Source organism: Gordionus sp. m RMFG-2023, chromosome 2, assembly GCF_954871325.1.
Source record: "Gordionus sp. m RMFG-2023 chromosome 2, tfGorSpeb1-WG-v2, whole genome shotgun sequence".
Taxonomy (NCBI): domain Eukaryota; kingdom Metazoa; phylum Nematomorpha; class Gordioida; order Chordodea; family Parachordodidae; genus Gordionus; species Gordionus sp. m RMFG-2023.
Genome location: NC_088776.1, coordinates 42,690,486 through 42,762,574, shown reverse-complemented (window position 1 = coordinate 42,762,574; position 72,089 = coordinate 42,690,486). Strand labels below are relative to the sequence as shown.

Sequence of the window (72,089 nt, the reverse complement as noted above, 5' to 3'; positions counted from 1 at the left end):
TACTACTACAAATTTTAATTAACTTATTTTAGACGTATTTATTCAATTATATTCATCCCTATAAAAATATTTAAAGATTGTTAAATCATTTATTTATATAGTAAAATCATTTAATCATTTTGTTGTTCCAAAAGTATTTTTATCTTGTAGAAAGTAGTATCCCATCTAGTCTATTCATTATTAATGTAAATTGTTACAATTTTTTTTATAAATTATTTAGTTTTAAAAAGCATTCTTATAAAAATATATTATGTGTTTTCTTATTTTTTTTAATCATATTGTTAAATATTTAGCTCGTTATTTTAAATTTATTAATTCAATTCTTAAATAAAAAAATTAATATCGATGCTGGAAAAATTTTATATTAGGATGCATCTAAAAATTTAAGAATATTGGCCAATAGCCTATATTTAAAAAAAGACATACAACTGACCCGATCCGAAAAAAAATATTGGTATATATATATCCCTATAATATAGACTTAATTATTTGTGATAATGCATCAAATATTGCCTTGATCACAGGAAGCGGAAAATTAATTTTTTTACTAATGGTTTATAGAATTATTTCGCATAAAAATCAATGTAAATATCAGATCAGATATCAAATGAATATTATGAATATCGGTTCAAACTTGTGAAAAGTGAATTGTTACAATCCTATCTTATAATTTTGATCAAATTATATTAGTATTAATAAATAGATGAATATTATATCAGTATAAATTGTTTAGGCCACTATTAATAAAGATGTTCATTATAGTTTTACTAATTTTTTTTTACTTTAAAATATCAAGTATTCAATCCCCTTTAATGCTACATAACTAGTGTAACTTCTTTTAACAATAATATTTGAAAATTTGATAAAAAATATTTTTTTTTAGTTATAAGAACTAATATTGCCACATTAGATGTTTCACACATTAGGTATTTTTTTTATTAGATCTAGAAATTTAAATATAAAAAAGCAATTTTCTTACAACCTCTATCACAAATTATTATGACATTTATTTATTGCATTTTAAGAATTCAAAAGTTCAAAATCAATTACGACTCCTTATTTCAAGAAATTCCCGTTTATATCAAGACATCTAATTTAACAAATGTTCTTTTGTCTCAATTAGAAACCAATTTCAAACTAGAAGACAAATTCCCTTCTAAACGCATGTTAGACCTAGATTTCATCCCCGTTTTGGATTACAATTTGAGAACTATGATGTTAAATTTGGATGACATCAATCAAGAAAACAATAAATTGAACATGTACTATCGTCAAAATGCTAAGCAACTCAATCAAAAGCAACAGTACATTGCGAAAAGAGTAATTAAGGAACATTTTTGTTTTTTATACTTTAACCATTAATTAATGATTCTCATAAAAAAAATTAATAAAATGTTCAATGTTTTTCTAAAACTAAATAACGAATCCTCGCTTATTAGAAGTCAATTTAAATAATAATGGAATATGTTAAGGATCTCATGATGATGCAGAAAATGCTAACCAGTTATAAAATTTACAGGTAGATTATTAAAACACCCACTAATGAACTGACTATTCCTCACTAAATATAACCCATATAAAGTATTAACGTAGCGAGAAAAATGTGCAGGTATATTATATACTTAATACCTGATTCCATTGAGTCCGATCACCAGAGTTGTTAAACCGTACTTTTAAAAGTAGCGTGCTATAGCTATTTGTCAAATAATATTAGCTACTATTTTTAAAAGTAAGTAGCTTTGGCTACTATTTTTAAAAGTAGCTTTGGATATTTTTAAAAGTAGCTTTGGCTACTTTTTATAAAAAAAATTAGAAATAAATTTGTTTTATTTTTTGCTTATAATATAATTGCATAGTATGTAATACATAAAAATCAACATTTATAAATATTTACATATAATTAGTTTTGATCATATCTCTCAACATAAGCACTTGAGCGCAAGGCAGAATTTAATTTTATGTAATATTTTTAATATAAGAAAAATTATCAAAAATACTCATTTGTATTTTTAGATTTAAAAAATGCGTCTAGAGGATTTTCTATTATATTACTTTATTTTCAAAAAATAATCAATGGAAGTCGTTTTTATGGTTCTAACTAGGCCATCTTTGTCTGCTATCTCAATCAGTAGTGTCTGACAACAAAAAATTGTTGTTCCAGAGGATATAGTTTTAATCGTCATAATAAATGATGGATTATCAACCAATGACATTGACTGAATTTCAATTATAAAATCGACAATAACTTTATCAGCCAGTTTCTGAGAAATATTGGCATGTGCAATATTTATTATTAATCAATTTAGCATGAATTGAATTGGTCTTTTTGAATGTAGTCTTCCCTATAACAAAACTATTAAGATGTTTTTCTATATCTTTAAAACGGTTGGCATGAACATTTTTATAAAATAAAAATACTTTTAGAATTTTAAAATGACTATTGCCTTTAGGTGTTTTTTGAGATAGCTACATTTGAGGATATATTTTTTTACAGTTTGAACAGATAAATTTCCACTTTTTGTTTTACATTAATTTGCAAATATTTTTAAATTTTGGAATGGAAAATTTGTATTATTGTTATCAAGAAAATTTTCTTCCAGGGTTCCATTTCATTAATATCATAATTGTTTGACTCACTTACATCGATTTGAATACCCATTTGCTAAGACATTTTAAATAATTTACACTAGTTGATTTAGGTTTTTATAATACAAATTGAAAATATAAATTACATATTGAAAATATAAATTTCAATTTCAAAATAAATTATAATTAATTATGATATTATATTTAAATTTTCATGTTTATAGTTATATTATATTTAAAAAAATAGCTAAGCAGCGCGCTATTTAGCTACTTTCAAAAAAAAGGAACGCGCTAAACAAATAAATATTTGGGGAAAAAGTAGCGCGCTATTAGCTATAGCTACCAAAAAAGATAGAGTGCTACGAGTTACTTTAATAACTCTGCCGACCACCCATGATTTTTAGCTTACATTATTTTTCAAATTCAATATTAATATATGACATTAATTAAAGTAAAAATTTATTTAGAGTTTAATTTTTTAAATAAGGAAAATATAGTTTTAAAAATTGTCACCTTATGCATAGAATTAGAGGTGTGCGATGGGCAATGATTTAACTGGAACTCCCGCCAATTGCTTAAAAAAATTTAGCTTGCTCTCCCATCTATGGTTTATTTTTAATATTTGTTTGACCTGTCCGCTTTATATTTAGAAATTATCTCATTGGTTAGTTTGGTTCTTTGTTTAATTAAACTTATAAAATATGCAACAATATGAAATAAAATGTTTATTAAATATAAGCTCGTACTAATTTCGCCAGAAAAATATTTTTAACCCGACCACCTAATGTTTAAAATTTAACCTACTCATTGCATACCTCTCTTGTGTAATAGTTTTTGGATGAAATATTGAGTAAATCTGCTCAAATCGGTTTAACAACACTAGTTGCAGTTAGGCCTTCGGTGATTTAAGAAAATTTTAAAATTGCCAGGCGAAAATGAGATATTTAGCATAGTAGATAGAGCATATTAAATTTTGTTAATTATATTGTTTATTTTAGAATAATACAGTTTTTGATGTTTAATTTTTAAATTAAATATTTTAATAGGTTAAATAATAAGAGGGGTTAAATATCAATGATGTGTAGTATAATTTTTTTGGTAATTTGCCGGTACCATTTTAAACGTACATTACCATTTTCTGAATCATCAGGAAATCCTAAATAATATTATCTTATTTTTTTAAATTGGCTTCTTCTATTAGCGAGTACCTAAAAAATACGAGTCCAATATTTGCATTGATTCATCAAATATTCGATTCGAAAATTAAATTCCTTAAAAATATAAATGGAAAAATCTTAAAATTTTTTGAATGAATCTTTGAATATTTTTTCTTTAAATTTGTGATTTCCATATTGAAAATTTCTTGTCCATGAAAATTTAAAAGGTTTATTTATAAAAGATTTTATAAAAAACATATTTGGAAACTTAGGTATATAATTGATCAAAAATCTTTCTCCTTTATAAAAATCTTAAGGATTTTTTTTCAAGATCTGGAAAAATTAGATTATTAGAATTTAAAAAGTGATTTATAGATGTAGAAATAAAATAAAAAAATAAATGTTCTGTAAGATACTACATGTTAAATACTTACAAATAATTTTAAATATTTATGAATAAGTTTTAATATTTAATAACTCAAATATATATTATAAATTGAATAATATGAAAAAATCAATTATACGAATAATTCGATTGATTAATAAATGAAAAATTATTCGACGAATAATATATTTTCCTTATCCATATTCGATTCGAATAATTTTTTTATTCATATTCGGAAATTACGAATCGAATAACGAATAATTCTTTTTAGGTATATTAGCGACGATTTATAAAGATTCTTATTTTAATCAAAAAAGTGTTTTTTAAAATATGTTTTTAATAATTTACCGGTAGTTTCAATTTTTATTTTATTTTTTAAATTGGTCCATTATTTAGGATTGGTAGTTTATGAAATTTATTGCTATATCTTCTACATTTATAAAATTTTAAATAACTCCTTTTAGGAGATTGAAAATAAATCAAGAGAACTCAGTGGCCTCCCACCCTTACCTGATGAAGACATAGACAAATTATTTAAACCCTTTCAACCGCCACAGCGATTAGATTCGATCATGATTTCGGATCAATTAGTCGAATCAATCAATAATATTAATCGATATTTGACCCAAGGCATGGCTAAGCTTCTTGTAACTGATGCGCTAAAAGAGAAATCCCAATAAGATAGAAATTTATTATTTGTTAAACTTCATGATATTTTTTATGATAAACGGAATAAAAAATTTAAAAATAGTTTTTTATTATGTTATTATAGAAAAATACTAATTTTATAACAATTATAGTAAATTAATTTTCAGGTTGCTTTTTTATACTTTTACTTTCTTATATTTCATATCATAATTAAGAGAAACATTGATAAACCACGGAAAAAAAATTTCTGCAGACAATATTGAAAATTTATTTTTATTTAAAAGATATTGTTATAAATTTCATATACTAATTTATATCAGAGACCAGCAGATGTTAAATTTTTGAAGCAACCAAATTATCTCCCCTTTCAGGCCTGACCTTGTTCAATTTTATTATTTTTAAGTCTGGACTTTTAAAATTTCGATATTACGGATCTTCCTAAACTTTTATTTGGGCATTTTAAATAATTTTGGTTGTTTATAATTAAAATCGTATTTTAGGCCTCTGGTCTGGGTTTTGTAATTCTTTATAAGCCTGACAAAATTATAATATTTGCTTCCCTTCCGGGCCAGGAGCCGACAGGTGTCACTACTTATTACATATGTACTAATCAGTCACATAGTGAATTTTCTGATCTATTTTACCGCGTAAATTATTTTGGCGCGAAAATTTTAATTGTATTTTATAAGTAACATTCTTTTTATATAAAAATCATTTTTTTAAATAGAAATTCTTATATTTATTTAAAGTGCGAGTATTTAATGTCAGCTGTTCCCTATATTTCAAAATTGATATTTTTCGTAATTTTTAATTACATTTTTTTAATATTAAACTTTGATATTATTTTTCAAAAAAAATATGAACCAGATAACTAAAATATTCCTATATTCTTTTCCGTTTTTATATTTAAAAAAAATTTAATTAAAATTTTTTTAATTGATAATATATGTATGTTACTAATAAGACACTAATATGATTTCATCATATGATTATTTTTTTGATGACAGTTTTTTTGAAGATGGGCACTATAATGAGGATGATAATTCAACATTTTCAGATAATTTTACTATTATATAAATAGAAGAAGAGATATAATATGGAAGGAAAAAAATTTAAAAATCCCTAAAATTTATTTAAAAAGCGAGATACTGGCTTTACATACTCCCTATCAATGTTTATCATATTTTTTGAATGATAATTTCCTAGATTTAGTAGTTCTTGCAACAAAATATGCAGCAATAAAAAATATTAACAACTATAAAAATTTCTATAACTGAGCTAAGGAAATTCATTGGGATTAATATTCTCTTCTCCAATTACCATCCATAAGAGACTATTGGAAAGATGTAATTGGCAATGATCTTAAGACGATACTATCACTAAATTTGAAAGCATCGATCCATTCTTCATTTTAATGACAATAATAATTCTATAGCAAAAGATCAACCAGGCCATAATAGGCTTATAAAAGTAGTCTCAATTGTGAAACACTTTCAAGATAGGTTTCGTACAATTCCTAAAGAGGAATGCTTATCAATCGATGAGCAAATTTGCTCAACTAAAGCTCGTAAAAACAATATATGCCAATGAAACCTCATAAATGGGGCTTTAAATTCTTCATTCTATGCGGTGTATCAGTATTTGCCTATGATTTTGAATTATATTCTGGGCAGGAAAATGATTCTGAAAAAAGATCAACAACAGAACCATAATCGTCAAAGGTGCAAAATCTACTATGTAAAGGCGTTACATATGTAAAATGCTTGAAATGTCAATGCGCACTATGTTTCCATGCAAATAGACAGTTTTATTTTATTTCATACCAATATATAATATACAATAAATTGTTTGTTAAATACAATTTGTGGCTTATATGCAACATACATTATTATGGTCAAAATAAAAAAAATAGAAAAATAAAAAAAAATTTATTTGGTCATTTATTGATTAATATGTCAAAGGGAATACCTGAGAATTTTTTCTAACTTATTGCAAACATCATGTGGTAAATGGTTTTGATCGAGGCATATACAGTTCCATTATATTATTTATTTCTCAAATATTTATTAAAAATTACTAGTTTTTTCGGTATAGCAAAATTGTTAGTATTTTATTTATTTTACCAATATAATTAATAATTTGATTTTAAGGTTTAGTATTCACTTAAATATATCTTTTTTTCGGTATCTAAATTAATTTATTAGTAAATATATTTCTTCCCCTTGTTTTAAATTACGAGTAAAATAAATTAATTGATTTTATTAATTATTTAATTAGGAAATATTTATTTAATTACAAGAAACATAAATAGTTTTTCTTTTAAATTAATAATTCGTCGGGGTTTGATGTCGAATTTTTTAAATTGTACAGGGAGGCGTTTTTAAAATGTATATCGTTTATTTTTAACAAATTAACACGTATAATTTTTTTTCGGATTGATACTGCACATAAGACATGGAAAATACAAAATATCCAAAAGAATAGCTATCTAGGACTATATCAAGATGTTATTCAACCAATAGCGGAGACAGAATTATGATCTTTCAATAGAACGTCTTAATGAACTAGAAGATAATATATTTCCTCACAAAACTAAATGGAGGCAGTTATTTAGTTGCCATCTTCAAAAATAAAGATGATCCACATATTTGTAATAATTAAAGAAGCATGAAACTAATACCCACTGTCTAAAACTACGATAAAATTAGTAAAAAAAGTTTTTTAAGTCCAACGACTAACATAATCCACAAGATTAGATAAATGTGAAAAATACAGGGAAAGAAACCATAACCAATGGTTTTTCTCGATTTAGAGAAAACTTTCAATAGATTCCTAACAAATTTATATGATGATGTTTTACACGCAGATACCTGAAAATATATTATAATCCAGGACATTTTGAAAGCTGATTAGAAAAATGAAATGACTCAAGTAGATGGAAAAATTAATCAAGAGTGTTTTTTGACAAAATAATTCCACATAAAATAAAGGGGAGAATACAGTTCAGTAGAGATGAGAATGCTGTGATAGTTGAGGTAAAGAGGATAAAATACTAAATTTACTAGGAAGTTTAAAAGTAGAACCCATAAAATCAAAAATCAGACTAAGATGGTATGGACTTACGATGAGAGGTTTCGAAAACTAGAAACAAGTTAAGAGTTTAGAAATGATGGGTAAACAGAAGAGAGGCAGGTCAAAAATTCAAAGTCCATAAAGTAAGGGCCAATATTAAAACATAAATTGTATGAATAATAAATGGAAAGAAATATTGTTGAAAAGGTGAAAGCTTATAAAATTAGTAATCATACATAAAGGCATAAGCAGAGTTGGGCAGGTCCTTCGGAAAGATAAAATACTATAATCTTTTTCAAAATATAAAAGATTCTTATATCTTTTCTCGAATTAGAGTATCTTAAATACAAGATACTTTTAAATTATCATTACCAATTAAGTGAAAGTAGTTTATAAAATACAGTTTTTATTATTTATATGAGAAGAACATAACATACTCATATAAAAAAATGAATATTTAGAATAATTAATAAAATATTTAATGATGAGTTAATTATAATAATCAGGCATTTTAATATTAATAATAGCTCATTCTTAGCATTGATAAGGAAGAGAGACTAGTATTTTAAGAGTTGAAATATTGATTTGCAAAAGAGTATTTAAAATATATTCATTTTTTATAAGATAATCAAATTTTTCAATGATCATTTAACCTTTGACGAAGGTATAGCAATATTATATTTACAAAAAATTTTCTTAATGGAAGGATAATAATTAAGCATTTATAATGTATTTCGACTTTCTTTAATATAATTGAAAACCTCCAGTTTCAATGTTATCTGTATTATTGATCTCAACAACATTTGTTCACCAAAAGAAAAATAATCATCATTTTCTTTAGTAGATGTTAAATAGATTGACTCTGGTACTATATCTAGGGTTTCTTTTATTAATATATTTTAAAAGTATTTTTTTTATCATCCGACTCAATCCATAAATACTTAAAATATGAAAAAAGTCTCGTTATATTCAAATCATAGGAAAATATTTTCTTAAAATTTTTGCTCATACTATCTTGGGCAGTTTTTAATAAAGGTAGACAATATTGTAAACTTGTATTTTTAAGATGCCCATTTTAATCATATATAAATAATATACTTTAATATGTTTAACAAAATTTGTGTTTAAGCCTTTATCATTTTTTTGTTTATAAAGGTTTTACATCTAGCCTATACAATGTTTTTTTAACTTTTATTTTTAAAAATTTCCATATAAAATTTTAAGATTGGGATTTGATTCACGTGTTATTTCCATAATTTAAATTTCACTACCTTCTTCACTAACATGAGTGTTAATTATCCTACAAATTAAAAAATATTATATAAAATTGGTAATAATATTCTATCGAGTTATTTGGTGTTGTTATTTTTTATCTATCTACCTTAATATAAGTTGTAAATTTCCTTGCTAATTTTGATTGTCATTATATTTAAAATTTGCTGGAAAAAAATAAGGAAATTAATACAAGATTCTTGAAGAAAATAAGATATATACTGGGATATTAAATTTTAAACATGAATATTAAAAAGAATCTATCGTTTGTCAAGAAAATGAAAAAAATTCAAGATTCTTTTTAGAATAAAGGATCTTAGATATAGATACTATCTTGTTAAAAATGTCAAAAAGATGTATAAGAGACTAAAGGATCTTGTATCTTAGATACAAGTATTCGCGGTACTGCCCCTCTGGGCATAAGATACAATTATAATAAAATATATCAGAAACCTTCAGGCCAGGGTACACGGGCTGGGTCGTATAATTTTTTTTAACACCTGGACTGAGCCAAAAAAAATTAAAAAATAATACTATGGCCGAATATTTTAAATATCCATTATCTATAAAAAAAAAATCTGGGCTGGGTCTGAAAATATAAAACCAGCCGTGCCAAAAAAATTCTTTAAAAAAAATCTCAGCCTGACCAAAAATTTTTTTTAATAATCCGGGTCGTGCAAATAAATGGTATCTTTGCAGGTTTTGATAAATATCAGAGACCTGCAGAGGTACCATTTGCACAGCCCGGCCCAGATTTTTTTATAATATATTATATTTATCTTTGATTTTTTTTGCTTTCAAATATTTGGTTTTAAAATATATAGCCTAGCCCGGATTTTTTTAAAATAAAATTGTAAAACCTGGCCCGGCACAGTCATATTTAAAAAATTAAAATTCGGCCCGGCCCTAAACCCGGGCTTAAGGCCGGGGCTGCAGGTCTCTGATATATATATATATAGAGGTAAGGATATATTCTTTTAAAAGATATATGAAAATACTATAACCAAAAAATATTTTTTTATAAAGTTATGGGTATCGTCCAGTGAAGATATGAAGTTTAAATAATGTGATCATATAATGATTATGACAGTCAATTTGTCGAAGGGTTCATCTGTTTTATGGGTTAGACAAGCTTACCAATCTTCCCAATTATTTCGAACTCATCCTTAAAATCGTGAGAGTAAAGGGCCAAACTAGATAAATTTATTGAAAAAATCAACCCTTCCCTCTCAAAAATATAACTTAACAATCCAAAACGATCCTTTTAATAATATTAAATAAATATAATAAACATAACTTACAAGTCATCTTTATTTATGCACATATAACATTATAGATATTAAACATATTAAATCTTCCCAATCAATCCCGTCTTCATCCAATATAATGTCTTCTTCACTCCAAATCGCAAACAAAGAAACTTTTATTGTTCTTTTCTAAAAACAACCCATGTGATCATCTCGTTTTGCTCTCATCCACAAGGAAACATTAATTCCCCTGTCAGAAAATAACTGACATTTTCTGTATTATATTAAATTTATTTCTTCTTTTTTTCAACAGCTAATGTATTTTTTATTTTTGAGATGAATGTATCTTTAACGTTGTGCATAGAAATAGGGTCGGTACACATCCCAGACTAAGAATGACTCCTGGCCTATGGGATTAAGGTTATAGTAGGGAAATTTTAGTTTAAAGGATACCGGCAAAAATTATAACCCCTTTAGGGGAACCAAAATATGTTAAGGATTCCAGATCGGCTTATTGAAAATCAAATGAGATCAAGGTTTATATGAAAATATTTTTAATCCTAAAGTTTTAGAAACTTTATTATTTTATGTGCTCTCATCGTATTTTTTTATTATCTTTAAATAGTAATTTTATTATATATATCTTTAATATATAAAATCTAAATATATATGTTAGCGTCAATGTGTTTTTTTCTGGCAATATGTTATTTTTTCAACTAAATCATTTTTTGAGCGCATTTTTTAAAAATTTAAAATCTGATTTTACCGATGTATTCCAGCATGTTTAGAATACCTATCTCATGAATTGTAGACAATTTTGCCGTTAACCTTTGGGTCATTTATAATTTGTATAAAATTATGAAAAAGTGATATAAAAAATTGTCTAAAATTCATAGAGTAGGCATTCTAAACATGATGAAATATATATCCGATTTTTAAATTTAAAAAAATCACTTAATAAATGATTTAAAATTGAAAAAATAACACATTGACGCTAACATATTATAACTAAAATAATAATAATGGTAATTTGAATAATTAAATAAAAGATCATAATTGAGTATAATTTGAAATACGATATTAAGTTAAGCTTTAAAATTTAACTTAAATCTAAAATATTATATGTGAGAGGTTAAATTATTTAAGAAGGGTAAAATGTTAAAATCATAAAATTAGAATACTTAATTATAAAATTTAAATTTCGCCAAAATGATAAATTTAGAAACATTTTACAATTAAATTGTTTGTTAATGATGCTTACTACCAAAGGCAATACCGAGCAAATCGTGATTTTACAATTTTTATTTGATACATACTGCCAAATACCAAAATCTATTAAAATGTAATAAGACCCTTATTATTTAACATATATTATAATGGAATCACGTGGTCGAGTCTGGCCTCCTATATATCATCGCCCAAGGAAGGAACCACCAAGTTAGATTAAGAAAAAAAATATGATCATTGCTGGGATTCGAACTAGTGTTGTTAAATGGCTGAGCCAAGCCGGCTTAGCCGAAAACTCAGCCAAAAACAGGTTCGGGCTGGGACAGACCTAATATTTTTTTTGAAAATTCGGGCCTGGTGGTGCTCAGGCCTGATAAATTTTTTTTATCTAAATTTATCAATTTTATGTTGAATTTTTTATGCAATAAAATATTTGTTTTTATTTATAGAAACTAACGCCATATAACATATATATCGTTTATTTAGAATTATTTATAAAAACTAATTTCTAAATTTATAATAAATCGGGCCAAGTCGGTAAATTTTTTCATAAATAATTTCGGGTTCGTGCCGGGTCGGCAAAATTTATTAAAAAAATTTCGGGCCAGGCCGGGTTTCAAAAATAAGGCCCGATGCAGATCACTAAACTATATTGTAATTCCTGATAATATTAAATGTTTATTTAGACAAAACTCATTCACAAGTTTAATCATACATAAGTATTCATTTAAAAAAATGTTATATTTATTTAAAAAAAAATAAATAACATAAAAAAATAATATACCACCCGAGACGAGAGTGGCAGCATCCGGAAATTTTAAATCATTATTGTATTTGTTTGAAATTTACTTTTTACAAAGTTAGATTTTTTATAATTTTTTATTTATTATAATATAATAATATTAAAAAATAAAATCCATGCTTTTTTAGTTTATGTAAAAAAAAGTAAATAAATTCAAATAATTTATTTTTTTAAAAAAGTAGGAGAGGAACGACGGGACTGATATACAAATAATTTTATTTTCAAATTAAAAAATATGGATTATTCATTTGACGAATATTCTTCCTCACAGTCTCAGTAACATCTGGAAATTACAGGGATAGAGGTAAGGTCACTTATATAATATATGCTTATTTTTTAGTTTTTCTTTAAAAGTAGTTAGAGTTACATAATTTTGTTAAAATTTGTAATCTTAAACGAGATACATAGTCTTTTGTTAATTAAAATAATATTGATTTCATTAAGTAAATTTGAATCTGCATATTATTTTATTAAATCAACTAGCAATTCAATTTAATTTAGATTTATGGCAATATGCTAATTGGCTCAGCATCCGATTAGTGAATTTAATTTATTCTTAAATTTTGAGAAATATAAATATCAGTTTTAGTTTTTGTCGCTAGATAAAAAGGTTTAATTTTTCCTTGTTCAATGGTTTCTTTATTTTAATGATGGCTCATTTATTTCTATTTAATTCCTAATATAATAATTAATTTTTATTATTTTTGGTTAATTTGTAAAACTTTGACACTGCAGAATCCAGATTATTTTTTTGGTTTAAATATAAGACAAATAGTGATGTTACTGGTCTAATTTTAAAACAGGCCTGAAAGTTTTTTAAAATTTATCCTATCCGGAACGAGTTTTTTAATTTGTTTCGAAAAGTCCGATATAAATAATTTCTCCGCCCAGCCCGATTATATAAAAATTTAAAATTTTTTATTGGAAAAAAAAATTTTTTAAATTTAAAAATATTAGTGCTTTGTTTCTTGAAATATTTTTACAATATAGATCTCAATTTGACACAACTTAATGATAATAAACCAAGCTCGGCTCATTTTTTTAAAAATATATCCTATCCGGAATGAGTTTTTTAATTTGTTTCCAAAAGTCTGGCCCAATATATAAATAGTTTTTCCGCCCAGTCCTATTTTATATAAATTTAAATTTTTTTATTGGAAAAAAAAATTTTTTAAATTGAAAAATATTAGTGCTTTGTTTCTTGAAATATTTTTACAATATAGATCTCAATTTGACACAACTTAATGATAATAAGCCAAGCTCGGCCCATTTTTTTTAAAATATATCCTATCCGGAATGAGTTGTTTAATGTTTCGAAAAGTCCGACCCGAAATATAAATAATCTTTCCGCCCAGCCCGATTTTATATAAATTTGAAATAAATGAAAAATATTAGTGCTTTTTTGTTTCTTGAAATATTTTTACAATATAGATCTTAATTTGACACAACTTAATGATAATAAGCCAAGCTCGGCCCATTTTTTTTTTGAAATATATCCTATCCGAAATGAGATTTTTAATTTGTTTCGAAAAGTCCGACCCAATATATAAATAATTTTTCCGCCCAGCCCGATTTTATATAAATTTTAAATTTTTTTATTGGAAAAAAAAAATTTTTTAAATGAAAAATATTAGTGCTTTTTGTTTCTTGAAATATTTTTACAATATAGATCTTAATATGGCACAACTTAATGATAATAAGCCAAGCTCGGCCCATTTATTTTAAAAAATATATTCTATCCGGAATGAGTTTTTTAATTTGTTTCAAAAAGTCCGACCCAATATATAAATAATTTTTCCGCCCAGCCCGATTTTATATAAATTTTAAATTTTTTTATTGGAAAAAAAAAATTTTTTAAATGAAAAATATTAGTGCTTTGTTTCTTGAAATATTTTTACAATATAGATCTTAATATGACACAACTTAATGATAATAAGCCAAGCTCGGCCCATTTTTTTTAAAATATATCCTATCCAGAATATTTTCAATAAACAGATTGAAATGACATAATTTTTAAATTACAATAATAAAATATATCTAATATAACAAGTCATATATTAAAAATGAGTGTAAATTTTAAAATATCGATGGCTCTAAAAAGAGCTTATAGTAAAAAAGTACCTAAAAAACATGTATAATTATGTTTAAAAATTTCTAATTGTATTTTTTGTTTTAGGAAGGTTGACTCGCGTTTTTCGTTTGTTATGTTAAAAATTTTAGTAAAATTTTTAAAAAAGAATATGTTGATTGGGAGAAATTACCATTAGTTGAGATGACTATGGGTTGAAAAATAAAATTATTTAATATTGAGTATTTATTGATTTTTTTATTTTCGCCATTAGTAAGAGGATTTGAATTAATTGATGAGGGAAAGGAAGAGACACAGGTAGCGTCCCAGATTAGGGATTTCCCATTTGGCCAAGGGATGCAGGTTAGATCGTCAGGTCTGAGGCCATCTTGTAGAGAGAGGTTTGTAGGTTCTAGAATGTTAGGAATTTTAGCTTTATTGAGAGCATTATGGATGATTTTATTTATTGCTTTATGCCGGAGGTGGCGACCCTGGCTACGGGAGCAGTTTAGGCCGTGTCTTGCGTTTGGTTGTACGGGTAGGTTGCAAAGGTGGCAAGTGTGTGAATGTGTTAGCGAGCATCCTAGTCTGAATCCTATGGTAACTCTCAGTTGGTCATTGGTTAAGAGATTATCAAGGGTTAGGCTAGGAAGTGCCTCGAGCCATTCATATCCGCCATATTTATCGTTTAATTGAAGTAGTTGAATATCGCTAATATCGGAGGGGTTAAGATTATTTTGAAGTTTCTTTATAAGGGGTTCCAAGATTGATTTATTAGAAATTTCGGTTGGGAATGTTTGACCGTCTGGGGTTAGTAGATTCCATTTTTCGATTGCTACTGTTAAGAGATCGTCATTGGGAGTTATAAAAGATGAGATCGCGGAATTGAGCGAAAGGCGATTAGAGATAAAAAGAGATAGGGAGAGTAATTCTAAGGGGATTAGGTCGATACCGCCTAGTTTAGCGGGTAATTGAGCAAGGTGCCAATTAAAGTCTGATAGTGGAAGATTAAGGATCCTTTCCATTAAGGTCTTTAGAATATTATGCTTGGTGAAAAATTCTGAGGAGGTAAATGAGGAGGATGAGTGGAAGAGGTGTGAGATTTTAGGTAAATATAGGCACTTTTTTAATAGATAAAAAAGTTGGTGCGATGGGATATGATTGATGAACTTTTCCAAGTTTTGCAACTCGAAGAAGATTTTATCGATAGTTTTTTCCGAGATTTTATTATTTAGTAGTGGGGAGCCCAAGAGTTGGATATCGTCGATTTCGATAATATTGTAATCTTTAAATGAATCTAGGGGAATCTCGGGGTTGAGTATGCAGATTTCTGTTTTGGTTTTGTTTAATTCTAGGCCTATTTTGGGGCATTCTCTTTCGAGGTGGAAGAGGGCTTTGCTTATTTGGTGTTGGTTACCGCAGAGAGTGCCATCGTCTAGGTACCATAAATTAAGGTCTAGATCAAAATCAGATTTGAGATCTTTCATCATATTATGGATGGCTAAACAGAAATAGGTCGTATCCTGAATGAGTTTTTTAAATTTGTTTCGAAAAGTCCTACCCAATATATAAATAATTTTTCCGATCAGCCCGATTTTATATAAATTTGAAATAAATGAAAAATATTAGTGCTTTGTTTCTTGAAATATTTTTACAATATAGATCTTAATATGACACAACTTAATGATAATAAGCCAAGCTCGGCCCATTTTTTTTAAAATATATATTCTATCCGGAATGAGTTTTTTAATTTGTTTCGAAAAGTCCGACCCAATATATAAATAATTTTTCCGATCAGCCCGATTTTATATAAATTTGAAATAAATGGAAAATATTAGTGCTTTGTTTCTTGAAATATTTTTACAATATAGATCTTAATTTGACACAACTTAATGATAATAAGCCAAGCTCGGCCCATTTTTTTTAAAAAATATATTCTATCCGGAATGAGTTTTTTAATTTGTTTCGAAAAGTCCGACCCAATATATAAATAATTTTTCCGATCAGCCCGATTTTATATAAATTTGAAATAAATGAAAAATATTAGTGCTTTGTTTCTTGAAATATTTTTACAATATAGATCTTAATTTGACACAACTTAATGATAATAAGCCAAGCTCGGCCCATTTTTTTTAAAAAATATATTCTATCCGGAATGAGTTTTTTAATTTGTTTCGAAAAGTCCGACCCAATATATAAATAATTTTTCCGCCCAGCCCGATTTTATATAAATTTAAAATTTTTTTATTGGAAAAAAAAAATTTTTTAAATGAAAAATATAAGTGCTTTGTTTCTTGAAATATTTTTACAATATAGATCTTAATATGACACAACTTAATGATAATAAGCCAAGCTCGGCCCATTTTTTTTTAAAAATATATCCTATCCAGAATGAGTTTTTTTAATTTGTTTCGAAAAGTCCTACCCAATATATAAATAATTTTTCCGATCAGCCCGATTTTATATAAATTTGAAATAAATGAAAAATATAAGTGCTTTGTTTCTTGAAATATTTTTACAATATAGATCTTAATTTGACACAACTTAATGATAATAAGCCAAGCTCGGCCCATTTTTTTTAAAAAATATATCCTATCCAGAATGAGTTTTTTTAATTTGTTTCGAAAAGTCCGACCCAATATATAAATAATTTTTCCGCCCAGCCCGATTTTATATAAATTTAAAATTTTTTTATTGGAAATAAAAAATTTTTTAAATGAAAAATATAAGTGCTTTGTTTCTTGAAATATTTTTACAATATAGATCTTAATATGACACAACTTAATGATAATAAGCCAAGCTCGGCCCATTTTTTTTTAAAAATATATCCTATCCAGAATGAGTTTTTTTAATTTGTTTCGAAAAGTCCTACCCAATATATAAATAATTTTTCCGATCAGCCCGATTTTATATAAATTTGAAATAAATGAAAAATATAAGTGCTTTGTTTCTTGAAATATTTTTACAATATAGATCTTAATTTGACACAACTTAATGATAATAAGCCAAGCTCGGCCCATTTTTTTTTAAAAATAGGTCGTATCCTGAATGAGTTTTTTTAATTTGTTTCGAAAAGTCCTACCCAATATATAAATAATTTTTCCGATCATGGCCTGTTCGGGATGATACTCAAGATCAATATTGTCATTGTCCTGGCAACGTAATTTTTCCAGCTGTGAACTATTAAAAAAAGGAACTGTTGTATGCATATTATATTTTACTGGATAAACAACCGACAAAATTTCAGGATAACGAATTTTCTTCTTATTTTTTTTGTTAAACCCAAATGTACTAATCGAGCAAAAATATCAAACCCACGAATGATTTCTTGCTACGTGTGTAAAATGCAGGTTTCGAGAAATAAATAGTCGGCCTAGAATACTATTTTATTTAGAAAAAAATAAATATAACATACTTCATGAAAATATTATAATATATGGTATATAAAAAGTTTGACAAATGCTGAGAAATATAATCGCGATCTATTGATAGATATCATATTTTTTTTCCTTGTAACACATCTTTGTAATAAAAAATAACTAACCACTTTGTTACAACCTTAATTTTTTAAATAACTAATCTTAAAAAAAGTAAGGTAGATCATAAAAAGAAATCCATAAAAGATGTTTGTGGGTGCTAATTGGCCTCACCTGCACGAGGATCATAAAATAAAATTAATTGACTTCTTTCATAATGTATTTAACTATAAATATTGTTAAGATGATTTTTGCTAATATTATTTCAAATGATTATTTTGCTGTGGTAATAAAATCATTTCCAAAAAAATAATAAAAACCATTTTTTTAAAAACTAAAGATTTAAAACATTTCAAGCGGCTGCAAAAATTAGACATATTCATTCGTTTCTTTTGTAAATATCACAAAGGTTTGTTGATAATAAACAATTATTATTATTTTCAAAAGGAGACGCTAAACAAAGATACATTTTTACAGGTTTAATATTTAAAAAAAATAATAATTTAGCACACCTTAAAGAATTATGTGAGGACGTTTATTTATAATGAAGCCTAGCTTGATAAAAAAAATGATTGTTTTTTCTATTATGTGTTTGTAATTAACGAATTTAATTATGTTTGTTATTTGCCCCTAGAATCATCTTTTCTATCTTCCGAGTTACCATTATTCCTAACCCCTGATCCACCGGTATTTAGAATACTTGCATTGAAATTATTACCAACATTTACGCTTGAACTATTAGAAGCTACATTAATATCGGTGAGATTTTCGGAATTAGATTTTCCTAAAAAATTACTAGAATCATTAAGCGTAGTAGAACCCGGACCCATTATCGTGGTGGTTGTGGTAAGGGGAAGATTTGGAACTTTAAGCTCCTTGATCTGTTTGACAAGATAAGCCTTTTCATCGTTGAACTGTTCATCGTCAGTTCGATCATTTTGAAACTTAGAGAGAAACTCGACAAGCCTATCTCTGTTTCTGATCAATATCTCAGCGACGGGTCTAGTTTTGTTAGGATTTGCAACAAACACCTTGAAAACGTGAAAGGCTTCGAACTGAATGTTGCGGCTTTTGTCCTTGAGGAGGTTCATCATTAACTTCAAGTTTTCCGGGTTGCTAATGTAACGTGTCATAACATTGAAATTATGCCGGTCTAAAATTAATTCTCCTAAAAGCTAGATAAATGAATGTAAATTAAAATAGAGAAAAGAATGTAGTAAATTATCATAAACAAAGCGAGTAAAATAAATCAGTATCATTGTTAAAATAGCGTTAGAGGGTATATTTCTATGTCTCATAAACAGTAACATGATTTAGAAATGTTAGCAATTGAATGCTTTATGATAATCTATATCCAATTATAATTTTTTACTTTATATTGCATTATATATTATAATAACGCTTTATTATTATTTAATAGGTAATTCCACCATTAGGCAGGGACTTCTACTTTGGGGAGGGGGTGGGGGCATAAGGCAAGATCATTATTGAAATGGGAGAGGATGTAGTTATAAAGACGCTGTCATCTTTTGAAATTGGAAGGGTTGGGGGGGGGTAGTTTTTATTTGGATTTCCTTTTTTGCTAATTTTGATTTGGTAGGTTGTAGGGAAAGTCCCTGAATTTTAATGAAAATTGATGAAAGTACATATTTGAATACAACCTCTAATAAAAAAATAAGAAGAGAAATGTAGTTGAACTAATTTAAAAAATTAGAAATGTTGGAAAAAGTTGGCTAGATAAATTTTCATTATTTTATAAGATAAAATTAAAATAGCGAAAAAAAGTTATAATAATGCTAATATAAAAAATAAAAACCAATATCTACTATCAATGGACAGGAAACTTTCAGCCCAATATTTGAGATTGATATGAAAAATAGCTTTTAGTTAACCTCAAGAATAAAATAACATTCAATTAAGATTTCTTTCTCTATTTATCGAATGAATATTAAAATTACTATATACATTAATATTTTTTATTTTAATTCAAAATAATATTTTATTTAGTTAACATATGCCAAATCACAGATTTCTCAAACACATGCACGTTCTAATATGGCCTTAGTCTAAGGAACAAAATAAGAAAACCAAATTTAATACAATAAAATGCTTATATACTTTGTATTTAAAACAATATAATGAAAGGTAACTCAGGATCAAAATATAATAAAAATTATACAGACTAATCCAACACCCTATAAGATGACTAGAGTTAAATAAATATCCGAGATGTTATTGTAATTTTATTAACATTAATCATGCCTCTTTACTTTACCCACTTATCCAGCTAATTAATAGGGAAATATAAGATTAAGATTTTGTAATAGTGTATCTATATCTAAAATATAAACTCTACAAACCGATATTTAAATTTAAAAATTTATCTTAAATTTAATTGACCCCTAACCCAATTAAAATTCAATAAGTATAAAAACAAATTCAAGACGAATGATATACCTTAAGGGATTGTCTTCGAGTAACATAATTTTCGGACGTTAATAAATTTTGATATTGACTGAATACTTTGTCGTAATTGTTTTCCAGAAATTCGCTTGCTAAAAATTTATGACGGGTTAATAAGTCCTGCGAAACAAAAATTGCAGTTTTGTTTTTAAATTTTATTTTTCGAAATCAACTATAAGTATAATAAAACTAACTGTTATTATTGAGGTTAATAAATAGTAACCAAGCCTTACTCTTTAATTTTTAGTATCCTAAGAGTATAATTGGGTAATTAATATATTTTTAGGTGTTTAAGCCAATGGGTAAACCAAGTTTTCAGCCGAAAACTGTGATTTTGGCTTCGGGATTTTTCTTAAAAATATAGCAGCTCAAATTTGGAAGAAACGAATATAAATTTAAACGCCTTAATGTTAACGGATTTTCTCCGGTAAGGACCTAAAGATTGGGCCGAATTAGCCCACATTTAGCAATTACCCAACTATACCTAAGAAAGACATCCTCTATATATATATAATAGTTCGATTTCCTGTTTTTAGATAACTCATTCTAAAATACAAAAAAGTAATGGTTTATTTTCGATCATTCTATTTTACTTTAACTTTATTATACACAATATAAAACAAGGTATTGCATTATATAACCAACTTTGAAAGTGGCGAAGGCGTCTGAAGCTATATCGAAAGTAGGTACTTCTACGTAAGCAAAAAAATTATAAAAATCTGGGGATATAATTATCAATTGAGTTAGAGGCTCGTGTCTCAGACATTCACGCAACATCATGCCACAATTTAAGGCTATATCTTGACTTTCGTAACTTTGGAAAAAATAAATGATGTAAAAATAAATTATAAATTTAATTTTGTGTCTGCATTTGGATCATTGGTTAACAATAAAAACGGGCCATAACAGACCGTATTTTAAAATACAGATTTATGGGGAAATATTTTACAGAGAAACGTAGATTACATAATATTTTATCATATATTCAAATTATTTTGCTTTTTATATTTTAGTAAATTATATAAAAATAAATCTGAACTTTAGTATTCGAGGCATTCATAATAAATATAAGAAAAATAATATTTATTATACCTATAATTAATCACTTTTTTTATATGTAAAAACTAGGGGTGTACCACCATATTTTGGTTCCATGTCAATTCAGCGAAACTTTTATCGCGAAACACTTTTTCGCAAAACTTTTATCGCGAATGTCGTTTATCGCGAATGAATTTTATAGCGAAACTTTTATCGCGATACCACATTAGCGAATACTTTTCCGTGAAAACAATATAGCGAAACAAATATCGCGAATTTTTTATAGCGAAACTCTTATCGCGAAACCTTTAAAGCGAATACATTAGAGCGAAATTTTTATTGCGAATCAATAATCGCAAAAATTTTAGCGAAGTTAATATCGCGAAACATAAATCGCGAAGACAATATAGCGAATACTATTTCGCGAAATATAAAGCGGCCTATTATTTTATTTATATTTAATGTTAATATTTTATTTATCAACAAATAAACATATTATATGATATATATTTTTTATTTATATTAATTATGATATGAAAAATGGATTTCTTTTTATTTGATATTTTTTTAATAAAAAAAATGATATGCTACTTTTGTAATATTATTTTTGTTACAATTTATTAGTGATTTTCACACGACAAAAATTTTAAGCAAAAAATATTTTATGAAGTTCAAAAAGATTTTTAATCATATTTTGATAAAAATTTTAATATTTTTTGAAGAATTCTTTTGTGAACTTTATAATAAATAAACAATCTTTTAGGTGAAATCTTTTATAGTTTTTTTATCATTTTTGTAAAATTATCTATTTTTTAAGTATATTAAAAGAGGTGGGTTTTCTAAATAATATTTTTTAAAAATATTTTTATTTAACTTATTTATATATATGATCTTTTTAAGGATAATAATTTAATCTGACAATTTTTATATTCGTTATTGAAGATGTTCCTTGGAAAAATGACAATTATCATTATCGGTATTTTTAAACATATTAGATTTCTTTTACGGTAAAATATGTATTTTTAACATGTTAAATTAAAATTTAAATTAAGATGCACCATATAAAGTGACAATTATCATAATCGTTATTTTTAAAGTATTTTAAATTTTTTTGGCGTAAATCGGTTAACATGTATTAATAAAACTTCAGTGAAGATGTACACTAGATAAGTGACAATTTATTTTGAATTTTTTGCAAATGGGTAAAAATATAGTTGTAAACTTGTTAAATTAAAATTTCATAAAGATGTACCACAGAAAAGTGACAATTGTAATAGTCGTTATTTTTAAACTTTTTTGACGTATATGGGCCAAAATAAGTATTGATAACATGTTTAAATAAAACGTCAGTAAAGATGTATCCAAGATAAGTGACAATTGTCATAATCATTTTTAAAGTTTTTTGAATTTTTTTGACGCAAATGGGCAAAAAAAATTGCTAACATGTTTAAATAAAACTTCAGTGAAGATGTACCCTAGATAAGTGACAATTGTCATAGTCGTTATTTTTAAAGTTTTTTAAATTTTTCTGAAACAAATGGGCAAAAATAGAAAATGCTAACATGTTAAAATAAAATATCAGTGAAGATATACCATAGATAAGTGACAATTGTCATAATCGTTGTTTTTGAAGTTTTTTAAAATTTTTAGATATAAAAGGGTAAAAATATAGATTGTAAAAATGTCAAATTAAAATTTCAAGAAAATGTACCATATAAAAGTGACAATTGTCATAATCGTTATTTTTAAAAGTTTTTAAATTTTTTTGAAGCAATTGGGCTAAAATATAAATTGCTAACATGTTAAAATAATATTTCAGTGAAGATGTACCCTAGATAAATGACAATAGTCATTTATTTTTAAAGTTTGTTTGGCGCAATTGGAAAAAAATATAAATTAACATGTTAAAATAAAATTTCAGTCCAAACAATAAAACAAATCGATATTTTCATTCTCATAATCGTTGTTCCTTTTATCCTGTTTAAAATTTGATAAAAATATGAAAAGTGATTATTAAAGATAGCTGTAACCTATGTTAAATTGTAAACTTTTAAGATATGGATTCACAATCTTAGTCCTTTAATTAATAAATTTTAATGATACATTATAAAAATGTATAACCTTGCATTCACAGTAAGCAAATATTTTTGTATACTAGTGGCAAAATAGTGCTGAGTCTGAATTCAGGGTAGGATTTTTATAGAAAGAACTTAAAAACCATATGAATATTATTTAGTAATATGATACAATTAACATCCTATAAATTTAATGTTAAGATTTTATTTTGGTTAAAATGAATTACACTATATTTTAACCATTTACATCAAGGAACTTTAAAAATAACAATTATAAAATTGTAACTTTTCAATGGTATATCTTCATGAAGTTTTAATTTAGCATGTTTACAATCTATATTTTAACCCATTTGCAACAAAAATATTCAAAAAAACCTTATTAACAACGATTATGACAATTGATACTTATCTATGGTACATCTTCACTGAAATTTTATTTTAACATGTAAGTAATTTATATTTTTGCTCATTTGCGTCTAAAAAATTCAAATAATTTTAAAAATAACGATTATGACAATTGTCACCTTTCTATGGTGCATCCTCATGAAATTTTAATTCAACATGTTTACAATCTATATTTTTACCCATTGGCGTCAAAAAAATTCCAAAGAGGTTTAAAAATAACGATTAAGACAATTGTCACTTATATAGGGTACATCTTCTCTGAAATTTTATTTAAACATGTTTGCAATACTTATTTTAGCCCATTTACGTCAAAAAAATTCAAAAAGTTATAAAATAACAATTATGACAATTGTTACTTTTCTATGGTACATCCTCATGAAATTTTAATTTAACATGTTTACAATCTTTATTTTTAGCCATTTGCGTCAAAAAAATTCAAAAAACTTTAAAAATAACGATTATGACAATTGTCACTTATCTAAGGTACATTTTCACTAAAATTTTATTTTAACATGTGCGCAATACTTATTTTAGCCCATTTACGTCAAAAAAAATTAAAAAAGTTATAAAATATCGATTATGACACTTGTCACTTTTTTTATGGTACATCTTCATGAAATTCTAATTTAACATGTTTACAAGCTTTATTTTTACCTATTTGCGTTAAAAAAATACAAAAAACTTTAAAAATAACGATTTTGACAATTGTCACTTATCTAGGGTACATCTTCACTGAAGTTTTATTTAAAATGTTATCAATACTTATTTTGGCCCATTTACGTCAAAAAAAGTTTAAAAATAATGACTATGACTGTCACTTTTCAATGGTAGATCTTCATGAAATTTTAATTTAGCATGTTTACAATCTAAATGATATTTTTACCCTTTTGTGTCAAAAAATTTCAAAAATCTTATAAATAACGAATATGACAATTGTCACATTAAAATATTATCCTTAAAAAGATCATAAAATAACATAAATAAGTTAAATATAAATATTTTAAAAAAAGTTATTTAGCTACCTCTTTTAATATACTTAAGAAATAGATGCTTTTACAAAAATGATAAAAAAAACTATAAAAGATTTCACCTTAAAAATTATAATAAATTTCACAAAAGAATTCCTTAAAAAAGATATATTTACAAAGAAGATATAAAATTTTTATCATAATATGTTCAAATATTTTTTTGAACTTCAAGAAATATTTTTTTTACTTAAAATCTTGGGCGTGAAAATCACTAATAAATTGTAACAAAAATAATATTACAATAGTAGCATATCATTTTTTATTAAAAAACATCAAATAATAAATAATATGTTGTTTTCCTTTAAATAAATGCATTCGTAATATATTTATTGTTTCGCGGTAAGGCCCTAGCGATAATGACTTCGCGCAAACATATTCGCGATAAAAAATTCGCTGTAAAGTGTTCGCATAAAATGTTTCGCTAAAATGTATTCGCTCTAATAAATTCGCTGTTAAGGTTTCGCGGAAATAAATTCGCGACAATGGCTTCGCGAAATTGTCTTCGCTATAAATGTTTCGCGAAGATAAATTCGCAGAATTGGTTTCGCGATTTTACCTTCGCTATAAAAACTTTTCGCGATAAACGACATTCGCGATAAAAGTTTCGCGATAAAGGTTTCGCTGAATTGACCTGATACGCCATATTTTGGAGACCGATCCGATATTAAATTGATAACTGCCGATTACCGATCCGATATCATATAAAGATACCAATGGTTTTAATTTTTAATATACTTTTTATTAGTATAACATATAGTGTTGCGTAATCGGCTATAAACTACGCCTAAGCCTAATAAGGCTAAGCCTAAAAATCGGCTAAGCCTAAAAATTGGCTATAATAAATTAGCCAAAAATTCTGCATCGATGCCTAGCATTAATTATTATTTATTTATTTTAGTAAAACAATTTATTTTATTTATATTTAATGTAAATATTTTATTATTATCAACAAATAAACATGATATGATTTATAGGGTAAATTATTTAAAAAAAACAAACAATAAAATAACAATATTTTTTTTTATTTTTGCACAACCCTCAAAAAATAAATGACAATCAAATATATAATATATAACAAAACAGATTTAAAAAATACATACGGTAATTTTTTTGCATTTACAATTTTTATATAATTTTATTTTTTTTATAAAATACATACGGTAATTTTTTTGCATTTACAATTTTTATATAACTTAATTTTTTTTATAAAATAGAGTTTAATATTTTTTTCAAATGTTTAATATACGACAAATTTTATCTAGTAATACAAATTCATTTACATTAAATCCTGATCCTGTTTTATCTAATTCAAATTCAATACCTAATATTACAAATAATTTCCATATGATCAATTCTTCCTCTGTAAGTGGTGATTCTATTACTGATCCAACATCGGCTATTCCAAGAAGAAAGTATACTAACTTATGCCTGGGCCCCATATTAATGTTACGCCAAGTGTTAAAGTCCCGCCATCTAAGGGTAAGAATAAAAGTATATTATGCACTATGGGAATCGATGGTGTGATACTTTATCGCATCATTGAAGGACCTTATAATAGCCTTTTATTTAGAGATTATATGAATGCACTAATTAATATTCTACCGAGTGATGCAGTTATTGTTATGGACAATGCATCCATCCATAAAAGCCACCTCATTGATTGTTTTAGAGCGCGAATAGAATATTTGCCACCCTATTCGCCGCAACTAAACCCGATAGAAAATTTTTTTGGAGTGTTAAAAAACAAATATAGGTCGATCAATCCCCGACCAATACTCGAAAAGAAATAATTAATAATGTAACATCACTTCTTAATGAATTTACTATTCCTTTTGATTTTTCAAATTATTATATAGGGTAAATTATTAAAAAAAAACAATCAATTAAAATAACAATATGTTTTTTTATTTTTGCACAACCCTCAAAAAATAAATGACAATCAAATATATAATATATAACAAAACAGATTTAAAAAAAATGGATAAATGGATATTTTAATTTTCGTTTTTTCTTTATATATATATTATTCTCCTTTTTCTAAATTCCTTTAAAATATATTTCAATATAAATTATATTTTTATAAATTTACCTTAATTCATTGGTTGTCCTCGATAACCAATCTCCAAAAATTGATGCATTTTATTATAATAATTTGAAAAATCAAAAGGAATAGTAAATTCATTAAGAATTGATGTTACAAGGTGTTTTTTTAAAATAATTTTTTAAAAATATTTATATTAAACTTTTTGATATTATTTTATATGATCTTTTTAAGGATAATATTTTTTAATGTGAGAATTGTCATAATCGTTAATTTTAAAGTTTTTGGATTTTTTTTGACGAAAATAGATTAAAATAAGTATTGATAACATGTTTAAATAAAATTTAGTGAAGATGTACCATAGAAAAGTGACAATTGTCATAATCGTTATTTTTAAAGTTTTTTAAATATTTTTGACGAAAATAGATTAAAATAAGTATTGATAACATGTTTAAATAAAAATTTAGTGAAGATGTACCATCGAAAAGTGACATACTCATCGTTTGATTCGATCCAACATCTGTCCTCTGCTTAATTTCTCATACATTTTTTACCAGTAAAAGTTTTAGAAAAAAAGAGCAATGAAAAGCTTTTTTTTTACATTTCATTTTTACAAAATAAACTTATCCGATCAATAGTTTGGATAATTTACTAATAATTTTCATTTATGCATGACCTGGTCCGAACCCAGCCTGGGATAGGCCTGCTTGGACTGATATCTATTTTAAAAAAGTTAGACCTCATTTTTTTAAACAATTCCGAACCTGAAATGAACCAAGCATAAATTTCGCCGGGTTCAGAATCGCTTTTTATTACTTTGTACTTTGGTAATTTATGCATGTTTTTATTCAATTTTAAAAATAATGAAATCTAAAAATGCGAGCTATAGTTATGGACTTTCAAATAAAATGATAATTCCTATTGGTTTTAATATTGATTTTATTTAATTAACTATAAGTCACTCAACTCAAAATAAATATTTTAAAAAAATTTGAATTAAAATTGTTTTTTTGTAATTTAAATTAATGATTTTATTATTACCGTGTCCGACCACCTTATTTAACTTATTAGGTATGTTCTTCCCTGTCAAAATCTTGTTAAAAATGCTTATAAATGTGTTCTATACCACCTATCTAAATGCTGACCAACCAAACCGCCTTTGCAAAGATGTTAATGAGTATATAAAATTATTATTATATTACAATCAAATCTTGAATATAAATTAGTTTTTTTAAATATAGAAATAAGATTAAAATGATATTTGGAACATTGTTAGAATAAATTTCGATTTCACTTCATTATAAAGTCAAAAAATGTTTGAATTTATATTATAGTCTAATATGAGCACCAACACCAACTAATGGAAAGATAATAATATTAGCAAAAATTATTAAATAAATAAACCCAACTCAAAAAAAAGACCAATCTTAAAATGCATAGTAAAATATAGTATAATTATGGTTATAATATTTAAATCGACAATCCCAAATAAATATAACCAAATTAGTAATATTTAATTTAAAAAACCAAAACAAATTACTATTTTGTCAAAAAAAAAAATTGCGTAAAACAAACGTTCTTAAATTGAAAATGATCGCCATAATTTTTAACCCAAATTTTATTTTATATAATCATAAAAGATCTGCAAATGTACGTATTTTCTGGGTTAAAGTTTTAAATATGATCAAATCGAAATAATTTAATAGTATGTAAATGGCTTCAATGGGATGTTGTAAATAAATTTTAAAACGATCCATAAATGTGATTTTTGAATTAGTTAATTATGATAAATTTTATAGGCCCAGTGAGGTTTAACAATCGTAACGGCTAAACCGCAAGGTGTATATTTTATTAATAAAACTTAATTTCGAAATTATTGACCTACCGTGTACACACAGTTGAGATCTGCAAAGGCACCTGGTCTATTTTTTAAAATTTGGTTCTGGCTGGGTCGGCCCTAATATTTAAAAAAAATTCAGGCAAGGCATTAATTTTGTTAATGATTCAAATTTGTGTTTTAAATTTTTACAAGAAACAATATTCCAATATTTTTTATTCGCGAAAAACTAGGCGCCAATATCTTTTATTTTGTTTTGGGTATAAAAATTATATCTAATTTTTTTTATAAATCTTTTATAATTATTTAATTGATAAAATATATCTGATTATTCTATAAATTTAAAATAAAAAAAAATATATAAGATAACAGTAAAAAAACTAATTTATATTATTTAAATAAATTCTAGCAAGGCCGACTAATTTCTATTTTTATTTCGGGTCGGACTTTTAGAGACAAATAAAAATCGGAATAGGGTCTGGCTTGAAAAATTAAGCCCGATGCAGATGACTAACACACAGAACACAAATAGCAACAACGCCATTATGTTATGGTCACCAATTTTTATTTTACAATTCCCAAACTTGAAAAGTAATTTATATAAACTCTTTATATTTTTTTCGTAATGGAAAAAAAACTATCCAATTATAATATAATAATAATTATTTATAAGTTTAAAATTCTATAAGGTATTTTGCTTAACATTAAGAGATTATCCCATATATAAATACATTGTTGGTAAACATTTTTAATAGGATCTTAGAAAGGAGCGAGCTAAAGGGTTAAAATAATTCCACAACGTAAAATTGCCAAAGGTCAAAATATAATTTTAAAAAAAAATTACAACAAAAATATTCATTATGCTTATTAGATTAAATTATTTAATATGAGTATTTTAAATGTTTTATAGCTTGTATATAATTGGAAAAAAATAAAAATTTTGTAACCTTAATAACATTATATTTTATAAGACTATGAAAGAAAGAAAGAAATTGTATAGAAGTTATACCAATTAAGGTTAACTATGAAATTAATGACGTAAATAAAATATTATATCCAAGCATTGCCAATTGCAGCTTTTATTTTTTTTAAAATATCTTTTCTTATATAGTTATATTTTCTATACCAGTTATCATCCTGATTTTAATCTTTTGATTTGGAATATTTTCTACTTATCAAATTTCCTACTTTTCGCGTTTTGAATTTCGTTGTTGGTAAAGCGTTATATATATGGTATAAAACCAAATTTACTGTTCATAGAATCTTTTTATAAACCGTGTTTTGAGGCATTTGAAATATGGATAATTCAAGTGGAAAAAAAATTGCCACGAAATTAATGAAATCAAATGTTAAATTTTTAAAATATTCTAGAATTATTTTGGAAGTGTTTTTATTTTTATATTTAAAAAAGCTTATTTCTTCTTTTTTGATATAAGATTTTGGATACAGCCCAAATAAAACATTTTCAATAAATTTTATTTACCCTTTTAAAAGGGTGAATAATATTTCCTTTTTGATGTAAATTTGATCAACAGTAGGATATCGCATACCTATTTGCCTCCTCAGTAGATTGTTGACAATTTGAGTTACGTCTTTTTTACTCTTGAAATTATAATAAAAGGAATTATATCAAAAAAAAATATTATGTTAATATAAACTAACAAATCATATTAATAATAATAATTGACGCAGGGGGCAAACATTTAAAAATATAATTAACAAAACAAAACCCAAATTCAAAACAAAATATAATAAAAGAAATATATAAGATTGAGAAAAAAATTTGGAAAACCCTTAATGATTTTTAAAAAAATTTCTGCAGGTCAAATTTGGATAAATATTCCCTCAAGTCGAATCCAAGTAAAAAAATCTTTCTTTTTTGTAAAAAATGAAATGCCTTATCCTGAAGTGCTAATCATTTTCCTTCTTTTCCTACGAGATTTTTCAAAATTTTATTATTTTCTCGGAGCTAGGACTTTATTTTAAGTGGGATCTAATCGGTAAGAGACACAGTTTATTTTCAAGTGAAATTTTTTTAATATTAAAAAAATGTGATATTTAAAACTTTTTAAAGTAACTATACACAATGGATCTTATAAATAGCGACACCAAGAACGTAAAGAAAATGGTCCAGAAGGGAAACTGGCCCACCGGAGTAAACCCGAAAAATCGCCAATAAACAATAAAATAGAAGAAGATACATCAAATCAGAATAATGCAACTTTTCTAAATAAAAAGAAAGATGCATAAATTAGACATGAATAAGATAATAATTTATAAACTTCAAAATCGATTTTGGATAAGTTTTTGATGAGTAAATAAATGAGGTTGGAGTTGTAGATCTCTTGGGCTAGTTGAGCTACCGTTTCGGCGTGAGGCTCTTGATCACCCGATCCATAAAGCATGTTTTTCATGGAAGCCAATGTTTTGGATATTTCCTCGGTGGCCTTGGATTGGATTTTTATTTTCCAATTAAATATAAAATTTAGACTTTTATTAAATATTAATTATACATGATTAATTCTAATACACTTTTTAATAAGATTTTTTTATTTTTAAGGGACGACCCAGTGCAGGTTATGTTTGGTGTGAGAAAAATTCCAAATAAAATTTTGGATGGAAAAGCGGTCATCATGAATAGATGACCACCTCCAGAAGTTTCCCTGTATTTAAAATAAACTTTTAAACAATCGGTTACACATAATTAAAACTACAAAAATAATTATCATTTAAATATCGTCTAAAATTTATAGTAATCATCTCAAATTTAACAATATCATACTATATTTTTAAATTAAATTACAAATTTTTTATATAATACCCCACTTCATATATATTTGTTTAGCTTATCAAATTTTTATTAAAAAAATATCATAAGCATTCAAATTTTTTTAAAAACCTATATTATTACAAAACGCAATATGTAATTGACAAAATGTAATATAATATAAATTATTAAAATATATATAATTTAAAATATGTAACTCTATTCAAAATTATCACTCTACTGCTAAAATATCATTATTTTGGCCAAGCTATATTAAAATTGTGCTATGTCTTGTCCGCCTTTATAACTGCGGTTATACTTTGATTAAATTAATAAGATTCTGGCATATATTCTGAGATTCGACTTTAATATAGACTCTTTCTTCAAAATCCTTTGTTCTACATAGCTGTTTTCTATGCTTCGTTTTGAACAACATGTTTTCAATAGGATTTAGATCTAGAGAATAGTATATTAATATTGGGATCCTAAGATTTATGTAGATTTAAGGGTATGAAAATGAGCTCCATCATGCTGGAAGATGTAATTTTCTTAATAACTAAATGATGGGACAAGTATTTTGTTGAGGATATCTCAATATTTAACACTATAAAGATAATACATACTAGGCCTTTTGCTTCCAACCTCTTATCATGATACTATCTGGAAACTTATAGGTTTTTAAGTAATCAGAATTTCTGCATTACTATTTTATTTAATTTACATATTTTAAAGCCCAATTTAATTTTTTCTTCTTTTGGAATGTTGTTAAAAATGGTTAAGATATAAGCAAAATTTCAAGTATTCATTTTTCTTATCGAAGGAATATCCAATTTAATATTTTCTTCGTTGTAAGTTGACATGGAAAGTTGATTCTCAATTGCAGAAATCTCATTAAATTATATTTTTGACGAAGAGGAATGCCATTTTTTAAGACCAATTTTTCTAGAATTCTATCCTTTTCGAATTAGTTATCTTTAGATGTTCTCTATTTTGAGTAAGCTCAAAAACCCTGGCATTTTTATATTTATTTATGTAATGTATCTTTACTGGTACAACAGGCTAATTGGTTTGCTATCTTTCTAATTTCCTTAGATAAATTTATAATGATGCGCGAATTTGGATATTTAAGGTCTTACCTCCCTCTACCCATTTTATAAGCAAGCGATAGTTAATTTTAAAAAATAAGATGATAAATTAACATGGGCGAAATTCTTATATATTTTCTTTATAAAATTAAATTTTTACATAAATTAATATCATATAGAATATCCGAGCGTAAATTTTTTTAAACACGGGTAGGGCCAAAAGGCGATTATATATATATAATAAATAGATGAAATAAAATAAAATATATTCAAAAATTGTTCTTTAATTGAATAATATATCACATTCATTCACTTCTCATATTTCCTATATCATTTCAAAACCATTTTAATAAAAAAATTACCCGGGATGGGTGGAAAATTTAATTTTAAAAAAAAATCCGGGCTGGGCTAAAAAAATTTTTAAAAAAAATCCGGGCCGAGTTTAAAAAATCTTTTCTTTACAAATTCGGGCCGTGCAATTGGTACCTCTCTAGGTCTGTGATTTATATTAATAAAGATTTTAATTATTTGTAAGAGATTAATAATTATTTTTAAATTCGAAAATTAATGTAAGCTAAAAATAAAGTGCAGTACAGTAGTAATAGTAGCTTAAGTTATAAATGGGTAAAACATGTTTTTTATAAAATATATATTATATTAAACGTTGATGTTTCATAATTTAAAAAAAATTAAAATGATAACTTTCATTTTCAATCATTATTATTTTCAAAGTTAATACAAATAGACAGATAGCTCTAAAGAATTAGAGGCCTGCCCGAGGAAATTTTTTTTTAAAATTTTAATGGATTGGGGCAAAAAATGATAACGGGTGGGGCCGGACAAGATGTACATAAAAAATGTCAGGCGCTTAACAACTTACATATAAAAAATCAGGCAGAAATTACAAATCTCTGATTTTTCTTAAAATTTTAATACAGCCCGAGTATTAAAAATTTGATATATTTTTTTTGAATTTTAAGATAATATTTTTGTTTTCTATTTGAAAAGAAATCATAATATGTTAATTTTTTTGTATTTTAAACTAAAATATAAAATCTATATATAATATACTTACTAAAAGATAGCAGTCGTGACGGACTTTTAGTAAATTTTAACGAGCCGCAAAACTTTTCGTAAATTTGGGGCGGGGCAACTTGCGCAAAAATTTTTTACAGACCTAATGAGCCTGGCAGACCTCTACGAAATGTTACTATTAATAAATAGGGCAAACTATTATAGGGTTTAATTAGTGTTGTTAGAGCTGATATCGCCAATTGTAAATTTATCCAAAATAATATTACGCAAATCTTGAGATTTCGTTTATAGATGTATAAACCTTTCAGCTATCCTTGAGCAAAATCTCCAGGCTTGCATAATATTGGCTAAAATATTGGGTTAGTCGTTTCTAAAAATCGAGCCGTTTAACAACACTACTTCTAATTGGTCAACTTTTTTTGCCTTAATATAACCTTTAATAATCCATGTATATTATAAGTCTATGGACATTACTTGCTTTATCTAATATTGCAGGTCGTAATAAAACTCAAGTTTTCCAAACTTACAATATGTGGAAGAAATGTTTTTATCATTAATTCAATGACATATATAATACCTAGACTGACGATTCATTCATTCATTAAAGGTGTACATCAATGCTAATCAGCTGGAGACGCCATCTTGGTTATACTAATCATTATTAAAATTTTAAACGAGAACCTAATTTATTCCTTGATGCAAACTTTATTAAAGAATTACCAGATCATCGAGATAATAGGGAAGCAAGTTATCAATTTAACAGTAGTTTTTAACATGAGAATAATTACTATATGTGTTACCAAAATGGCGGGTCCAGCTGATTTGCTTTTAACGATGCTTAAAAATGCATTTTAATGAATGTGAATCGTCAGTCTAGGTATTATATATGTCAATGCATTAGTTATAAAATAAAATTACAAATAAACCAAGAATCCGCCCCTATATTATATGAACAAATTTTTCTATTACAACTTCAAATATTTTTTTTTCCCAAATTTTTAAAATAACTTATTCATCCATTAAGGAGAGCTAATGAAAAAAAAATCATTGTCCTATTGAAACAAGTAAAAAAGAGAACAAGGAGAGGGGAAATGATTACATAAAACATTAATGAATAATAATTTTAAAAATCAAACAACTTTATGATATATTTCATTGTAGGTAATTTGTCGGTATTCAAAAAAAATGGCGTCAAAAATAAAACTGTAAATAATTTTAAATAACGCGTTGTTAGTTACCAATACATTTATCTGAGGTATTACCAGATAATTTAATATACCTAACAATCATGTCTCAAAGTTTTGTACTATATTTATATTACGAACAAAAATAATTGCCATTTTATTTATATATATTGACATATACAAACCAGATTTGCAAGGCCCATTTTTTTGAAAAAAGAGCTTAGCGCGCTATTTTCTTTTTTGAAAAATAGTGGTGGAAGTAGCGCGCTCATTTGCTACTTAAAACAAATATTAAATATGAAAAATGAATAAAAGTTTTAATTTAACTTTGAAATGTAATTATATAATTTTAAAAATATTTATTTATTTATTTCCATGTTTATTGGGAATTTTTCTTTTTTTACTAAAAATTAATAATGACAAATTATTATTCACTACCTTTTATTAAAATTCTAAAATCCGAACCCTGGGAAATTTATTAAACCCAAATAAAAAATTTAAGATTCAAAAATTCATATCATTTTATCAAATTTATCATATTATATATTTGGGTCCAAACCACTTTTTAAAAAAAATCAATTCAAAAACCTTTAAAACTTTATTGAAAAACACGTGAATGGAAATGGAAAATAATGTGGTTAATATATTTCTTTTAAATTTTAATAACTTTAAACGTTAGACTTCTTTAAAGTTTAGAAATAAGTTTTAGACAAAACTTTATGTAAAAATTTTTAATTTAATTTTTACCAGCCATCATCATTTTGTAAAATTTTATATAATAAATATATATTAGAGATGTACCGATACTTTGAATTACCCTAGTCGATTAATTTTTATGTACATCAATGACCGATAGTTAAAATAATACCCATATTTTTTTGTAAAAAAGAAATTTTATTTGCAAAATTATGATAAATTTCTAAACAGATTAGGAAGAAGATATAAAGTGTTTAAAGGTAATATTTTTTTAATAATAACCATAATAAAACCGATATTAATAATAAAAAAAAGCGTTATTTCTCTTTCTATTTCTTCTTACTTATTTTGCTGCGGAATCAGCTAAGTAAATTACGACTAAGAAGCTACATTAATATTCAAAGGCGTTAAGCCAGTGTTTTGGTTCGTCTTATTTATGAAACTTATTTCTGTTTAGCCAAAAGCTAAACAGATTTTAAACTAGGAAATCCTATTTTGGTTTTTTTTTGTATACATTTAAATAAATATTATTTTGTTATTTATATATTTTTTTGGGAACACAAAGACGCGTTTGATCTTATCAGAGTTGTGTATCTAGATCCTATATCTAGATATAAAAATGTGGTATCTGTGTCTGTATCTAGATAGATTTTTGATTAAAATATCGGTATCTAGATATTATTTTAGACGATGTATCTGTATCTAGATCCATTTAAAAAGTATCTTTTAACAACTCTGGATCTTATACATATTTATCTAAATAGCCTCTTTCTTTTTATTCTGTTTTAGAGGAAGCTATATAGACGGCTAAAGAGACGACTGTTTAGAAATTAGACAAACCAGGCCACGACTTTATGGCTTAAAACAAAAATGAAAAAAAACTTTTTTTGTAGAAATGAGGACTGGGAAAATAATTATTTCAAGTTTTCGAATAAACTTATGTTTATTTTTGGATTATATTTCATATTTTTAAAAAATGTTAGTATCGGCAAAAAATGTGGTATCGGTGCATCTCTGTTCTCTGTTATATCATTAAAAAGTAAAACCAAAGAAAGGAACGAAATCCACAGGGTAAAATAGTTTTATTAAAATGCAACTGCAAGTCTGCGAGCCAGTTCTCTAAAATTTAACTCCAAATAGATTGACTTAAATGAGAAAAAAAACACCCCCTTTATTTCGCGTAAAGAAAGCAACTTGTTTAAAATCGTAATGAGCTGTGTTGATCCACAAATTTTTCACCGCTTCGATCCAATATATATAATGTTGTTAAAAATATAGATAAGAAATTATTTTTGAACTTGAAAATAAACGTGTCAAATTAAGAATAGGCACATGTCGTAGATAACCAAATTCTAATGAGCATAGATCTAAATTTGATACGAATACCACATATATATAAAAGCCGTGTCACAGTAACAGTGTCACAATTTATAATATATATTAAAAAAATCGTGAATTTTGAAAAGCGTCTGTGGCCTAATCGGCAAAAGCGTCGCTTACAAATCTGATGGCTTTGGGTTCGAATTCCAAAGATCCTTTTTTTTTCTTAATCCAACTTGGTATTTTTTTTCTTAATCTAACTTGGTGGTTCCGTCCTTTGGGATGGGCATTAACTAAATTCCCATTGGCAGACCTCTAATGGTGAATGCATGAGAAAATAAAAGTGGCAGACGCATATCATTTATAAATGGATTCTTTGGCAGAGGTAAAATCCAATATGATCTGCTGTTTCCAATGTCATCCTGACTAGAGGCCTGCAATGGAAAAGTTTTGGTGCACCTGCCTGCTCATTTATTTAAAAATTTTGTTTAACTTGCCTGTCTAATGTTTAAAAATTATTATATTGGTTTATTTGGCTCTTTATGCATTATTTTAATGTTTTTTACAGGGATGTGAAGCCGAACCCGGACCCTCGTATTTTGTCTGTACCAGAACCCGGGCCCTTTTTAAAAGTGGAGGGTCCAAGGGTTCTTCTAGCTGTCATAAAAAAAAATTTAAAATAAAAATATTTTTTTTTAAAATATTATAGAAATTTTTTTAAAAATAATATAAAATTTTTTAAATTTATTAACTTTTTTTCGCGAAATCATTTATTTTATCTTCGCGTTTTTCTTTCAATTTTCTTCCTGAACTTCCATTTTATTTAGAGATTGATATCATAAATTATTTTCTAGTGTAATAATATTTTATTATGTAAATTTATTAATAAGCTATGTTATAGAAATAAGTTGATTATTTTGAAAGTGAATTATTTTGTGGTGCAAGTAATAATATTTTAATTAAAATAATAATACACAACACGTTGGTCCTCAATTTGTATGATGCTAGAACGATTATTAAGTTTGAAAGATTTCTGTAATGATTTTATTATAGGAGCATGTGAAGTTATTTTGTTGGAAGATGATTGGTGCCAAATAAAGGACCTTACTAGTGTATTAGTTCCTTTAAAAATAACAACATTAAGATTACGATCAGAACAATTAATTTTATCTGATTTTTATGGCATATGGATTAGATGTCGATTAGATTTAGAAAGATTTACTTGTCCTTTTTCATATGAAATATAAGAAAACATGAAAATTCGAGACAATATTTGCAAAATAGTGTTGTATATGCTTCTATATATTTAGACCCTCGATATCAGGTTTACTTGAGTATTGCGCAAAACCAAATGGCTAAAGACCATCTTAAGGATTTATGGCATAAGCAAACTCCATTATTTACAATATATTGGAGGCTACATCAATAATACCTACTGGTTGTAGTGATAATAATGATAATGATAGCAACATTGATGATCTTGAAATTTTACTTTAAGATAGAGAAAAAAAAATCAAATTATCATCAGATAGAAATGAGGAACAAAAAATGCCTATTGCACTTTTAGGAGAAAAGTTCTCAGAGGTTAAGAGAATAAATAAGACAAATATTTTAAAATTCTAGGAAGAAAATTCTTCAATATATCCAGAATTATATATCTTGTCTAGAATCGTCATGGCTGTACCGGCCGCACAAGTTATTTTATTTTTAAATTTTTTATTTGTAAATTATGAATGTGTATATATTGAGGTATAATAATAAATGAATGAAAAAAAATCTTATTTTGAGTCATTCTCTGAACCCGGACCCTGGACACTTTTTAAATTTTATTACTGTACCCGAACCCGGACCCTTTTTTTGTCGAAGGGTTCACATCCCTGGTTTTTTACTTAAACTTATAAATTATGAAATAAAAAAATAATATCTATCTATAATCAATAATAATCTATCTAGATATAATATATATATAAGCCGTGTCACACTCACAGTGTCACAATTTATAATATATATTTAAAAAATCGTGAATTTTGAAAAGCGTCTGTGGCCTAATCAGCAAGAGCGGCGCTTACAAATCTGATGGCTTGGGTTCGAATTCCAGCAAAGATCCTTTTTTTCTTAATTCAACTTGATATTTTTTTTTCTTAATCCAACTTGGCGGTTCCGTCCTTTGGGATGGGCATCAACTTCCCATTGGGCCTGAAAATGTTGTCATTTGCAGACCTCTGGTGATAAATGCATGGGAAAATAAAAGTGGCAGATGCATATCATTTATAAATGGATTCTTTGGCAGAGGTGAAATCCATTATAATCTGCTGTTTCCAATGTCATCCTGACTAGAGGTCTGCAATGGGAAAGTTTTGGTGTACCTGCCTGCTCATTAATTTAAAAATTTTGCTTAACTTACCTGTCCAATATTTAAAAATTATTATATTGGTTGATTTGGCTTTTTATGTTTTATTTTAATATTTTCAGAAATAAGCCTATATGAGGTGTGAAACGGAAATTTACCTTATTTTGATGAGAGTTAATTCCAAAAGTTTCATTATTCTTATAATATGCTAATGAAGTATATATACTTATTGCATTCAATATGAACAAATATTTGAAAAATGTTTGAATATACTTTTTTTTTAAATTATATTAATTTCTTTTTTTAATTTTAATTATTAATGTACTCAATAAAAAATTTAATCTTGCTAGATGAGGGTTTTGTATATTGTTATCATGGAAACAGATTTTGGATTTGGACTTATTAAGAATGAATCAAATTGGCTTCAAGAAATTAAAAACCAGTTATTTTAGAAAGAACATCATAGATTGTTCCATCATCAAGATACCAAAAATTTATTCAAATCAAATTTAATTTAAGATAATGGATGAGATAATGAATACCAAGGTAAAATAAACGAGGATGTGTGCTCCCTGCTGGATCCTTTCATCCGAATCTATGCCATGTAGACTGAATAAAGGAATTTTAATGTTACAGTATGTCTCTAGGAATTTTGAATAAACAGGAAATTTGGGATAAAAAACAATTTATGAAATGTTAACGAAATTTGTTATTGATAGCATTTTTTTAAGTCTACTTTGATAATAGCCATGTTAGGAGGAGGATTTTGGATATAATACAAATGCAGAGTTGTTAAAAGATCGAATCAAAAGATCGACGATCCTGGATTCGATCCAAATTTGTCAATTTTACGAGATTTATGATTCTGACTTAAATTGAGGATCGAGATCGAGATCATTTTGTTTAAAATTCGATCCCGATCTTTTTAAAAATTAATTTTTTACTTAAAAAGCAATAAATAAAATAAAAATTTTGAAAATTAAATTAAAATATTATTTTTAAAAAAAATATCTATCTTCATATTTTATCAACTTCCATTCCACCATTTATTTTATAGATATATTTATTCATTTCCTAAATTTTACGAGATTTAGAGCTCTTACAAGTTAATTAATATAAATTTATCATAATATATTAATATTTATTTTAATAGGTAAATGTAAATGTCCATTATAGATTTAGAAGATTCTATTGCTTCTACTATTGATGTAACAGCAGATATAAGTGAGAATGAGAATCTTTTACCATTTTTGAAATTACGTAAGTATTTTACTTTATGTGAAATGGATGAAAGCAACTATTATAATATGATCAGCGCCAAATGCCGTCTCTGTAAGAAGATAATATCAACTTCCAAAATATCATCCTCGAACTTAAAGAGACATTTACAAATAATTCTTTTAAATTTTTTTTATTTGATAATCTTAATGTCAACATGTTTAAATTTAATTTATTACATTCCTGAGTTGAGCAGGTCCTACAAATAGAATCTAGATACAGATTCTTTATAAAAAAATATTTTTTTATGCAAATATTTATATTATCAGATATCTGCAATATATATTAAAAAATTGCAAAGATCTGGCAAATTTAGTAAAATATTTTTAACAGGCCAGTTCTATTAAACCTCTGATATCTAGTAAAATATTAATGGGCCTTTGAAGACATTAAAAATTTATTAGATTATTTGAATTTTAAGCTAATATTTTGATTAATATTCTTTGTAAATAAATTACAATGTTAATTTCTTTGTATATTAAGTATTAAGTTTACATTTAATCAATATTTATGATATGACCCAAATATAAATAAATACCATACAGATGATGTGCCAGACTTGACTGTAAAATTTAAAAGGGTTAAGTTTTGCAGATACTTGATTTGATTTATATGAATAAAATGAACACTTATTTAATAATAAATTAATTATCATTTCATAATATAGATTTCCTTCATTGTATAAAGACAGTAACATATTGGCAGCCATGATTCACCCTAAATTTAAACTTAATTGGCCTTATATTAATCTGCCACAAAATATGATGGTAAAAGAAAGATTAGTTGCCCATTTGGAAAATATGCAGGAACAACCATATGCGGATACCTCAAATGAATGTATGGATGACATTGATGCTTTTTTGGGAAAAATACTGTACAAAATGCTTGTTCCGTTAAAAAATTTTTTAATTAAATGATGATTCCAGGAATATTTTTAATACTTATATTAATTATAAAAAAATATTTATTGAATATAATACACCTTTGCCATCAAGCGCTCCTGTGGAGCTCTTGTTTAGTAAAGCTAAACATGTTCTAAATGAAAGAAGCAGATGTTTAAATGATGATAATTTAGAAAAAATTTTATTATTAAAAGCTAATTTTAATTATAAATAAATATATTATAATTGATATATTTATTATTCAATTACAATAAATTTCTACCATATTTAATTTATTTTTATATTAGTTAATTTTGCATCGGTTATATTATATTATTATTCAATTACAATAAATTTATAACATATATTAGTTAATTTTGCATCGGTCATAAATTTCCTTCAGAAATTTAAATAGAAAAAAAGGTCGATCCTGGATTTCGATCCTCTTTTTTTGAAAATATCGTGATTCGATCGTTTTAAAAAGATCGGTTAACAAGCCTGTACAAATGGCACGTGAAGCTATTTTACCTTCTCCTTTAACACTAAATCCTAATTGATACATATACTTAATAAGATAAGACCCTAGGTTTTGACCTGTGGTAATTATTTTTGCTAATAATCTTATAAATAGCTCATTGCAATGGGGTGGATACCACTACAGTGTTTGTGAGTAATCAGGTTTGCCCCCCCCCAAATTGTTTCGAATTTATGATAGCAGGTATTTTTTTAAAGAGTATTATTTAGAAAGGTTTTAAAAGCATTTAAATGATTCTTTGAGATAAATGTAGATTTTATACGAAGTGAGAGGGCAAAAACCATTGTGTGAATGTGGAAAATTTGTTAAATGAATTGATAAATATAATAATTCACAAATCATATTTTTTATAATATATTTGGCCTTTTCTCTAATTTATAGAAATCTTGAAAGAATGAATACAGATAATCTATTCCTCTCATTTGAGTATTCTGATTCATCCATCGTCAAATGAAGGTAAAATTTATTATTTCTCCATAAGGAGAAAATTCTGATTCCCCGTCATTCTTAACGGTTTATCAGCAAGTAATATATAATACTCCTTTCGGTGAATTGTTTATGTGTCGAAGTTATAATACTTGTTAAAGATTATGCTCACGAGCATGATAAAGAATATGAGAAGATTTTCTCGGTCTCATTATTTTATCCGCACTATAAAACACTACATTATACTCTGGCAACGACCTTCTCTTATAGCCAAGAAAATGGTAATTGTTGTATTAAAAATCTTTCATGATCTCGATATTCCTTTAATAATTATTTTATCATAAAAACTTGATCAGCCAATGGGACGATTGTAATTTTGGCACAGTGTTAAAAATTACAGAAACGCAAAGGCACTAATAAATAATTAAAATAAGAAAAATGGCTCAGGAAGATTCCTCTTCCCAGAACCTGGAACGTTTCGAAAAATAATACGAAAACTTGAATTCAATTTGTTACATTATTATTTGTTTAGTTTAAATGTGATTAAGATTATAAATTTTTAAATCCAATTTACTTTAAAAGAAAATAATTTCAATGCACAATTTTTGTTATCAAATGCAAGCTAATGTTAAAAAATATTAAATACCCGCATTTTTCTGTCTTTTTTAAAAAAAATATTTTTATATTTCTTTTTATATAACTTTTATTTTAAAAAAATTTAAGGCAATTACATTAATTTTAGGGATAAATAAACCAGATTCATTTTTTTTTAAATCCTTTGTTAAAAATATTTTAATCCTCGAAGTAATGTGTATATTTCTTTTATTCGCTTGTACTTAATCGTTATCCTTGCTTTCAGGCATGCATTTTTTTATAGAAAAATTAATTTCCTGTAAAACAAATTCTATAAAATTCCTCGCAATGATGAGAAGTTTACAACTCAATGGATTTTCAACTAAATTTTTTTAATTGGGTGAAAAATAAAATTAAGTAAATATTTAAAATAAGGTGTAGGATTAAAGGTTAAAGAGATATGAGGTTAGGGTTACGAATATAAATGGTTTTTTATATAAATTTAATCAATTTATAGCCTGTCAAATCTGACAGGTCGGGTGAGTGTAAATAGACTAATAGAAAATTAAATAATTCAGCTGTTATAACGGCAACTTTCTTGAATTGGAGCATAATTACGTAAAATATGGAGAGAAAAAAAATTATGTTAGAACGAGGGAGGGGGAATAAAATTTTCAAACCCATTTAATAATATTTTTATCAAGACACGCCAATAAAAAAAAACCACCCATTTTCAGGATGGTAATTTAATTATTTAAAAATAGACAGTAAATTAATTTCTCGAATATAATTTTTTATTTATTTAAGGTATAGGACCTGGTTAGACATGACATTACGCGAATGGCGAGATATAACATTTTTTTCAATGTATAAATAAAATAAGTTTGTGAAATAATTAATCAATAGATTATGATAGATGGGAAACAAATTTTATCGATTGTAATATACAGTAAACCCTCAAAATTTGACCTCTTAGGGTCGGTCTCTTCCTGTCAAAATCCTATCAAAATATTCTAAATACTTGTGATCTCTCTGTTATGACCAAAAATTAACCACAGTTTAATGCAAGTTCATGTGGGTTATTATTAATATAAATATATACTATATTACTTCAGAAATAATAAAAAAAATGACTGGAATCTCGAACTCGATAACATATTTGAGAAATAAATAAATTTGAAAAAAGGTAAATATATAGCTTCGAAAATATGAAGAAATAATTCAAATAGATATTGAAAAACATAGTCATCAACCTAAAATTTGATCAAAATAGCTAGCTAAAAATTAATTAATCTTGCGGGAAAATCTGGAGAACATTAGTAACCAATACTCCCCATATACAGTTTCTTTTATTTCCTCTTTCCTTGAAAAGATTTCATTTATAAATAAATAATATACTTTTGTTGATATAATGGTCAACTGTACTTTATCAAGCTGGTCTGGTAACACATCCGGTAGTTAATTTATTCATTTTCTAATTTACAAAATTAATGGTAATTTTCGAGCAATGACAGCAGTAGTGTATCAACTTTCATTTATTAGTTAATAATTATAGATAAATTGTGTCATGAATAATTAGAAGCTTATCAAAGCATATTTAATCTTGTGACAAATAAATATGCACTAGTTATCAGGATAGGCTCAAGATCTCTTCCTTACAATGATCAAAGATGAGAGGTATTAGTTGATTCTAAAACTATTCCCTCATTCCATTGTCTTCAATAGGTGCAAATATATCAGAGATTCAGTAAGATTATTCAAAAATTATAATTTAAACTTAATGCCAATGTTCCTTCCAACTTCAAGACACTCCAGTTATAAATAATTGAAAGCCTAATGGACATTTTCGTAGTTTTTTTGCAAAATATATTAAATTTTTTTATAATTTATGGTAAAAAATATACTGATATTTACTTTTTTAAAAATATTTTTATTACTTTTTGGTTATATCTTCTAAGAAACAAAAATTTTATTATAATTTTATATTTCTGGCTGGTCATTTTACAAAAAAAAAATACAAACTTGCCACACAAAAGATGAAAAGAAAATCTCAGATTCATAATTTTTATTATATTATTTCAAAAAATAAATAATGAATTTAATGATTAATATATTGCTAATACATACTTATTTTTTTAATGGTCCATCAGTCAGTAACATAGTCAGTAGAGATGGTGATTATAAAAAGTAAATCAGGGTTTCATGGTGAGAGACTGATATATTTTTTTTAAAATAATGAGATATACCACAAACTACAGTGATCAAATTTCCATAAAATCTACCAGAATTTTAAAATATTTACAAATATGTCCCAAAATCTACCACATTTATATTCAAAAATTTTAAATATGAATATATAAAAGAAATATAAACAAAAAAGTTTCTAATCTGTTGTATTTGGGAGGATCACAGAATAGAAAACAGATTAAAAAATATTTTTGCAGATAGTTATCAATAAAAAATTGTTATTAACCTCAAAAATATGTAACTATGCTTAATTTTTTTGGATATATTACTATGAAAAAAATTAATCATTTTATTTTTACCTTATCAACTTTTTTATCGCCTTTCTCCAATATTACCAAAGCTTCCTTCAAATTCCTGACCAATTCCAAAGGACTTTTGTGTGATTTACCAAACAAGGGCATCTTTGATATTTTAATTTGATTTTTTTTTAGAATAAGATAGGGGGAGGGTTAAAATGCAGTTATTTGCTTGAAATCGATTTCCCAAAACAACTTTCGAATTTGTAAACTAAGTTTGGAAAAATATATATATAATTTAATTATAATATTATATAATAAATACAGTGATATTATTCTTTTACAAGTTACTTATATTATTTCCTAATTTACATATAATTCATTGCCTGTCATTATATTGTAAGTGTTTGATTTGATATAAAAACAATTCTCTTTTGTAAATATGAGTGAATTTTAAATATCAGGAGCATGCAAAGCAATACCAATAAAAATCATTACCTAATTTATATCTAATTTATGAATAAAATCTTAAATAAATATTCGGTGAATGTATTTAACATACAGGCCTACCCAAAAAAAATTGACTTACAAATGATAAATAAAATCTGTACTAGGCTTAAAAATAAAATTTTGTAAACCCATATTATTTTTAAAAAAATATCAGTTGTGAAATCATATGATTGATCATTTATAACATTAATATTTTTCCCTTCAAAGGTTTAAAAGTATAGCCCAGACAAAATTTAATAATGAAATGAAATCTTGTATCTAGGCAAGGCTTAAAATTTAGGCATCTGCAGATCTCTGATGATTAATTAGTTATTACCAGATCCCAGATCATTATTTTATATTGCAACATAAATCTTAATATTTCATTTTTGCTTAATTAATAAATTAAATAAAGTAAGAAACAGAGATGCATCAATACCAATATATTGTTAGTTGGCACTCACGGCATCAGTTGGTATTGGCCAATACTTTTAATTATAATATTAGCTGATAACCAAAATATAAATTCAATTTTAAAAGATTGACCTATTAAACAAATAATTTATACAAAAATAATTGGCCTGTTAAACCAAGAATTTATAAAAAAAATTGATCAATAATTTCCTAAATAAATAAGAAAGAAATTAATGGAGCTTAAAATTTTATTTTTTAATAATAGCCATCATAAAATTGATATTCATAAATAAAGTGTTGTAAATTCTTTTTAATTTTTAAATTTAGTTGTGGAATTAACTTTATTATGAAGAATAAACGATTATCAATTAACCTTTCAATACTACTGTGGGTTTAGCACCCCCGGCATTCTATTTATTTTTACTTATTTTGTTCTACTTTATTATATATAAAAAACATAGAGAAAAATAAATTAAGATTATTCATTAAAATGAAGACATTTTTATAGGTTAGATCTTAATTTTTTAGATTCTATTTTATTTAAAAAAAATTTGGTATTGGTATTATTGAATGATATTAGCCAATATCATATTGGTATATGATGTATGCATCTCTAGTTAGAAATAATAATTATTAAATTAGTCTGCCTTGATTAGTTATTTATTTAATATAAATATTCTGATTTTTAAAATAATGGAAATATCATTGTAATATCAAAATTAACAATGATACTAAATAATATTCAGAAATAATTCTATAATTAATATTATTTTAACAATCATATGAAAATAATAGTTTCTACTAAGATATAACCATACAAATTTTTATTAATTACTAAAAGTTTTATATTTTATTTATTCATTCAGTTAATTGGTTATAAGTAGTAATTTTTTTTAAAAAAGAATATTAAAATTAAAATAATTTTAAATAGAATTATAATATAATTATAAACTTCTTTGAAAATACCCTTAAATATCCAATGGCTATATAGCAGGCTAAGAAAACAAATTAAAGCCTGATTTATCCTTTTAGCAAGCATTAACTAATATAAAATTTTAAATATATTTATAGGTACAAATAAAATTTAAAATATCTAAATAATTTAATTTTGTTTAGCAGAAAATATAATCTGTAAAGTTGTTAGTATTCTTAAAGGAACATGATAATTAATAAACAATTTATATTTTAAAATTTAACATAAACATTGAGCCAAAAAATATTTTATTTTACTTGATTTGAATATCATATTTGTAAATAAATTTAATTTATGCATAAAATTTTAAAGCATTAAATATAAATTACCTATGTATATTCAAAAATTTATTTAAAGAATAATATTTGTAACAAATATCACTTGGTAATAAGGCGTATATGTAATAAATTTACTTTAATTTCATAGGCATTTAGGAATTTTACATTTTACGAAATAAATATCAATAGCGCCAACTTAGCTTTCAGAATTTCGAAGATCTTACACTATTGTAAAATGTCAAAATATAATACTCATTCATTCATAAGTAACTAAAAAAGGGGGTTGAAGCGTGCATCGCGTATTTTCACTAATAAATAGATATTATATATGATGCCCACCCGTTCTATTATAAATAACGTTACCTTTATGGAATCTGCCAGTACAGGGTAGAAAGAAAGAGTATTGATTATTTATAAGTTTTATGACTGGCAGAATAAAAATATTGTCGTAATTATCATATACAGTATATATATATTGTTATAAATGGTGACTTGTAAAGGGTGTTTTTGTTTTATAACATATAGCATTAAACATATAAATAACATTTTAATTCATTTTCGTAAATTTTATTATCTCTTTTACTTTTAAACATAATATCAGTGCTGTAGTCAATACTTTCCATCTGGGGGGAGGGCTGTTTACTCATAGGGGGGTGCAATATATTTTTGAAAAAAGACAAATTGTTAGGCACTCTTAATTTTTACTATTTTTGTTTAAAATTTGTAAATGACAATTTCTTAAAAATTTAACATATATGAATTAAATGTTAGTGTATTTTATTTCCATAAACCATTAATATTAAATTTTGTTTACGTCATTCTATAGTGCTCAATAAAACTCTCTTTAGTGTGGAGAATGAGGCCTCACAAAAAGCCGATACTACATTATGATGGTTGCTCGGTAACATTTATACAATTCTTTAAATTCAAGATGATATTTTTTTATACATAATATTTATGATATTTTTAAAATTATGTTTCTTTGTAAAGCTAGTAAAGATAATAATTCTTTTGCTATTTTCATTTTATAATTTAACGTTTGCTTATTTAAGTTTGAAAATGATTCTAATGGCGTTATTTGTAAATATATCTAAAATACGATCTACAAAGTAAACAATAATTTTATAATAATTCTTTTTAACTCGTATTGAAGTTCTTTTCACAATGAAAATGCAATTTTGTATCGTAAAAAATCTCAAAGGTTTGTATTCTTTTTACGTACACTTGCTGATTTTTGAGGGATGGAAAATTTTTGTATAAGTTTCTCAGCCTTAATTCAAATCAACAAGAATCTTCTTAATATATTAATTGTAGATTCAATACATTTTTTAGCATCATTATATTAGTACCCATTGAGTGTAGATCATAAGCGTAGCCAGAGGGGAGAAGGCAAGGGAAACCCCCCCCTTCAGAAAAGTATCACTTTTTGTGAATATCATTTTAAGCTAATAAAAAATATCACCCTTAATCCTTCCCCCACTTCCTGACCCCAAAAAATGTTTGCATATATCTTAAACAATAATTTGAAAGAAAGAATGTAAAAGTTGATATTTTTTTAAACTAAAACTATTCATCATAATTTATAGATTTTTGGAAAGAAACATTTATATATAAAAAAAAGTGAACCAAAAATGTTTTTAAAGAAATGGAATATAAGCGAAAGATAAGTCTTAATACTAAAGTGAAATGTATTATAATTATAATAATAGATCAATTACTAAATAATGTAATATATCAAATGTAATTTTTTATACAGTGAGTAATTTTAATTTATTTATCCTAATAAAAGTAAAATATAATTATAAAACTATTGATAAAATTAAATCGTAAATGAAATCAAAAATTAAAGCATAAAACAAACAGTGGAATATTATATGTCGTAGATTTACAGTATATCGAATTTTATCAATTATCATATGACAATCAATTAATTTTTACCAATATAGCGAATTATATATTTTACATAAAACTATAAAATATTAAAAAGAACATCAGAAAATATCTTTTAAAGACATTATGGAATAAATAATAAAAAGATTAATTTTTAATATCATTTTTTATTTAAAAAAATAGATGGCGTTAAATTATTGAGTGCAAATTGTTGCTATATTTCAAGAGCATTGATTAGTAAAATTTGTTAAAATATTAACTGAAATATATTCTCTAACTGTCAAACATGTCTGTAAAAGTGGAATTATATCTAGTTTTAACCAATTCTATATATTAGAAGAATATCAACTATATATCTACTTACTTTTTATAAATAAATTTCTTATACTTGTTTGGAATAAATTATTACCATGCTTTTATATTAATGTATATACAAGTAATTTATTATATTTTATAGAAATTAATAAAAATATATTTCATATTTGTTCCAGGCTTATTTTTTTTATCATTAACCTCCTATCTTGTAAAAATATTTTATGACTATATATAGATTAAAGTAACCCGGCCGAAGCCCGGACAAAATTGGGTCTGGGGGCGAAGCCCTTAAAAAATTTTTAAATCCCACCCCCCTTAGGAAAATTCTGACTACGCCTATGGTGTAGATACTTATTTAATGGATTTATAGTTATTAATACATCTTAAATTAAAATGGCCAATATAATTTAATTTATATTAATGCATTTAGATAAAAGACCAGAGGCTTCGACTGAATTGTGTTTGGATATATCTGAGTTAAGAGTTTTATTGGAAACGTAAAATTATACTTCACAAATAACCTTAAGATTTTTATAAATGGTATGAAATGTTTCTAAATGACCAATCCACCGCTAGTATAAAAGTATCTCAAGTGTATGGTCTGTATATTTACAGGATACGTTAAAATGAATAAAAATAATTATACAATGCATTCGATAAATTAAAAAAATCAGAAATGATAAGAATATTATTATACTAATTTTGAACTATAAGATGCAAATTGTGGTTATAGCAAGGTATATAAGGCACTTTTTATTAATTAACAGGGTTTGTGCTCCACCATTTCACTCAGACATAACGTTTACACATATGCCTGGCTTATTATATTTGATAAATTAATATTTAATTCATTAATTTGCTTTAAAATACAATTAGTACTGCTTTAGAAAAAAATCATTGTAAATTCATGATTCCTATTAAATTTTCTGATTTCTACACAAAAAAATATAACGAATAGATGCTCAGGTTTTACAACTTGTTTATTAATTTGTATAAATTAAATAAAATTTTATAAAAATTATGTTGTATTTTCATTTAGATTTAATCGTTAATGCTAAATTTATTATTAACTAAAATTATTTAAAGGGGGCCTGCTCCCCCCGTGGGTACGGTCCTCTATATTATTTTTATATATTTTTTTTAAATCATAAATAAAATAATACTTAAGTTACACGTTTCCTGAATAACCAAAAATAATAAAACTAATTTTAAATTACGCGTTATATAAATAACCAAATTAATTATAAAGAAGTGTAAAAAAAAAATTCGGCAGCCCTTGCGTGCAACAGGCCTTACTTCAAAAATATATAACAAAAATCGGGCAGCACTTCCATGCGACAGGGCTTACTGCAAAATGTTTTAGTTCAAAGGTCGTTACAGATAAGATGACTTTGGTAATCTCTTTTATATTCAGCCGTCTCACTTAAAAGAACTTTGGTATCTCGTTTTTTATATTCAGCCGCCATACTTAAGAGGACTTTGGTATTCCTTTTTTATATTCAACTGCCTCATTTAAATACTTTGGTATCCCTTTTTTTATATTCAGCCTTCATACTTAAGAGGACTTTAATAATTCTTTTAATCCTTCGTGGTTATAATAATATATAAAGATGATATACAATTTAAAGTCGAAGATAATTTGTTTATCAAGTTTATATATGCGACAGAATAATTTATAATTAATTTTTTTTACAAATGGATAAAAATAATTTTTAAACAAGAATAAACAAAATCTAATAATAATAATCTAATAATGATTTTACCTCTTTTTATGCATTTTATATCTTGCACTTATTAATAATCTTTTTCAAAAAAGAAAAAAAATATTTTTCATGATAATGATGACTCAATAAATTAACCTATAAAATGACAATGAATACGCATGATTCATAATTAATAAAAACAAATAAGAATGAATTTGCAAAATTTGGCCCCAAAAATCAATATATATGATAGAAACAAAACTAAAAAGGAGGGAATGTTTTATATAAATTTAAATCGAATTCATTTAAATTTATATGTAGTGGTTATTTATTATTTCCATAGCCGGCAAAATAGAAGTATTTGTCGTAAATATCATATATATGCAGAATAATGCTGTTTATTATAAATGGTTCGATTGCCGATTTGAAATTAAGATTTTGGCAAAATAATATATATTCTAGCCACAAATTTTGTTAACAGATGTCCATATTGTAATGTTTCGAGATATATTTTTTTATCATTTTTTTTGAGTTGTGTTTTCGATATCCTTTTTTATATATATCATTTTTATTTGATAAAACGAATTGTTTACATGTTAATTTTTTACATGTTCTTCTTATGTCAATTATCTTATAAACGGTTTTATAATACATTGTTTATATTTTTCGATTAATAATTGCGAGAATAAGAGGTTATTTTCGACCAAAAATATGTGTAGTCAAAAATGTATAATTTCGAAGCGTTAGGATTGAAAATATTAAGTATTTCGAGTTTATCCGATTTTTCGCAGTTATATGATAAATATAATTATTTTCTTATATAAGCCAATTTTGTATTATTGTTTATAATATATTATTTAAATATATTCTAAGCCTTAAAGCTATCAAATTTGGCATCTTTAATGTACACGTATTGCGTTTATTAAAAAATCAAAATAATTAAAAATATAATTTTCCAATATGTGTCTAATCTGGATATTACCATGTGTTTTTTTTTTAATTTTATATAAATTTGATTAAATCAATGAATTAAAATTTAAAGATGAAATGGAAACTACTATATTTAATAATTTATTCTATATTATTGATGTCTATGCTATATTATTGACGTGGTTATTCTAGATTCAAAAATAGATAAGATTACTAAATTTATATTTTCTTTTATAATACTCATTACTAAATCTCACTATTACAAAATCGGAAAGGGAAAGTTCCACTCATTTTTGTTAAATTATCCTTGAGAAAAAAATCGGCATAATTTTATGAAGGATGGGCATTCATAAAATTCACGTTCGCTCATTTTTGGCAGGTCTATGACCGTGCTGGATAAGATAAAATAAGAAGTTTGAAACAATATAAAATATACACATATCATATGAAGATATCTTTATATTTTCACAATCAATAATGTTAGAGATACATTTAATAAATATATAAGAAAGAGAGAGAAATATTGTTTATAGTTCTCTTTACAATGTTGTGTATATTTACATCTTCACAACACTTATTAAAAAGTCTTAAATTCATTTTTGTGAATAATTATAACAAAATTTGATTTAGAAAGCTTATGGTTCAAAGCACATTTGAAAAACTTTGTTTGTGTCCCGATCTAACTAAATTTACTCACAGACGTTGAGTTTCAAACTGTCATTGGCCATAGGCTTGGTTGCCTTATCCTGTGGACACTTGTGTTGCCTGTTGCAAACAGGTTGATCCCTTCTCTAGACATTGTTTTTTTTTGTCTCAAAATCTGTGGCCGTTTTCTGAGGCACGACAACCTTAATAGGTTAATAGGCAAAGCCTTGATTTCTGTCGGTTTCCCCAATAGTTTGGAGCCGTTAGGTCTCCTAAATGCGGATGGTAAGCTGCCCGACGGCATGTCTTTGACGTCTTGGCACGGCGGCAAAAGACTTGTCTGGGATGTCTCTACCTCCTTACCGGCTAACGGAAATTCCGACCCCTTGGAACTCCAAGAAATATAAATGTAGATCCCTCCATTTTATATTCAGTCCCCTACTTTTTAGCGTTCTGGGAAACCCCGGTTCCCAATTCCTAAAGTTCTTAGATCAATTGGGTAGAAGAATTTCATTAAGGACAAGGGTCAAAAACGAGTTTCTATCTCTTAAACAAAAAATCCAATTTGAAATCCTAATGGGGAACTACAAGTGTTTCTTCAAAACTCTCCCTTTTCCCTCCTAGTCCAGCACGCATGGTGTTCCTATTTTTCATGACAAGATATTAATTTGTAATATTAAAATCGTTTTTTTATAAAATTTTATCATATAGTATATTTTTTATTTCATATTATCAATAGAGATTTATTATTATATATTTTAATATTTCTTTATGAAATATAATTTTTTTTTATATCTTCCATTATCAAAATAATAAATAATTTTTCCTTTATTATATTGAATATATAACAGATAAATAATTTTTATAAAATTAGTTAATTTAAAATAATTTGTAATGAATGTTTAAATAGGCCTTCTAAAATGGCCTTTAACCTTCTTAATGATTCTTGGTCCTTCAAGTTAGCATATGCATGCCGGATAAAGATGTATCCATTTATAGCTTTGCTTTTGTTATGTAAATAATCAGGTTTGGTTATCTCTTTTATAACAAAATTCAAGTAATCACTTTTTGCACTATCATGCCTTTTTAGAAAATCAAATAAATCTTATAATTTATTTTTATAAAAAGACTTTCCATTCCCTCTTACATTGCAGATTGTGTGATATCGTTTTCTAATCTGCAGCCACTTAGTAGAACTACTTTATCAAATATTTTGGTATAGATTCTATTTTTTCTAGCATAGCAAGGCCATTCAGGCTGCAGTTTGAACTCCGTATCTGTGCAAGTCAAATATTATGGCTTTGTTTTCGGAAAGCTAATTTTCTTAGTTGCTTGTAGTTTATTTTTAGGGCATTGTGATAATTTTGATTCTATTCTATAATTAAAATTTATAATAACAATCTAAGCATAAAATAACAATCACGTGATACATGATAATTAAGTTCCTAGCCTCAGATAAAGAGAAAAACCCATCAGATTGGGTATTAAGAATTTAAGGAATTGATGTAAATCAAAAAAAAATTTAAATTATTTAGTTAATCTCCAATACAAAAATCCCTGCTTTGAAATTATCCAATAAAAATAGCGTTGTTAACATATAAATATGGGGCTTAAAATTTTTCGCTTTTAACTGATATTTCGCAATTAACCGATTTGCATTTAAAATATTTTTTAACATTATACCATTGTAGATTTTAATAGAATAGCGGATTTTTTTCACTATTAAAAAATTTTGCACTTCTGATATTTACAGGGAAGGCAGGAGAGGCAAGACTGATATTATTTATGATTCATTTTAAAATCTTTATTTAATTTCTATCTATCTACTAAAAATTTTACAACTATATATATTATTATTTTAATACTATTTACATATATACAATTTACAATTTGTTTTAAGGTTACTTTAAGAAAAGTTATTTGAATGTTTTACATATACAAATACGATATCTTTTTTTAAAGGTCGCATAAAATATATTTCACAAAAAGAAAAAAAGATCATTAAATAAATTTAAAAGAAAGAATTTTTACAAAAAGGTCATTAATTACAAAGTAAAAAATATATAAAGTTTATGCAAAATTTATATTAACATTTCCCTCTTTTTTAATGTCTTCTTTCCTCAGTTTCTTATCTTCACTTCCAGTCATTCGTTTCTCAATTGCTCCATTAGTCATTTGTTTGTATATCTTTAGATTGTTTGTTTGACCATCTGATTATCGTTTGTTGAATTGATTATCGAACATCTTTTATGAAACATCGTTGGCTGAACATCATTGTTGAAACGTCGTTGGTTGAACATCATTGTTGAAACGTCGTTGGTTGAACATCATTGTTGATTTGCTGTTTGTATTGATCATCCCATTTCTCTTTCAAAATTTTATATAAATATTTTTTTTACAAAATTTTTTATTTATTTATAACAATCATTTTCTATGTCGTAGGTCATATTCTCGCTTTTGAACTTGACTTTGAATTTTTGAATTTTGAAATTGACTTTTCGAATTTTGAACTTGACTTGTTAACTTCTTCCCCCTCTAAAAATTTTTTTCATTTGTTTGTAGTAGAATTTTCATTTGATATTTTGTTGTTGTTTAGCCTGAGTCATATCTTTTTCATTGGTTTATTCGTATCTTGTTTTTATCGTCTAATCATTCGCTCGAATATCATCCTCCCATTAGCTTGTTCATCTCGTTATTTATTATCATTTAGTTATCAATGTTTGTAAATTAATATATCTCGAATAAAATAATTTTGGAATAATTGAAATTATAATGGAATAAATGATTTATCAGAATCATTCATAAGAATAAGAATCATAATTTGGAATATGGAATATTAGAATATTTGGAATTGACTTATTTTATATAATAATTTTTTATTTAATTATTTTTATTTTTCAATTTTACTCCTTTATTTTTCAATTTTACTCCTTTATTTTTCAATTTAAACAATTTTTTTATATCATAGTTTCTCTACAACTTGTTTTTTATAAAAAAAATTTTCTTTCTCCTTCCCTCTTCAACATGCGATCTCCATATCGTATTCTTAATCTCTTTTTCAACATCAAGATATTTAATCACCTTGCTTCTCTTTTTAATATTTGTTTTAATTTTCTTTATTTCAAAAGTTTTTTTAAATTTTTTATTAATTATAGAATTTTTTATTTTATTATTTTCTCTAATTTTTATTTCATTATTGTTTTTAATCACTATTATTTCATCAATTATAATCATATGATTTACTTCTTTTTATTTATAAGAATTTATTTCTTTTTTAACATTTGGTATTAATTTACATAATTCAATTTTACTCAAGTTTTTATTATTTTGACTTTTAAAATTTTCATTAGGATAACATATATTATATGATCTAGTTTTTCCATTTATCTCTTTTACCTCTTTATAATCACAAAAATATTTTAATACAGATATTGCTTCTTCATAACTTGAAGCTCCATTAACATTGTGTCCATAAGCAAATATAAGTCATCTGGTAAATTAAATGTTAAATTCAAAACAACTTTACTCTCATAATATATTAAATAATTTTCTAATTCATCTATAAATTTTGTTTTATTCTTATTGTCCCATATAGGTTTTTTCATATTTTAAATATTTTATTATTAAAATTTTATTATATTTATTTTTAATTTTACATTTTAATCATCTCTTACGTGTTTTTAGAATGATATTAACATCATTTTCCAAAATCCTCTTTCGTCTAATTTCACCATGTTCCAGTATCTAAAATCATGCTAAAAAATTTTTTATACATATTTCAATTTGTAGCGTAATAATTATCTGCCGCCACCATGATATTTACATTTACAAACAATGATGACTAAATATAAATGATAATAAATAACGAGATGAACAAGCTAATTCGATGTTGATGATCAAGCGAATGATTAGACGATCAGGACAAAATGCTACGAACAAACCAATGAAAAAGATATGACTGAGGCTAAACAACGAACATAATAGTGAATGAAAATTCTACAACAAAGCAGAAAATTTTTTAGAGGGGGAAGAAGTGAACAAGTTAAAGTTCAAAATTCACAAGTTCTAAGTCAAGTTCAAAATCGGAATTATGACTTACGACCTAGAAAAAATGATTGTTATAAATAAATAAAATTTTTGATAAAAAATATTTAAAAAGCGAAATGGAAATGGCATGATCAAATACAAACGGCAAATCAACAAACGATGTTCAACAAACGATGATTCAATGGGATGAGAAACTGCGGAATGAAGTCACTTAAAAAAAGAGGGAAATGTTAAATAAAAAAAAATATAAAGTGAATAATGTAACCTTTAAAATTTTATTTCGTACTTTTCTTTTTCTATATGTAAAAACTTAAAAACTTTAAATTAAATTCTTTAACCTTAAAATAAGTCTTAAAAAATTCTTCTTTTGTATATATGTAAATAATTATATAAAAAAATATATATAACGAAAATTGAGAGACAGATATATTATTTTGACAAATAAAAAGTTATTTTATTTTATTATTTCTCGTAGACTTCCGTGTTTTATCACTTATTATGAATTTATATTTTCTTATTGTTCACCATTTATTATATTTTATATTCTAATTTTTTGTAAAAACTATAATTTAATCTTTATTTTTAACTTATATTTGTTATATGAAATTTTTTTTTTGAAAATATATATTAAGAACCAGATATTTATGATAAAATAATTTTATTTGAATTTTGATGAAAAAAAAATATAAAATTATCTTAAATTAAAATTAACCAATATTAAAATGATCTAAAATTAAAATTAACTACCATACTGACGTTGTTATTAAGATGCTTTATTTGGTTTAGCATATTTTTTTATTTCTTATTCTAATTTTTCTCCTAACTTAGAAAATGAATTTTGAAAAAAGTGCAACTTTATTTTTTAATTTTTCTTTTTTTCTTTCAGTATTCAATTTTATAGCAAGTTTTATATTTTCTTATTTTACTTGATAAAAATTATCAGCTCTTAACCGAATAAAATTTATCTACTTTTATGGAACTCCAATAATCCATAATAATGGTAGTCAATTAGTGTTGTTAAAAAGCTCGATTTAAGTCGAATTTATAAAACGTCCCGATTAAGATTTTAGTCAAATATTATGTAAGCATGAAGATTTAGCGTGATAGAAAGGTTTGAATCTCTATTTGCCAAATTTCGGCTTAATCTGGCCGTGTTTTTAAAAATCGACCCAAATCGGGCTTTTTAATAAAGCTACATTCAATTTTAGATACCAGTCATTAAATATAAAAGGTGAGATATTTTATAAAATTTTATGTATACATATATTAAAAAATTTAATAGAATTTAAATTTTTTAATATAATACAACTTAATATAAAAATACTATACATTATTATAAAATTCCACGAACTTTTTCCACGGTGCTTGAATAATAAGAAATAAATATGGATCGTCAAGATTATACCAATGACATATAATAATACGTAGACTGACGATGCATTCATTAAAATGTACATCAATGAAAAACAGCTAGGGACGCCATTGTTTGTGAAAAATCTTTTTAAAATAACATATTTTCAAACATCAATCTGGATCATAAAATTAGGATAATATATATTTGTTGTTTTAATTTAAAAAAAATTAGGAAATATATAGTAGTTTTTAACATGAGAATTATGGCGGGTCCCAGCTGATTTGAGTTTAACTACGCTTTCAAATGCATTATTATGAATGCATCGTCTGTCTAGGTATTATTATATGTCAATGGATTATACAAAGAGGAAAATCAACTTCTACGACTACATAAACGGTCGATTTGTATCGTGTGTCTACAATAATTAGTTTATATTGGATGCGAAAATATACTAAAAATTCATGATTACTTATTATTTATTTAATTATATGGATAATTTTTTATACAAATCTAATTGTAATGAGATAGCACCATAGATTAAAGGAACGTGTTAAATTTAAATAAATATATGTGGATTTATATTTTATAATTAAATTACAATAGCATTTATATTTGTATTTGTCTGAAAATCTGGATATCGCAATAAATACAAATCCCTTCTATTTTTTAAAATTTAACCATTTCCAGATCGAAAAAAAACCATGTTGATATCATATTAAATTTTTTTACTTTTATCTATATAAATAAATAAAATACAATTTAAATTTTTCAAAAATATTTTTTAAAAATAGGTGATATAATATAGATACTACCACCCCCAGCTATATCAGAGGCATAGAAATTTTTAAATAAGATTAGATGAAGGGGAACACTAAATTAATTAAACCTCCATCTTATTAAATCTGTTTTAATCGTCAAAATTGATAATTTTATTGCTTTAAAAGCATAAAATTTTATCCTTTTCATATTTCAATATTGCTTATTTAAAAATATGTCATATTTGATTAACTCCTGCTCAAATATAAATATTATATAACTACTATAGAAATTGAAATGATTGGAAATATACTAATTTTAATATTTTGGTGTTTCAATAGAAATGATTATACAACAGCGTATATTATTTTTATATATATAATTATCTATATTATAATTTTCCGATGTCCTCACTACGTTATCGTGACGTCATGTCATCGCTACCTCATGTCATCGGTACGTATTTATTTTAAAAAGTTGATTGGAATTGATGGTGTACACATACTTAACATGGATGAAAAACAATATTCCCTCAAATTTGTAAATATGAATGTTTTTATTTCACTTAATCCTTTCTTTATTTTTTAGATTACCTTATCAATTTTCATCTCATATTATCAATTACACATTAATGAAATCTTTTTATACTCATATTTTTCTTTTATAACGATAACCAAATATATTCAAATATTTAAATATTCTTATCTTAACCTATTTATACTTAATAACATTACATTCATCATATTATTTTTTAACTTTTAGAATATCATAATAGGCTTGATAAGTCCCCCAAAAATACACATTAATGAAATCTTTTTATACTCATATTTTTCTTTTATAACCAATAGAAGATAACTAAGTATATTCAAATATTATTATCCTAACCTATTTATACTAAATAACATTACATTCATCATATTATTAACTTTGAATATCATAATAGGCTTGATAAGTCCCCCAAAAAATTTTTCCTGATTATAGCCAAACCTTATCAATTCCTTTAATTTAATTTTTATTATTTTTATAATATAATAATTTATACCTTTTCTTATTTTTTAATTACCTTACAATTAATTAACCTTAATCCCAAAAATTTTTTATGATGATAGCCCTCCAACAACTAGAAATATGCTAATTTTGACCCATCTACAGATTTTACATTATTTTAATGTTTGTTTAATTTCAACAATAGTTTATTTATATTTTTGTCTGATTTCTAATAGGCTTGATAAGTCCCCCAAAATTTTTTTTATGATGATAATCTAACCTTATCAATTCCTTTAATTTAATTTAATTTTTATTATTTTTATAATATAATAATTTATACCTTCTTTTTTTTCCCCTTTTTTATTCTTATTTTTTAATTACCTTACAATTAATTAACCTTAATCTTAATATCATTACATTCATCATGTTATTTTTTAACTCTTAGAATATCATAATAGGCTTGATAAGTCCCCAAAATTTTTTTTTTGATGATAGCCCTCCAACTACTAGAAATATGCATCTAATTTTGACCCATCTACCTGTTTTACATTATTTTAATGTTTGTTTACTTTCAACAATAGTTTATTTATATTTTTGTCTGATTTCTAATAGGCTTGATAAGTCCCCCAAAATTTTTTTTCTGATGATAGCCTAACCTTATCAATTCCTTTAATTTAATTTTTATTATTTTTATAATATAATAATTTATACCTTCTTTTTCCCCTCTATTTTAATCTTATTTTTTAATTACCTTACAATTAATTAACCTTAATCTTAATAACATTACATTCATCATGTTATTTTTTAACTTTTAGAATATCATAATAGGCTTGATAAGTCCCCCAAAAAATTTTTTTGATGATAGCCCTCCAACTACTAGAAATATGCATCTAATTTTGACCCATATACCGGTTTTACATTATGTTTGTTTAATTTCAACAATAGTTTATTTATATCACATGCTATATGTGGCTATGTCTCGAGTTTGTTCTCCTCATAAATTAAAGATTATAACCAATGATAAAACAAAAACTACAACCAATGTGGTATATCATGAGGTTATATCCGATTAATCCCAGTTTATACGAATAAGAATGAACATTACTTAGTATGATATTATTTTATAATTTAAACAATTTTATATTATTTAAGCATCCTTTTGTCGGGCTGCACAATATACCCTTTTATTTCTGATGAATAATTTTTAAAATTTAACTAAATTAATATAACAATTTTAAGGATCCTACTTTTTTAAAAGCTTACCATTTTGTCGGATCCACCATTGCTCTATTATCCCTGCTGATTATTTTGTATAATGCACAAAAAATATACATAGTATTTTATTTTTATGATAAATAATATTATATATTATTTTATATCTTGAAGAGAATAAGGAGCATGGTGAGAGTAAGTAAAAATATATTTTATTATTATCCTTTTCTATCTTCGTACACACACTATATATATATTATCTAAAAATATAAATTAGAATACATATAATCAAAACGAAAAACAAAAAGTGATAATAGGTAAGGTTACAAAAATTAGATTAAAAATATAAAATTTTAAAATAGAATACATATAATCAAGACGAAAAACAAAAAGTAATAACAGGTAAGGTTACAAAAATTAGATTAAAAATATAACTTTTTAAATAGATTATAAAAAAGTAAAAATATAAATTTTGAATATATAACATTCTCCTTCTTCTAAAAAGCCTTCACACTTTAATTATGTTATCGTAGTTAGTTTTTTCATCAAGTTGTTTCACAAGTCATCATATCGTTGGCTTGTCCCAATCGTTGGTTTGTTTAAATCGCAAGCTTGATATCCTTATCGTAGTTTGTCCTTATAAATAGTGACTTTGTCATATAGCTTGCTTGTCATACTCAGTTGTTATTATTATCATTTTTCAAAATCGTTATTATCATCAGTGTTACGAATAATGAGAAATAATAATTCATCAAATTGGATATAAGAATAAATGAAGAATGAAAAATCAATAAGATTGTTATATAATATTTTCAGCGTTTTAATTTTTTGCGTTTTAGTGTAAGCGTTTTTTAATATTTAATTTACTTTATGTAATTTAATATTTATATTATATTTTAAGTTATGTAGTCTTTTAAATAAACAGATTTTTGTTTAATTCGCACAGGTCTAGAAATAGGTGTTATATCGTTATTATCAGTAATTTTTATATTTTTCACTTCCCTCCTTAAAAGAATTCTTAGAGTCATAGTTAATAATTGTGTTAAACAGTTTCTAATTCTAATTTGATCTAAATGTCTCCTCAAAATACCTTTCTCTGTCTTAATTTGGAACATCATGTCCCTTTCTTTATATGTGATCATGCCTTTGCACCATTTATCATCACCTTGTACTTTGTACCAAACAAAATCTCCTACGTTAAAGGTTCTATTTCGTGGTAAAGTAACATTTATTTTATTCTCTTTCTCCTCCAACGGTTTTAATAAGTCCCATTTAATTCTAATATCTCGATTAAACATTCTCTAAGATGGTGTAACTCCTGTAGTATCATTACGCGTGTTTCTTTAATTAAATAAAAATTTGCCAAATCTAGGTCAATTTTAATATTCCTTTTCTTATGTGTTTTGAACGTTCTCACCATGCGTTCTACCTGGCTATTGGATTGCTGGTGATAAGCAATGTGAGCACATGTTTAATACCAAATTGTTGCAAAATTTTTCAAAATCGTTACTCGTAAAGTTAGTACCGTTATCAGTAACTATAGTTTCAGGTATTCCATATAATGTTAAAGATATCTTTTAAAGTAACATCAGTCGTATATTTTTAACAGGAATAATAATTGGAAATTTGCTGTAGGCATCGACTATTATCAACCAATTGTTTGTGAAAAACGGACCCGCATAATCATGTGTATCCTTTCAAATGGTTTGCGAAACCCATGGTTTTTGTATCTTGATAGGATTATCATGATATATGTTACAATCGTCACAAATTTTCACTTCCATTACTATGTCATTATTTATACCAGGCCACCACATGTAATCTTTGGCTAAGGATTTGATTTTTCCTGCTCCCAAGTGACCTTTATGTAATGACGGTAGTATATTTTTTCTCATAGAACAGGAATTATGATTTTGTTGCTTTTGTAAAGACAATCCTTAATTATACTTAATTTCAAATCAATGTTTTTATAAATATTATTCATTATAGGCCTGTTGTTCTTAATATCATTTATGACTTGTTTTTATTACATATCTTTCAAAGTTTCGTCACGAATTTGATTAAAATTAATAGGTAAATACCCATATTCGTTTATTATAGTTATATTTTCAACAGCTTCATCATGACATTCTTGTGGTAATCTCGAGAGACAATCAGGAACAACATTATATTTCACGGCTTTATACTTTATATTAAAATCATATCCTCCTAATGTAATATTCCACTTCTGGAGTCTTAAGGACATGGTGCTATTATCCTTAAAACCCTTGGTAAAGATGTGAACTAGAGGTTTATGGTCAGTAATAATTATAAATTTTGTGCCGATTAAGTATTCCTGGAACCTTCTTATAGCGAACATAATGGCGAGAGCCTCACGCTCAATATTGGTATAGTTCATTTCGGATTTTAATAAAGTTCTTGACGCGAAAGCTATAGGTTTTTCTTTACCATCTTTTTAAGTATGAAATAGTACAGCTCCTAAACCACATTTCGATGCATCAGTGGCTATCCCTATAGGTAATTCAGGGTTAAAATATGTCAAAGCAGGTGGAAGACTAATCAACTTCTTAAGATCATTAAAACTTTTAGAGTGTTCTAGATTCCAAGCCCATTTTTCTTTGTTGACATTCTTATATAGAGGATAAGCAATTTCTGCAAAATTGTTCGAAAATTTTCTATAGTAGCCAGCCATTCCAAGAAATGTTGATAATTCAGCAGCTGATTTTGGTTCTGGCATATTAATTATTGCTTCAATTTTGTCGTGATTAGCATGAATCCCCTTGGCTTCAATATCATGACCCAGGAACCTCACTTTGTTTTTAAAGAACACACTTTTATTGAAGTTAGGTATTAGATCAAACGATGATATTCGATCAAACACTTTTTTTATGTTGTTAAGGTGGGCTTCATCGTTTTTTTCCAGTTATAAGTAAATCATCAATATAAAATATGACGTCATTCATATCGCCGAAGATTTGATCCATGATCTGTTGAAAAATTGCAGATGAGGTCTTAAACTCAAAAGGAAGTCTAGTAAATTGGTAATATCTCTTGTGCGTAGATATGGTTAAAATATTTCTACAACTTTTATCAATTGGTATCTGTAAGGAAGCATTTTTAAAGTCAATCTTCGTAAATTTCTTTCCTTCTGAAAGTTTAGCTATTAGATCATTGATTCGTGGTAGAGGGTATCTGAAATCTTCTAGAGCTGGGTTTACAGTGTCCTTAAAATCAGCACAAAGCCTAATGCTCCCATCATCTTTGTAGACAGCGGTAACAGGACTTGCCCATCGGACATCATTCACCTGCTCAATTATTTTATCATGTATCCATTTTTTAAGTTCATTGCTTACAAGATCAATTTTTGAATAAGGAATACGTCTGGGCGGTATAATTTTAGGTTTGGAATCTCTTCTTAAATGTAACTTGACACTTGTTTTGTTGATTGGCCCATTAGTCAATTTGGATTCACACTCTTTAATCAATTTTTTATTTCATCTTCGTAATTAGTGTCAACATTTTCTATGAATTTATTTAAAATATTTTTGGAAGCATTGATCTATGAACGTCCCAACAAGGCATTTTTACTTGATTCGACGACTACCGCTTGTAAATATTTTGAGATACCTTCATAAGTCACTTTAACTTGAGTGATGCCGATGATCTTGAATAAATTTCCGTCATAAGCGGTAAGTTGTAACTCGGATTTCTTAACATCTCTAATACCAAGTTTTTTAGCCAGACCATGAGGTATAATAGTATGTTTCGAGCCTTTATCGACTTGCATACATGTAACAATATCGTTCACTTTTAAAGTACACATAAATGCATTATCTTTGTCATTGAGCATGTCACCAGATATGTTGTTAACATTGAAATCGTTATCATCTTTGTTCTTTGTATAGTGAACTTTCTCTTCAATAATTTCTTCAATATTCATATTATAATCATTGTTGTATTGTATTTGCTTTCTAATATTGTTGTCGCTACCACTATAATTATTTGAGTTATTGTTATATTGTATTTGCTTTCTCTGATTATTGTCACTACCTCTATAATTACTTGAATTGTTGTAATAAGATTGGTAATTGTTACGATTTCCGTCACCGTATTGGATCTGTTTTCTTTGATTATTATCATGCCATGTATTATTTCTACCATAATTAGATTGATTATTATTGTTGTAGCGATAGTTATTGTAGTTATAGTTGTTACAATTATCGTGGTAGCTCAAATTATTATTACCGTAATTCATATCATTGTATCTAAAATTATTATTGTAATTCCTATCTCTATTTCTATTATCATAATTATTTCTAAAATTATTATCAGGTCTAAAATAATTATTATTATCATTTCTATTTCTATTGTTAAAGTTTTTATCTTTATCAGACTTTTTATTGTTATTCATATAACTTATATTATCAACATCTGATTTATCATTGATACTATCTAATTTAATTCCTAGCTCTACCATATCATTTAAAGTTAAATTAATATTTTTACAAAATTTATATTTTATTTTGTCATTTAAGGTAGATGTACGTAATTTTTCTTTTAATCTACTGTCGTCCGAAAAATTACATTTTTTATGCAGTTTCGATACTCTTATGTACCATTGCATGAAATTCTCACTCGAATTTTGCTGTAATAAGTTAAATTTGTTTATTAAAATGTTTTTATCTTGCACAGGTAAAAGGTAAGTTAACTTTTTAGTCACTATTTTAAGATCTAATATGACGGTATCGGAACAAATTGATTTAATATTGTCAAAGACCTCGTCTGATAAATTATTAAGCAAAGTATTTATTTTAATAGAGTCCGATAGTGTGCTGGTCGAAAAATAACTTAATATTCTGTCTAGGTAAATCTCAGTAAGTGGTCCAACCAATTTTAGAATTTTGTATATTAATTCTGGTTTTATATCCATGTTTTATTAATAAATCGTATATATTAGAAATTATAACATATCATATTTTAACAAAAATGCAATGGAGTATGATAAACTCCGTCTCCTTGTATACGTAGTCTTTCCCATTCAGTAGTTCAAAACAATTAATCATTTCCTTAAGTTTCACAAATTCAAATAAAACGTCGTCACTACCCAGTATCCTTGAGTAGTGCACATCACAATTGTAAGTCAATTCAAATAGTATATCGTAAACAGAAATTTCCCAAGGAATATTAACGAGTTTGAAAGAAAACGTAATGGAAATAATCTTAAAATGATTTTACCTTTTTTCTCCTTCTTTATGTAGAATTTATTTGTTTCATTTAATAATTTTTTTATTATTCATATTTTCTAAAAAAAAAATTCCGTGGTGGCGAGTTTTTTTTGACAACGGAGCACGATAAAGAGAATAAGGATTTTAACGATTATGGTGAGAGTAAGTAAAAATATATTTTATTATTATCCTTTTCTATCTTCGTACACACACTATATATATATTATCTAAAAATATAAATTAGAATACATATAATCAAAACGAAAAACAAAAAGTAATAATAGGTAAGGTTACAAAAATTAGATTAAAAATATAAATTTTTAAATTAGTAATCAAAACGAAAAACAAAAAGTAATAACAGTATTACAACAACAAACAACTACTTTTTAATGTATCTATGTTTTTTTTACTTAATTCATTTTTTTTTTCTCTTGAAAAACGAAAATCGATAAATTTTTCTTTTCTTTAAATATGAAATCGTACATAAAAAAAAATAATTGTCTCTTTTTTTTCGCGCTTATATATTTATTTTTTTACAAAATCATCGCCGTTTATTTATTATTTTATTTATCAAAAGGCAATCAACTTTTTTTTAATATTTATTTATTCAACTCCTTATTAATCGTATACTTTGCCATTATATTCCTTTAGTGCTAGGCATAATAGCTTGCTCCCTTAACAAACCATCTTAATTTTTTTTTATAAATTACAAGTGTTTTATTTTAATTATTTTTGCAAAGAATATAATTTTATATGGATAAGATAACATGTTTCATTAAATCATAACAACTAAGTGAATGCCAGCGTTGCCTGTTTGTATATAGAAAAAAAAATGTTTTTTTTATTCTTTAACTTTAAAAAAAAAATTATTCTGTAAAAATACTCTTCACCCTACCCATAGTGGCGGCACTATTTTATTATGAATAAAAATAATCGTAAGAGGAAAATAATTTCCAGGAAAAGAAAGAAAACATGATAAATTTTCCACAAAAAACCTAAGATATGGGAACTAATTGAAAAGATGATGATGGAAATAACCGTCGACCTGGACAAATCGGCCAATAGAGGAATCAGACGTACACTCCAAAAAAAATTGTAGATACCATACAAAACAAAATATTTTGAAAAATTTATGTATTGATTTTTTAAATGAGAGAAGAGACTTACCTAATTTTCTCTTGGAGAACATATTGTTTCATTTGAATAATATAACTTATTTTTCTATATATCATTTATTAAAATTATAATTATTTCTTATCTGTAAATTTAAAAAAAATTTCATAAGCAAAATAATAATTGTAAGATTTGAAATATATAATATTCACTGCTTATAATCACCTCTGAAATAGATATTTTTATGAATAAAATTCAAGGTAACAATGTTAGTAACTACGTTACTTTTTTTAACATTACTTTACAGCACAAATTAATATATAAATATTTGTATTTTAGAAGGCAGATTTTATAATTTTTATTCTGATCATACTTAGGGTTGAACATCTGTTGGTTACCGGATTAATTTATTAATCTATTTAATTAAAACCTATTGACCAAGACATATAAAAGTCTATAATAAATTAATCAATTGTTTTAGTTAAAAAAATCAGCAATATATAATCAAAAATAATTATTTGAATAAAATAAGGATTCAAAATTTAAATTTTGTATTTCTTTTATCAATTATTTCCTTCCTTATACTTATTTAGATGGACATGATACAAAAAATTTGAATAATAAAATTTTACAAATTTTATAAATTATGGATTTTCTCAAATGACAAAATTTAAAATATCCTTTATTAAAATATAATAAATAATAATATGACATTTTAAAAAAACTACAACTTAATTAATATGCAGAAAAAAATTTCATAGATGGAAAAGATGTAATCCATTTCACCAATCTTTTCCTCACAAATATAACACCATTCATTCTCAATATAAATATAGAACTTCCAATATAATTTTACTTTCCCAAAGAATAATAAATTCAATTTTTATATGTTAGCATTTTTTACAATTAATAATAAAAATATCTAAAAGACAATTGAATATATTTGTAATAAAATGAAATTTACATTGAAACATATTCACCACCATCCTGATAAATCTAAAGAAGAGCATTATGCAATTATGAATAAACTTAAAGTACAAATTATCCCCACATCACTGTCTTCAACTTCTTGTGGAGGATTGAACATTTGACTTTCCTCCAACAAGTTCCCAGAATTCCCCACATCACTGTCTCCAACTTCTTGTCAAGGATTTATCAAAGGAGGCACTAATGTCGTGACTTAAGGAAAAATATATTAAGAAAAATTTGATTAAATATTTATAATAAAACTTAAAAATAATTTTGTAAAATACTTCCTCTTCTTCCACTCAAATATTTGCAAATATCTAGAAAACAATAAATCACATCTTATATATTAAATAATTTACCGTTGCATACTGCTGTTTCAGTAAATAGGTTATTTACTGTGTAACCTCTCCCGAGAAATACAGGTAAAATATATTTTATTTTTATAATAACTGATTTTCTATATGTAGGTATCATTATTTAAAAAATTCTAAAAGATTGTTATAAATATAAAATATCTATTAGAAAATATAAATAATTTACCATAATTATAGTTCTTCTAATGTTCTATTTCTTAGAAAATATAAATATTCCTAATTTTATCCATGTGTTCAAATGCTGTTAAAATTATAAAACATATATGATAAATTTTAGAAAAAAAAATTTGCCATATATCATTAAAACCAATTACCTTGGCCTTGTTCAGAAAATATTTTCTAATAATATAGAATACTAAGATAGAATCTTGCAAATACTAAGATAGATTTTTGCTAATACTAAGATAGAATCTTACTAATGCTAAGATATAATCTTACTAATACTAATATGTAAATATTAATTAAAACCAATTACCTTTGCCTTGAGGTACTGTATTTATATTTGATATTAGCTTTTAAGGTTTAGTCTTTATTTTATAATTTTCGACAAAAATGGTATGTAAGGTTTAGTCTTTATTTTATAATTTTCTACAAAAATGGTATATAAATAGCTTTTGAGGTTTAGTCTATTTTATATTTTTCTACAAAAATGGTATGTAAATAGCTTTTGAGGTTTAGTCTTTATTTTATATTTTTCTACAAAATGATATATAAATAGCTTTTGAGGTTTAGTCTTTATTTTATAATTTTCTACAAAAATGGTATGTAAATAGCTTTTGAGGTTTAGTCTTTATTTTATAATTTTCTACAAAAATGGTATGTAAATAGCTTTTGAGGTTTAGTCTTTATTTTATAATTTTCTACAAAAATGGTATATAAATAGCTTTTGAGGTTTAGTCTTTATTTTATAATTTTCTACAAAAATGGTATGTAAATAGCTTTTGAGGTTTAGTCTTTATTTTATAATTTTCTACAAAAATGGTATATAAATAGCTTTTGAGGTTTAGTCTATTTTATAATTTTCTACAAAAATGTGTATGTAAATATTAATTAAAACCAATTACCTTTGCCTTGAGGTACTGTATTTATATTTAATATTAGCTTGGTTTTGTTTTAATTTTAGAATTTTCTACAAAAATGTGTATGTAAATATTAATTAAAACCAATTACCTTTGCCTTGAGGTACTGTATTTAATTTTAGAATTTTCTTGGCTTTATTTATGTCTACCCTATAAATGTAAGGATGCGAGAAAGATTCCGATTCCAAGCGCCGATATTAATTTTAGAATTTTCTACAAAAATATAATTTTACGTGATACGTGATATATAGCGCTTTTGCCCTCTAACGTTGAAGATTCAACAGAGCTACGCTAGGTTTTCCTCATTTCCATCTAATTGGAACAATTTAATTTGGGTATAAAAATAAAAATATGAGGAGCCCTCCACACGTTTGTGGGCAAGCCGCACGTACTTGTAGGCACAACATTTCGAAAAATGTTGCTTAAACCTCTATAGGCTTTAATTTAGAAGGAGTGGGACAAAGAAAAAGCCTATACTCGAGAACTACAGTATAATTTAATTACTTTAAAGGTGGGTGATGGCTGATTTTAAGCTTAATTTCTTTAATGTAAGTTATATCTGTAAATAAATATGATTAAAATAAAATAATATTTACCACCGGATGAACCGAAATACACATGAGCTTTTCTTAAATTGTGGATCAAAAAGTTTATTAAGAAACTGAACAAAATTTACAAATTTGCGAAATAATTAATTTGTCAAAAAATATAATTTTATAATTTTATGAAAAATAATTTGCCATTTGACTCCAAATGGTTTGATGACAAAAGAAAGAAAAATGAATCGGACCGATACCGGGATTTTTTATTTTTCGCTATTCTGATTTTCGCTGTTTCGTACCGAATTCCCTTGAGGTGAGCTTATCATGGAAAGTTCTTATATGGATTTAATCCCAATCATATCAAATGTAAAATAAAATTTTCTTAAAATATACCTTATTAAAGGATAGAAAAGAGAAATTAATTACAGATTATTTTGCTGAGCGTTCAATAGGCCTAATAGAATATGTTAATACAAATCCTGGATTTAAGGCAATACTTAAGGAAAGGTTTTTATCAAATAAATAAATGTTACTCTTATTTAATTAATTACAAATCATATAGGTACTCTGATTTTATCGTTAATGAAATAGATTGGAGTGGCCATGTAATAGAATTAACTGACTCTACTATTCCAATTATAAATCCTAACGAGAATGAAGAAGTTAAATTGAAGATGATGTTTACTATTTTTTGATATAAGATTTTAGGATTTATAGAAAAATGTGAATATATGACAACAGAAATTGAGAATCACTTAATTATAATGAATCAACAGAAAAATATAGATGATATATTTAAAATTAATGTAAACTATTAATAACAACTTGTAATTGTATAATTTTAGGTAACAAATTATGATAAATCAATACGTACTATGATTCATAAATACATACGTAATTATTTTAAAGAACTTAGAAGTAAAACAGAAGATCAAAATAATGAAAAATATATAATTATTTTTCATAAAAGTTTGAATATTTATATTTTTTGAAATGAAAATAATAAATTTCAATTAATAATTAAATTTCAAATAAAATTAATTTTATTTTAAACAAAGAAAATAAAGAGATGGAATCAAACAATCAACAAAATGATAATAGAAATATTCCCAAATATTTGCATTTTGTATTATATAAAGAAGGTATTGATACCATCCATGCAGTTAGCAAGATCAGTAGATTATTAGGCATTAAATCATCACGTTTTTCATATGCAGGTATATCCAACTTTTTAATATTTTAGAAATTCTATTTAAAAAAGTATTTTATTTTAGTAATACCCCTTTCCCATTAATATATAAATAATTATTATTAATTTTTTTTTTGAAATATATTTTTAGGGAAATTAATTCTA

General features: G+C 25.3%; 3 protein-coding genes and 1 long non-coding RNA gene across 8 annotated transcripts in view; 2 read left to right on the top strand and 2 right to left on the bottom strand.

Moving 5' to 3' along the window:
- LOC135923777 (eukaryotic translation initiation factor 3 subunit H-like) overlaps positions 1-4,938 on the top strand; it is a 12,177-nt gene extending 7,239 nt beyond the window's left edge. Inside the window, exons 4-5 of the mRNA XM_065458713.1 lie at positions 1,026-1,320; positions 4,593-4,938. Coding sequence (XP_065314785.1) covers positions 1,026-1,320; positions 4,593-4,808 — 511 coding nt within the window. The 3' untranslated portion in view covers positions 4,809-4,938. The remainder of the gene's footprint in view (positions 1-1,025; positions 1,321-4,592) is intronic.
- A 12,891-nt stretch (positions 4,939-17,829) lies between these two features.
- On the bottom strand, positions 17,830-47,831 carry LOC135925377 (calcium-binding protein 39-like). 2 transcript variants are annotated; one of them, XM_065460657.1, is made up of 7 exons: positions 47,730-47,831; positions 45,504-45,711; positions 31,110-31,274; positions 30,311-30,429; positions 21,049-21,217; positions 20,398-20,523; positions 17,830-19,115 (listed from the first exon to the last, which is right to left on the bottom strand). In XM_065460657.1, exons 2-7 carry the CDS (start codon positions 45,603-45,605, stop codon positions 18,561-18,563), a joined length of 1,236 nt encoding a protein of 411 aa, XP_065316729.1. In that variant the 5' UTR covers positions 45,606-45,711; positions 47,730-47,831; the 3' UTR covers positions 17,830-18,560. The 2 variants fall into 2 exon arrangements, with proteins under 2 accessions (XP_065316729.1, XP_065316730.1); XM_065460658.1 differs by having other exon boundaries at positions 45,504-45,605; positions 47,730-47,785.
- Positions 47,832-68,552: 20,721 nt separating this feature from the next.
- Positions 68,553-70,882, bottom strand: LOC135923875 (uncharacterized). Of its 4 annotated transcripts, none has more exons than XR_010571289.1 (8): positions 70,698-70,882; positions 70,285-70,406; positions 70,179-70,243; positions 69,281-69,355; positions 69,100-69,227; positions 69,025-69,057; positions 68,736-68,950; positions 68,553-68,693 (listed from the first exon to the last, which is right to left on the bottom strand). It is a non-coding gene; the product is annotated as an uncharacterized LOC135923875 (long non-coding RNA). The 4 variants fall into 4 exon arrangements; XR_010571290.1 differs by having other exon boundaries at positions 68,736-68,767; positions 68,810-68,950; positions 70,285-70,881; XR_010571288.1 differs by having other exon boundaries at positions 70,285-70,881.
- A 96-nt stretch (positions 70,883-70,978) lies between these two features.
- Positions 70,979-72,089, top strand: part of LOC135923429 (pseudouridylate synthase 7 homolog) — a 10,640-nt gene continuing 9,529 nt past the window's right edge. The window contains exons 1-6 of the mRNA XM_065458163.1: positions 70,979-71,101; positions 71,139-71,242; positions 71,298-71,397; positions 71,437-71,541; positions 71,581-71,704; positions 71,794-71,952. Coding sequence (XP_065314235.1) covers positions 71,060-71,101; positions 71,139-71,242; positions 71,298-71,397; positions 71,437-71,541; positions 71,581-71,704; positions 71,794-71,952 — 634 coding nt within the window. The 5' untranslated portion in view covers positions 70,979-71,059. The remainder of the gene's footprint in view (positions 71,102-71,138; positions 71,243-71,297; positions 71,398-71,436; positions 71,542-71,580; positions 71,705-71,793; positions 71,953-72,089) is intronic.

Excerpts from the sequence above, each read along its gene's own strand:
- LOC135925377 (XM_065460657.1), bottom strand. The coding sequence starts at position 45,605 with ATGCCCTTGTTTGGTAAATCACACAAAAGTCCTTTGGAATTGGTCAGG. Across the intron at positions 30,430-31,109 it reads TATCCAAAATCGATTTTGAA|AGTAAAAAAGACGTAACTCA; the intron begins GTTTATAAATTA and ends TATAATTTCAAG. Across the intron at positions 20,524-21,048 it reads ACGCCTTCGCCACTTTCAAA|GACTTATTAACCCGTCATAA; the intron begins GTTGGTTATATA and ends TTTGTTTCGCAG.